The sequence below is a fragment of the Solanum lycopersicum genome, chromosome 4 (genome assembly GCF_036512215.1).
Source record: "Solanum lycopersicum chromosome 4, SLM_r2.1".
Classification (NCBI taxonomy): Eukaryota; Viridiplantae; Streptophyta; class Magnoliopsida; order Solanales; family Solanaceae; genus Solanum; species Solanum lycopersicum.
This window is the reverse complement of record NC_090803.1, coordinates 35301563-35359000: the sequence shown is the minus strand read 5'-3', so window position 1 is coordinate 35359000 and position 57438 is coordinate 35301563. Positions and strand designations below refer to the sequence as shown.

Below are 57438 nucleotides of genomic sequence, written 5' to 3'. Positions count from 1 at the left end.
GAGTAAGTGTTATGTTCTCCTATGTTTAGTCAACTTAGGAGGGTTTTTTAATAATTATTTAATTAAATTATTAAAACCTAAGTTGAATAAGTCAAGTTCAGTTCCTAAACCTAAAAACCACGTTCAAGCTCAACAAATACACGACTAAAATCAGAAAACAAGCGTGAGAAAATCAGTGAACAAAACGCAAGAAAAAAAGAGAAAATTTCTTAGATGATTTTCAAGGTTTCTTCAAGGTTCGTTCAAGGTGGTATTCGTAGATTATGTTCTACTTAAGGTATGGGTTCTCTCATTAAATTGTTTCCCAAAAGAGGCTTTTCAAAGGTTTAAAACTCATGGATTTTGAAACGAGGGTTTTTCCCAATGATATTGTTGAACGTCCATCTCCCTAGGTATCCTTGTTTTCAATTCTTTAAGAATATAGATGTAATCTTGAACATGTTGTCGGTATGTGGTTCTAACGGATTTTTATAAGTTCTTGATTTATTAATTATTAATGAGGTCTATAGATTGGATTCGGATGGTTGAATGATTAGTTACACAGATAAAGGAATGACATAATATTTAGTTTTGTGTTCAAGAAAGATGAAGTTGTTGTGAGTTTTTTATGAAGTTGAGTCTACTGTTATAGGCTGTTCATTGAATGATAATCATAAGTTAATTGAATGTAAAAAGGTTGGCTTACAACAAATAAAGTTTAAATGACCACTATATGTGAAAGTTTGGTTTATGCCAACAAATTGATTAGAAAAAATATGTCCAAAATATTATCTCCCAAAATATGTGAAGTTATACTAACAAAGTGATATCAATCTCTACATCAATGAACTAATAACATAGGGTATGCCAGCCAATGGGACAAATTCCAACATACCCTATCCACACATACTTGTGAAAGTAATAACATTAAATAAGTAGTTATAACTTTCATAAAGAATCAAAGCTAGTTCATGAATCTATAATGCTTAAATAACTTCATATCTTGGCCAAACCAAGCATTGAATTGTCCTTGTAAGTTACTTAAAGATTAAAAGTTCAAGTGTAGTGAAAGTTTGGCTTATGCCAGTAAATTTGTCTACAACATTAATTTCAAAATATGTAATAGAATTTGCTAACAATTGCATGAAATTATACTTGAATGAATTGCCTGCCTTATGCCAATAAAATGGCTAACAATGCATCGTCTAAGAGTGATGAATGAAATTGGATATAATGTTATCTTTAAATAATTTAAATATTACCTAATGGCTAAGGTATACCAAACTAAACATGAACGAGTGTAACTTTGGCTTGTGCCAATAAATTGGCTATGAAGTGATTTTTAAAATTTTCTAGGCCAATACTAATTTTGTGCCAATCATATATTAAGAACATCTAAGGTAATTCAATGAATCCATATCCAAAGGCATGCCAATCATTGAGACAAGTCCCAACATGCCCTAACCAAATGAACTATGGACATATGTAATTCGTTAAGAGAAAGTCTCATCGTCCATAAATGATGATATGAAGATATCAAATGAAAGAAAGCAAGTAACGTGAGTAATAACATACCTAAAGATGTCTAAGTTAAGAAAGTGACCTTAATGAGGTATTAAAATAAGTGAGACAATCCTCACTTACACCTAATCTACTATGTTAAATATACTCACGAAAGAATGGTGTTAGAATGTGTGAGACAAGTCTCATTAACACCAAAGATGTTGTGTAAGGACAATTCATATTTCATAATTTACAGGAAAGGATGAAAAGTCATGAAGTAAGTAAATGTTACCAAAACGTACTAACCTATGAGAGTGTAAAGCTAATGAAGAGACCAATCTCTATGTACACTCTAATGAAAGTATTGAGACTAATGTATACTTAATACTGATGATGAGATGAGAATTCATCTATTGAGCTATGATGTCCTCATTAAAGAAGCCAACTTCCATGACGTATGCCTTGAATGAAATAGAACTTTATACTGAGCACCTATAGACTAGCTATGAGCGGTGATGCCTTCTTTCGTGAAGGACGGAGGTTCACGTAACTCTCATGAGATGAGACTGTCCAGCATGCCTGGTATGGGTCTCCTTATATCTCCTAGTCTTCGAACCTATACTACCAATATAGGGATCTGGCGGGGTTCAATTCCCATGTACGCTAGCATGTTTTGGGTCATTTGACCGGTGATTTGTCAGTGTGGGGTAGACACTGGATTTCATGATGCTCAGATGATCTATGTTGGTTAAGGTTGGAGTTCCTCAATGTATGAAAGAGAATGAAATGAACGATACCGAAGGTGTTTTTGCAAGACAATAAGGAGGTGAAATCAGATTCAAGTAATAACATTAGGTCATTCTTGGTCATTGCACTTCATGATCCCGATGAGAGTCTTAAAATTCATCCTAGGTATATATGGTGTTTACATAAGCCTACAAATGAATGAAATGAATAATGTGAAGTACAAATGAACGAATGAAGCAAACTCTGTGTTTGCTAATGAAGGCCCTAGGGTCGAGGTCCCATATGTTGGGCCCTCACTTGAGATGTCATATGCTACATTAACGATTCCAAAGTCTCATGTATATGAAATGTATAATATATAAAACATGAAATAAATGAAATCAATAGCATGATCAATAAAGAATTACTTGTGAAAGGTAATGAATATATAGTGTAAAGAATGACTCACTATAAGGCAGGGAAATCATTCTTTAGTCCTTGGATTACTTACATCGATTCATTATGGGTATGAGACTACAATGAATCATTGCAATTGTAAGTAAAACATAAGACTGAAGGAGTTATTGAACTACACAACAACAAGAAGAAAAAGACTGAAAAATAATTTAAGTGTACAAAGACGAGACCTCGGCCTTAGAGAATCAAAATCTCAAATCTTCGCCCGAGTTGTTCTAATTTTTTTTGATGATAATAATATATTTTAATCATATATAAAATGAGTTGTGTAATTTGAATGCATTAAAACACATCATACTTATACCACAATTCACAACCAATGAATTAAGAAATTCTAGTGACCGGACTTTCAAGAAATAACATGTCGTTTAGGAAGAGCTTTCATTGATCATGCATAGCTTTATGTGTATGTGTGCATACACCAATACTTAGTACAAGTTGTGCACTAACCCCCTACTATTTACTATTTGTATAGGTGTAGGTCAGAGGATAGGTTGACAACACTTGCAACGGTTTGGACTTCAGTGTTTCTCCAAACCATTTTGTAGGTCCTCATGATTTCGAGGATGCTACATATTCACTATAACTTTAGTTTTGGACATAGCTAGTGTATGTTGTACCTAGAATTTCTTTGGCACCTTCATTTTGAAGCCTTGTAATAAGGCCATGTTTGGTAAACTATTTATGATATATTCATCTACAGTTTTGAATTGATTCTTTATGTTGGATGGTTGTTCTCTTATGTTGAGCTTAGTATATGATATATCTGGTTGATAATTATATGAAGTCTATGTATACTTCATACGTATAAAAAGTATTAAAATTTTCGTAAATTTAACTAGATGAATGTGATGAATGCAAGAAAAGGCTAGTCTGCGACCTCTGAGAAGTCAACGACGCCAGTTGCAATCCGGATTTTAGAATCTGGGTCGTGACAAACTTGGTATCAGAGAATGAGGTTAAATTACCTAGGATCTAAAGTTCAACACAACCACGTTATGTAGTTTCTAGATTATGGTTATGAAGCGTGCCAGAGTCATGACTTACAGACTACGTAAATATAGGAATTTCTCCCTTCTTCTACTCTCTATCGTGCAATCTAGAGCTTTGACACTTTATGTCAATATAAGTATATGACTTTCTTATTCTGTGAATGCATAGAAGAATACACACAATAATTAGGATGTCTAAGTGTTCTAAGGCGTCAGGCTCAAGATCTGGCCTTCCCAGGAAGGGGCCATATTGTAAATGCCCAACGTGGATGAAAGACGTGTGGTGAGTGTGGTTGTTTTCATGGAGGTGAATGCATGGTAATGTCTAAAAGCCTGCTATGAGTATTGATGAGGAGGAGAAGGCTAAGTTGGCTGCATATCAACTCAAGAATATGACTTAGACATGGATTTGCTTCATAATGTTGTGCTATAATAGACTATAGAAACAGGGTAATAAGGCTTCAGTTTCCAAATAATTTGGGCTAAAATGAGAAAGGCGTGGTTCAAATCCAATAGGCCAAGGCATATGCTCAACCTCGACCAAATTCTATAGCCGAACCCCCCAAGAGAAACCGGTTCTATGCATTGAAAGGAAGAGAGGAACAAGAGAAGTTTACGAATGTGGATAATGGTAACTTGCTTGTCTCATCCTTTCCTGTTTATGCATTATTAGATACAGGATCTACCTTGTATATGGTAAATCCTTTTGTGGCTAATCAATTTGACTTACTTCTTGAGATTTTACATGAACCATTTCTAGTTAGTACTCCTTTGGGAGACAGTGTTAAGGCCGAAGGGGTATGTAGAGAAGTAGATGGCATAGTGGCAAGTCCCTTTGAAATTAAGTTGGGCATCATTAGGTTCAAATATTAAAGCCAGCAAGATGTTATCTAGGGGGTTAGATATACTTTTCCTAAGTATGGTTTATGTTTAAGACACTAAGTTTAAGTGCTTTAGTCGATTTGGTGTAATAGGTCACTAATCATATGTCTTATAATAGCACTATGTGAGTTAAAATGAAGTTATGTTTGCATTTCATGTGCTGTTTTTGTGTAGCATAGACACGTTTCCTGTGTTGCATGATTTGTGATGTGCATTAAGTTAAGTGTGATTGAGAATGATATTCCTCAATCAAAAATAATAATAATAGAGCTTCAAATAATCTTAAATTATATGCATCATCCAAATAAGTGTGAATTAGATATTCACAAAAGAGAAACATTTAAGTAAGACAAACTAAGCCACCCTCTTTGTTTAAATGATACATAAGTGTCTTTTGGGGACAAATATTCCTAAGGGGGGGGGGATAATTTAACATTCTGGAAAATCATATGTCTAATGAAAAACCAGTATGCCCTTAGAATAGCCTATTAGGGGTACATAGGCACCCCAATGCTCAATATTGAGAAATATTGGGCATAGTATAGAAAAATTGGCCAAGGGATATTAGCCAATTTTCTATATACAGATAAGAACTGTGCTTTTTTGGGTTGTCATACCCCAATCCAAGATTAATGTTCAATAAATGTACTTGCAATGAAGACCCTAAGATAAAAGAAAATCTATTATGAGTAGTTTCACACAAAGTGTTAGGCATCCAAGTGTCAAGCCTAGTACCATTCCACATGACCATTTAAAATGATCATGTAAATTAAGCAGTGCCCAAGGATATAGCGAGGGTCCTTGGGACAATAAGTAAACATTTCCAACGGAACCATAAATTTATAGTTAGTTAGGAAAGTACACCAACCCATGTGCAAACACATGTGCAAGACATGTAAATAAGCACCAAAGGAGGGGACCACCCTAACTAAATTCAGTTAGGGTAATTAAGGGGACAAAAACATGCATAAGGGACCACTCCATGTGGGGCCTAACTTCCTAACCAATTTTAGACTCTAACATACTTACCCAAATAACTAACTAACCTAGTACTAACATAATTGGACCCATTAGTGCACCCGACAACCTAGGATCAAAATCGTGTTGACACTAACCTAGTACTAGTTAAAGAGACAACCTAGTACCTAACCTACTATGGTCCAAAAGGTTAGTTATGGTCCTAACAAAAATGAGATACTTTAGTAATTCCTCTAGGTTACCTAATTAATTAATTTAGAAAATTAATTAATTAAATTAAAAGGTATAAAACCGAAAATAAAAAGGAAAATTTCAAATTTCGATTAAGACAAGAAAGAGACAAGCTAGTACCTATCCTAGGATGGTCCAAAGAATTAGTTAAGATCCTAACGAATTAAGGGTACTTTTGTAATTATCCTAGGATATTTAATTAATTAATTTATCAAATTAATTAATTAATTTAAAGGGGCAAAGTCGAAATCACAAAACAATTTCCAGATTTTGGTTAAAACAAGAAAAAGACAATCTAGTACCTAACCTAGGATGATTCAAATGATTTGTTATGGTTATAATGACTTCAGGGTACTTTAGTAATTAACCTAGGTCACTTAATTAATTAATTTATCCATTTAATTAATTAAATTAAAGGGTTCAAACCGAAATTCTTACGCTAACCTAGTACAACTAAAGAAACCTCATAGTACTTAACCTAAGATGGTCCAAAAGGGTTAATTTTGGTTCCAATGACTTGAGGGTAATTTAGTACTTACCCTTGGTACCTAAATTAATTAAAAAAATGATTTAATTGATTAATATAAAGTCAAAGTTTTTACCAAAACCATAGTTAACACCAATTTCCAGATTTGGCTAAGTGTTATGTTCTCCTATGTTAAGTACACTTAGGAGGTTTTTGCTAGTAATTAGTTAATTAATTTATTTAATGGAAAAGAGTCTAAAATACCCTGGAAGTATTTAAAATGGTACAAAATTACCCTTCATCCACCTATTGACTCCAAAATGCCCTTTTCATCCACCTATTGGCTCCAAAATACCCTTGTCATCCACCTTTGAGTTCAAAATTGACCACTTATTTAATGATTTTAAATTTAAACTATTTGAATATTTTTAAAATACTTGATGTTCAACTATTGGTTATATTTTAATTTATTTGTATTATTTATAAACCAACTCACTACCCAATCATTACTAACTAAACCCCACCCAATTAATAATCCAACTATAATATCAAAATCGTCATAAACACTACTAAAACTTGATGAAATTATAGATTAATCAAAATGACATCCAAAATTATTCGAGTTCGAATCGAAGCCCCAATTAAATTTATGTTGAGACGCTTATTTAGGAGGACACTTTCAATTTGATTCTCTTTCAAGATTGAATTAGAAATTCATGATTAAAGGTAAAGAAGTAATACATCCCAAATTAATTCATGCACTTTTTTAAAATATAATTTTATAAATATTTATGATTTGTTTTAAAACTTTTAATATATTATTTTGAAAAAAGATTACCTATGAAGTAACATCACATAATTGAGACGTAAGAATAATTAAGATGAACATAGTCAGACTTTTAAGTTTATCGGTAATTTTTATTTAGACACTTTAATGTATGATAATTTATTTCTATAGATATTTTTGTATCAAATTTTTTAAAACACTCAATTGGCAGTAGCTTTTCTATTGTTGCGTTAATAATGTAAATGATTTATTAATTTGGAGGGTTTAATTAGTAATGACTGGGTAGTGGATTGATTTATAAATTATACTAATAAGTTAAAGTATAACAAATAGTTGAGTGCCACGTATTTAAAAAAATATTTAAATAGTTTAAATATAAAACCGTTAAATAAGTGGTCAATTTTGAACCAAAAGGTGGATGACAAGGGTATTTTTGACCCAATAGGTGGGTGGGAAGGGTATTTTGGAGCCAATAGGTGGATGGAGGGTAATTTTGTAGCATTTTCAATACTTTGAGGGTATTTTAAACCCTTTTCCGTTTATTTAATTAACTTATTAAACCCTAAGTTGAATAGTTTAAGGTCAGTTACTAAACCTAAAAACCACATTCAAACTCAAACAAGTACACGACTAAAACCAGAAAACAAGCATGAGAAGAACACTGAATAAAACGCAAGAAAAAATAGAAAATTTCTTAGATGATTTTCAAGGTTTCTTCGAGGTTTCTTCAAGGTTTGTTCAAGGTGGTCTTCGTAGATTTAGTTCTACTAAAGGTATGGGTTTATATCATGGAATTCTTTCTCCAAGAGGCTTTTCAAACGTTTCAAACTCATGAATTTCGAAACCAGGGTTGTTTCCCAATGATATTGTTGAACGTCTTTCTCCTTTGTTATCCTTGTTTTCGATTCTTCAAGTATATAGATGTAATATTGAACATGATGTTGGTATGTGGTTCTAAATAATTTTGTTATTTCTTGATTTATTAATTATTAATGAGGTCTATAGATTGGATTCAGATGGTTGAGTGATTATTTACACAAATTAAGGAATGACATAATGCTTAGTTTTGTGTTCGAGAAAGATGAAGTTGTTATGAGTTGTTTATGAAGTTGAGTTTACTATTATAGGCTGTTTCATTGAATGATAATTGTAAGTTAATTGAATGTAAAAAGGTTGGCTTACAATAAATGAAGTTTAAATGACCATCATATGTGAAAGTTTGGTTTATGCCAACAAATTGGCTAGCAAAACTATGTCCAAAATCTGATATCCCAAAATGTGTGAAGTTGTACTAACGAAGTGATAACAATCTCTACATCAATGAACTCATAACAAAGGGTATGCCAATCAATGGGACAATTCCGAACATACCCTATCCACACGAACTTGTGAACATAATAGCATTGAATAAGTAGTGATAACTTTCATAAAGAATCAAAGATAGTTTATAAATATATGATGCCAAAATAACTTCATAGCTTGGACAAATCAAGCATTGAATTGTTCTTGTGAGTTAATTTATGATTAAAAGATCAAGTGTAGTGAAAGTTTGGCTTATGCCAAAAAAATTGTCTACAAAATTATTTTCAAAATATGTAATAGAATTGGATAATGATTCCACGAAATTATACTTGAATGAATTGCCTGCCTTATGCCAATAAAATGGCTAACAATACATCATCTAAGAGTGATGAATGAAAATGGCTATAATTTTATATTTCAATAATTAAAAGATTAGATAATTGCTAAGGTATACCAAACTAAACATGAATGAGGGTAAATTTGGCTTGTTCCAATAAATTGTCTATGAAGTCAGTTTTTAAATTTTCTAGGCCAATACTAATTTTGTGCCAATCATATATAGCCAAAGTATTGAAATTATAATATAAGAACATCTAAGGTAATTCAATGAATCCATATCCAAATGCATGCCAATCATTAGGACAGGTCCCAACATGCCCTAACCAAATGAACTATGAACATATGTAATTCATTGAGTGAAAGTCTCATCGTCCAAAAATGATGATATGAAGATATCAAACGAAAGAAAGCAAGTAACGTGTATGGTACTACAATGAATCATTGAACTTGTAAGTAAATTATAGAACGAAAGGAGTTATTTTACTACACAACAACAAGAAGAAAAAGACTGAAAAATAATCTAAGTGTACAAAGAGGAGCTCTCAGCCTAAGAGGATCAAAATCTCAAATTTTTGCCCGAGTTTTCTAATTTTTTTGATGATATTAATATATTCTAATCATATAGAAAATGAGTTGTGTTCTTTAAATGCATTAAAACACATCATATTCATACCATAATTCACAACCAATGAATTAAGAAATTCTAGGGACCAGACTTTCCAGAAATAGCATGTCATTTAGGAAGAACTTTCATTGATCATGCATAGCTTTATGTGTGTGTGAAAATACACCCATAGTGTACTAAACTCCTACTATTTACTATTTTTATAGGTGTAGGTTAGAGGACAGGTTGATGACACTTGCAGCGGTTCGGACTTCAGCGTTTCTCCAAACCATTTGGTAGGTCATCATGATTTTGAGGATGCTACAAATTTAGTCTAGCCTTAGTTTTAGACATATGTAGTGGATGTTTTCCATAGTACTTATTTCGCACCTTTGTAATAAGGACATGTTTGGCAATCTATTTAGGATATATTCATCTGCAGTTTCAAATTGATTCTTTATGTTGGATGGTTGTTTTCTTAGGTTGAGCTTAGTATATGATGTATCTTGTTAATAATTATATGAAGTCTATGTATACTTCATACATATAAAAAGTTTTAAATTTTCCGCAAATTTATCTAGATGAATGTAATGAATGCAAGATGAGGCTTGTCTGCGACCTTTAAGAGGTCAATGACGCCGGTTGCGATCCGGATTCCAGAATCTGGGTCGTGACATATTGATAGCTCAACTTGTGATAGTGATGATAGATATGATGTGCTAGATATATAAGCTATTAGGGGTCATAATCTAGCAGGCAGAAGGAAGATTAAAAAGGTCAAGTATGATGATGAATGTATTACTGCTATTTTTTAACTTGGACTGGTTTTGGAAAGGTCTAAGAAAATTAAAAGACTGAGACAAAATATGTTGTTGAAAATAATGATCAGATTAAGTTATGGCCTAATGAAGCTCGTGGAATAAGAGCTAAATGTAAATGCAAAGAAAATGCAAATGGTTGTGTTATAGTGTAGTTGATAGGGATTTATGATAAGTTAATAATTTAATAACTATTATCATAGACATAAATGTCTCCATCAAATCGAAAAAAATGTTTACAACTAAGTTCCTAGCATATAGATTCAAGGATGAAATAACTCAACAACCATATTTGAGGATTTAGTAAATACAAGATTGTGAAGGGAGGAGTTAAGACTGTATGTGGGTAGAGAAATTTGTTACAAGCGAAGATAATAATTCTTAGATAAACCATGGGTTATTGGAATATGGAATTTGCAAGGCTATGTGAGTATCCTCAACTTATAAAATAGAAAATCCTAGTAATCCTGTTGGGTAAGGATAGAGAAACTGTACCAAGAAAAAAATTATTTGTGTATTTCTATATATGCTTGGATGCATTTAAGAAGGAGTGGAAGGAAGGATGTAGAAGAATAATAGGATTTGATGGATTTTTCTTAAAGGGAGCTTGCAAGGGTGAACTTCTAGTAACAGTTGGAATGAATGGAAACAATTAGGTGTTTCCTATACCTTGATAATTGTGGACGAGGAGGGTAAACATAAGTGGAATTTCTTTATCAACTATTTGAAAGAGGACGTTTAGTTGAGTATTGGGCAGGGCATTACTGTGATGGCATATATGCTGAAGGTAATTGTCTATTACACTTGATAATTGTAGATATTCGAAAGTGTATATACTTGAATTGTATTTTTTTGCAGGGTTTTCATGTTGTTGTTGCTGAACTACTACCAAATGCTGAAGTTAGAAGGTGTGCTAGCCATATCTGACCTATTGGAATAGACCATCAAAAGGGAGAAGCTAGGATAAAATAATCACGGAGATGTTTCCAGGCAAGTTTTGAAGTCAAGTTCAAGGAGGAGCTTCATAAAATGAGGAGACTTGGTAAGAGAATTTGTGCTGATTTATCGCACTATCCAAAAGTCTCATGGGTGAGAGAATTATTTCAAGAGCATTCCGAATGTGACGTAGTTGAAAATAACACGTGTGAAACCTTTAACTCATGGATCTTATTATGTAGACACAAATCTGTAATAATTGTGTTGGAGGAAATTAGGAGAAAAATGATAACTAAAACTATGGAAATGATTAAGTTTGCTGACACCTAGATATATGATATTGCACCTATGGATAGGATTATATTATATGAGAATAAGGAAAAGTCTAGGACAAGCAAGGTGCTTTGAAATATTGATGTTGGGTTTGAGACTGGAGAAGGGCAATATCGCCATATAGTCAACTTGACTGATAAAGTTTGTAGTTGTAGAACTTGTAAACTAAGAGAAATTTCATGTCAACATGCTATTTCTGCTTTGTGTCACATAGAACAAGAACTTGAACCTCTTGTGGAAAATTGGTATAGGAAGGACTTATAGTCATCTCATTCAATTAATTTCAAATATGAAGATATGGCTGAGAATTTCAATCCAATGAATGATCCTCCCTGACTGAAACCAATGCATCTTATACCTTTCAATAAATAAAATAAATGGTAAATATGAATCAAGAAAGAAGTATGTAAATATTTCCAAACAAGTGGTGAAACAAACTTGTTCCAAGTGTAAACAACAAATCCACAACAAGAAATATTGCAAGGTAAACAGCTTATTATTTGTTGTGACTTTTTAAATTTCTTGTTGAATTTTTAATGAACAGACGTTAAGTTTGATATTTAGGTTGGTTTCCAAACTTCACAAGAAACTAGGCAAAGTTCACAAGGATGTAGCCATTCTAAATCAAGAAGATCATACTAACCTGGATCAACAAGATTCAACCAAATTGTAATATTCCACCTTAGAAAAAGCTAAATTTAGAAATCTCTAAATTTAAAATAGCTAAATTGAGAATTTTGCAAGTTATGCTTTGGGTAAACTTTAAATGATCATAACTTCAAGTACATAATGAGTTAACTGGCCCATAAGATATCAAATGAAAGGTCTTGTAATCCTTTTTTCTTCGTCTACGAGTTGCTAATTTTTAAGTTCATATGAGAGAGATATGCATATTACAAGTCAGACTTTCCAGTTAAGGAAAGTTACTGAATTAATGAGGGATATTTTGATATGCTCCTTACCCCATAATATTAAAATGATTTTTTTGGTGTCAAATCATACATGGGTCAGTTTTAGAATCCTAATATATTCTTAGGGTTTTAGAAAAAAAGTTCAAGAAGAGAATAGATGAGAAAAGAGGGAAGGTTCAAGGAGTTTGTCAATATTTTTGTGTTATGTTGTTGAATTTTTCCAAGGGTTTGATCCCTAATAGGTATGTGAGTTATCATAGTGTTGGGTTTGGTCACCCACACACAATTCATGCGATTTAAGTGCACTTTTGTTTTTGAGTTTGCAGGATTTGAGTTCTTGATGAATTCTTGAGTTGGGGTATTGATGAATTCTTGAGATGAATGTTAGTTATTTGAGGGTTTTATGAGTAGATTATCATGTACTTATGTTGGGTATTCGTATATAAGTGAGTTGTGAAGAAACCATCTGTTTCTAGGCAAATTAGGTTCAGAAAATGAGAAAGCAAATTCATCGGGAAGTTCTAGGCAGAGGATGGAGCACCGCCCTCGTAGTTCACGGGCTGGGGACCTATTCCACTCACTACACTAAGGTATCCTACCCCCACCCCTTCTTCGTTGTATGACCCGTCTGATTTCTTTCAAAGGGTACCTGCAATGACCCATAAAATGAATAAATGAAACTAGAGACTAACGACCTTGGTTGAGTTTGTAGTGAGGTTTATTGTTATGTTATGTTGTACCGAGCCTCATCCAAAGGAGTTTAGTTGAGTCAATGTTAAGGTATGTGATGGACTCCATAGTTGAAAGACCCTCTTTTAATATTGGTTAAGGGTGGCAAGTGAAAGTACGAAGCCAAGGGGGAAAGGACTAAGCCAAAGACCAAGGCTTGCCCAACCTTGGACAAGAAATGTCCAAACTTATGGACCACTCCACGGTCAGTGGTCTTGACCATGGTCCATAAAGGTGGCTGTGAAGGTCACTTGGTGGCATGGGAGGCAAGGCATTTTGTCCAAGCCACTGCCTCAACTCCATGATCCACTTCATGGTTTGTGGTCTTGACCACGATCCATAGAGATGGCCGTGGAAATGCCTTAGCTTGTTGAGAGGTTTGCTTTCCAAGGGAGCACACTGCCTAGGGACCACGGCCGTGGTCCCCATTCACGAGCCATGATGATGGGCGTGGTCCCCGAAGGGGCTTCCCAAATATAGAAGTTTGATGTAATTTTATTTTAATTAATTTTTTAGTGGGGTTGATTTTAAATAGTTTATATCATTAATATATTTAGTTTTAAGTCTTAAAACACTTCATTAACTCCATTCTTTTGATATACTCAAATCAAAAGCCATTGAAGGTTGGGTAGTAGATTCTCAAGGTTCTTCCCAAAATTAGTTGGATATTCTTAGTAAAGGTGTGTAAGTTTTCATCCATGAGTAGCTATAACCAATGGATCCCTCTCAAAAGCTTTCAATTTTATTCTAGGAATCTTGAAAAGCTAGGGTTTCAATTCAACCTCATGGATTCCTTTGAAAGATGTTTTGCAAGGTTGAATTATGTTTTTAATTGATGATAATACTAATTTTAGATTATTTTAATTTGAATGAATCCATGAGTTTTCCCCAATCTTAGATTTGAATCTTTTCTACATTATGAATGTTATTAAAGTTAATTCAATTGATTGAATGTGAGTTGGTTTTGATGTAATTACATGATTTAAGTATAATTCTATATGTATTCTTGATAAACCTAAGATTCTAAGGTGAAATTGATATAATCTAGGGTTATGTCACGAAATAGGCATATTGAGGGGTCAGATGTGAACTCCTAAGATTGATGAACTTCTTGATAAGTTGCCTTAGACTAGATCACCAAGACATTAATTGCTTATGATTAAATCTTATAGACATGAAAAAACATGATTAGGTCTTATATGATGAACCTGGGATATGTAGTATTGAGATTTAGTTTACTTAATTCAGTATGACTATAATTGAGTAAGAATGGAGCATGTGATTCATTTACCTTGAAGATCTAGATTATATAATAATCCACTTGAAAGGGTAGAGGTGTTTAGCTATTATGCATGAAGTATTGATCCACTTGAAAGGTGGAGGTGTTTATTTATTGTGCATGAATGATTGATCCACTTGAAAGGTGGATGTGTTTATATGATAATCCACTTGCAAGGGTAGAGGTGTTTATCTATTATGCATGAAGTATAGATCCACTTGAAAAGTGAAAGTTTTTATTTATTGTGTATGAATGATTGATCCACTTGAAAGGTGGATGTGTTTACTTATTGTGCATGTTGAATTGCATATGGTACTATTATAGAAGTGTTATACCCATATAACTTTCAATATTATTATATGAGCTTACACATGCAATAAATAAACTACTTGAATTACGATTATGTCCATGTCTAGTATAGTAAATGTGGATCGGTTGATTTACATGGTCTATAAATCCTTGAATTCAACATATGAAGACTATGATGATTATAATAATATGTACATTCTTATGAACACATTGAGAAGGAAGTGTCGATGCCGATGATGTTATTGTTGTTTTATCATTGTGAGGGAAACTGCACACACTCCATGCATAAACATGATTATGGTGTATCTATGGTTGTCAACTGAAAGTATATTCTCATATACACCTTTACATATTATTATGCATAAAATATACATCTCTATGATGATCCTATTGTGTTGAATGAATGGATATTTTCATGGAAAAATTATGAATGTATGTGAAAGTATTTCACACATATATATGATGATTCTAAGGGTGAAAGGTAGTCTCACCTTATTGAATCAATGAGTTATGCTATAAGCTGGGTTGAATGAAATGTAAAGTACACCCTAACATATGTAAATGTAATTCACCTTAACTATGTATAAATTAGGTAATAATGCTTAGCACCAACTGAATATGGAAAATAAGGTAAAGGTCCTTCCGCTAATGCAATAGGTTGGATCATCTATGTGAACTCATGAGAAAGAATCCCCTTCGCTAATGCAATAGATAAGGTTTCTTAGAGCAATATCCCTATTCCATAAATATGTTCCCACATACGTCTTTAACTAGTGGATCCACTTTATAGCTATATCTGTCTAGTTACACCTTAGACAAGTAGGACACCTTCTTTTGGTGTGGGGTTATATGACACCGAATTTGTTGTAGTTCACATGGTCTATGTCGGTTAAGGCTATATTCCCTCTAATGAACAAAAACATGAATTATGAATATCGAAGTGAGTTATGTGCTATGGTTCCTTAAAAGGGTCTACTTTGTATGAATGGTAGTATGGGATGCCATTCATACATGACACAAGTGTACTTAGAGAGTAGTCATAGTGTGTTTCTCTTATGTCTTGTAATATGAATATGAAGTAAGTCTACGTGTTATGAATATGAATTATGTCTATGTACTATGAATATGATTTATGTCTATGAACTATGAATATGAACATGATTATAAATGTGAGCTATGCTTGTGACTTTGTAATGAGATTTACTTAGGACTCATTAGTTTTCACTTAATCGAGGCATGAATATTAATCAATCATATTCAACCCATTAAGTACATTTAGTTGTTAGGTATGAATCTGAATCATTCAGATTCATCCCATTCATTTCATTTGTTTTATTTTTTCAAAAAACCTCTTGATGGGTTTGAAGAGGTCTGAATGAATCAGATCTGTAGGAAACTCTTACAAACATTCAGACTTATTTAATAAGTTATCAAATAATAAATCACCGCTTCTCTTCTTTGGGCGTGCCTTTTTATCTCATAACTAAAAATTTTCTTTCTCTCTTTTCTCAATTTAACACCATTTTTTCCCTCTTGAACTGTAAGTTTTCATCAATCCGTTCAAGTATTTTTTTATAGTTATAGTTTTCTTTTCTTAACGTGTTTCAAGAAAATTGGTTGCAATAATATTCTTTGTGTATTGTTGTTTATCAAGGTTGTTGAATGAAAAAATAGTACTCCAAATCATGATTATTACACTTTTAATTTTTTTATCAGAAGTAATATATTTTATTTAAATGAATTTTTATAATAATTTACTAATCTAATGTTCAATTTAACATTCACATTCAGATATTAAATATAAATAGTATAAATTATGTAATTTTCAGATTTAGAGACCACATCTTAATATTCAGATATGTATTCAAATCAAAACACCTAGATCTTAATGTGAATGTTAATATTCAGATGTGTATTCAGATTTAGACCTCTTAATGTTAATGGAAACAAATGAGGCCTTAGTATGAGTGGGGGCATGGGAATTCACTTATACATTGCACAATTAGACTTGTAAAGGGGTTATCATATGATTTCCTTATGATATGAATATGTGTGAATCCATATATGTATGATATGAATATGCTGCATGAACTATGACTACTGAATCCTAGAGATGACTTACTTAGTATGAGGGATTATTATGGGATGCTACTCATGCATGACACAAGTATACTTCTAAAGTAGGCATGATGTAGTTTCATCTTATTATGAGGGATTATGAATTAATGCATTGCTCGAATTGACATAGTGTTATGATTGACATTCATTGACATGTAGTTATTATAAATGTCTCTTTACTATGTGTAAGAACTAGGTATTAGACTAATGTATGATAAGTATGAATATGGTCATCCGAATGTGGTACTTAGTGTAGATGGGGTTATGGGGCTTTATCTACACATGACACAAGTGCAACCTAAGGTTACTTATGTGGTTATTTTATTATGTGTTATGATGATTGATATTTGCATTATGACTATGATTAGAGACTATGCTTATGGTGATTGTTCTATCCTATGTGCTTTGATGAACTATATGTGAGTTGCTTATGACTTGTGATTCTCTAATCTCTTAAGATGATGTTCAAAAGTTGCATATAGCATGGTTTCAAATAAATGTCCCTTTTATGCATGTTTTAAGGATTTTATGCATGGCTTCCATACTTACTACTCAATTGTGATAACCCATATTTTCTTTTACATTACTATAAAAGTGTAGGTTTCAACAAGTGATAGAGTTCTCTAGATCAAGGGCTTGGAAGAAGTTCTTCAAGACTAAGTGGTATGTCCTCATAATTCGAGGACAAGTGTTTAGAAGGTTATGATCTTTCATTAGTAATATATTATGTCTAGTTTATTTTAAGAGTTTTGATTGTAAAGTGTCTTGACCTTATCTTTAGATTCCAATGTCCTGTTTAGATGGCTACGTGAGATGGTAGACTTCAGTTATATTTTTAAATGGTGCGTTTTTGAAGTGTATGGTTTTTAAATAAAAAGTTTTAATTATGTAACATTTTCCTTATAATCAAATGTGATTAATTCTACAAGGCTTGTATGAGACTCTTTGGAGTCTTGTATGCTGTCTCATGTCTACAGGGTGCTCTCGGGGTGTAATAGTACCTATAAAATCCTAAACTTTTTTGAGCTAAGACCCGGACTATCTTTCATAGTAATTAGTATTTCACCAAGGAAATTAAATTTTTTGTAAGTGTTAAGGTCACTAGATGTAGCACATTGAGTTCCAAAAAGAACTAAATTAGAAATAGCAAAATCTTAAATTTTGCAAGTTATGCTTAAGTTATGAGTTCTAGGTCAACTTCAAATGACCGTAACTCTTAGTAAATAATTAATTAGGTTGTGTAAAATATATCTAATGAAATTTATTTAAATTATATTTCCAACGAGTTTGTTATGTTTCGGATTCAAATGAGTCATATATGACCTTTCGAAGTCAAGATGTACAATTAAGTAATGTTACCTGAAAATAGTGAGGGGTATTTTTGGTCTTTGCTTATCAAATCAGATTTATTTCATTTTTAGTAAGGGTATAATCCTATTATGTTTGGCTTTATAATCCTAATCTACGCCTAGGGTTTTAGTTGAGAATTCAAGAAGAGAAAAGAGGAGAAAAGAGGAAAGGGTCAAGACTTTTATCGAGGTTCTTCAGTTTTGTTGCAGATTTTTTCCATGGGTCTTATCCCTAAGAGGTATGTAAGTTTCCATATTTTTTGGGTTCATTAAACCACATTCCAAACATGATTGTCATATTCTAATTTGCCCATAAAGATTGAAATATTTATGTTTTTGATGTTTCATTCTAAGACTTGTTTTGTTGGGGTTTGATGATTTATTGAGATGACAGTGAGTGTTTTGAGGGGTTTATTGAGTATATTGGTTTGTAATTATGTTGATAAACTGAATCAAAGTGATTGAGGAAGAAACCCTTCGAATCTAGGTTAACTAGGGTGAGAAAATGAGCAAAGAAAGTCATCCGGTTTTTTGGCGGCGCTTGGGGCGACGTGCCACCAATATGATAGGGATGGATGGAGAGCCACCCGATTTATTACTACAAGAATAATTATATATATTTTAGGGGATGGCTCCCACAGCACTTAGTACGCCAGGGTTGCCTGCCCCACTCGTTCTTCATCGTTTCATCCGTTTGAGCTCTTTCAAAGGGTATGTTTACTCTCCTTCGATTATAAAAACATTAAAGTACTTCTAAACACCGAGAAATTATTTATCACTTGAATTCATAAGTCAAATTTAAGGTACAGTTAAGAGTGAATCCTTGAGAGTTCTTCCGAACATTTTAATAAAGTCCCTTTGAGTTTTTTTAGAGGAGTGTTGTACAACTTCTAATAACTTTTTTGAAGAATCAATAAGTGATATGGAGAGTGAGGACAATGTATTCATGAGTCTACAGTATCATCGGGAACTTTCATATCATGAACCATAACTCTTGAATTCATAATCGAAATTCAAGAGAGAGTTAAGAGTAGACTTCATGTAAGTCTTTGAGTGCAATTGTGGATCCTTTTATATCAACAATAGATTTGAGATAAGTATTGAGGAAGTAAGTATGAGAATGAGAAAACTAGTATACACAATTTCCATATTGTTATGTAGCCCCTTGATTGAGTTGTTCATGCCCATAAATTTTGCATGAACTCCATAAGTTGATTAACGTCTTGATTATTGAGTTCCTAACCCCCTTTTCTAAGATTATTTCTAATTATGGGACTATTTCACGTTACTCATGAAATCTTTGAGTTGAGTAGTTCATGCCCATAATTCCGCATGAACACTATAAGTCGAGCAGCCTTGAGATGAGAATTATCATTGAAGTTCTTTAGTTCCAAGTATTGAGTTCTATGTATGGTTATTGAAAACCTTGGACTTATTCGTAGATGTCCATAATTCGACATGAACCTTATTTTGATAAGACTTTTACAAATTTTAAAGACTTGAACATTTGTTTGAGTAAGATTGAGTGTACGACCAGAATCTAGACCCTAGACGAGACATTGCGTCGTTGACCTCTCAGAGGTCGCAAACAAGCCTACATACGTTATTATTATTTCATCTAGGTTAATTTTAGTAGAAAATTTGAACTTTTTGTTTTCTTATTTAATTTTAAACATTTTAAACTTAACATCATAGGCATTCAAAAATTAGCCATCTAATATAGAGATAATCAAATGAAAGAAACAGTTCATAATTGCATTAAACAAATTCTTGCAAAAAAGGCACCTATACAAAGTCTGAAATGAAAGTGGAATGAAACACTAGTGGAACATGCTCCGCTAGCTATGGACTACACCTAAGCTAGATAATAACGATAGACATCCTCGAAAGCATGAGGGCGTATCAAGTCCGGATGAAAGCTCCACGTCTTGATAGCTACAACGTCAACTTGTAAGCTCTAGCGTCCACCTGTGCCTGCACCTAAAATTGTAGAATTATATGGGATTAATACACACTTGAACTAAATATGGGTATATACAAGCACACACCAAAGACATGCATCAGTTCGAACAACTCTTTCCTAACAACATGATTATGGAAACTCAAGTCAGTGGACTTGCCAAAATGGGATTAGTAAAGTTAGCGACCTTTCCAAATTTTGATTAGGAAAGTCATTCCATGAGAGTAACATGCATCATCATAATTATCATACTTCACACAACACATAACATCTTACACATAGCACATTTCGTTTTGCATATTGCACATAACATCTTACACATAGCACATATCGTTTTGCATATAGCACATAACATATTTCTTATCATTCATTCATATGCCATGAGACCTTGGAATCATGGAATTGACATTAATACTTCCCTAAATAAGGGCTCAACATATGGGACCTCAACTAGGGACCCTTCTTTAGCAAACACAGAGTCTGCTTCATTCATTCATACGTGCTTCATTTCATTTCATTCATAGGCTAGTGTAAATACCAACTATACCTAGGATGTAGTTTAAGACTTTCATCGGGTTCACTATGCAATAATAAAGAATGACCTAGTGCCACTACTTAATTATAGCTCACCTCTTGATTATCCTATCCTAACACCTTTAGTAACTTTCATTTCATTATGTGCATCATTTGAGGCTGGCCTCATTCATTCTTTGGGAACTTTAACTTTAGCCGACATAGATCATGTGAGTATCATGAAATCTAGTGTCTCCTCCACACCAAGAAGAGGTGGAATCACCGGCCAAAGTGACCCAAAACATGCTAGTGTACATGGGAATTGAACCTCGCCAGATCCCTATATTAGCAGTATAGGTTCAAAGACTAGGAGATATAAGGAGACCTATACCCAGCATGTCGAACAATCTCATATCATGAGAGTTACGTGAACCTCTGCCCTTCTCGAAAGAAGCCATCACTGCTTATAGCTAGTCTATCGGTGCTTAGTATAAAGTTCCATTATATTCAACTCATACGTCATGGAAGCTGGCTTCTAGTATAAGGACATCATGGCTCAATAGAAGATTTCTCATATCATCATTAGTATTATGTGTGGTAATCTCAATACTTCCATAAGAGTGTTCATATAGACTTTTATCTTCATTAACTTTAAACTCTCATAGGTGAGTAAGTCTTGGTACCATTAACTTAGGCTCATTTGAGATTGCTCTCCTCTTTTACATTAGCCTCATATCATGTTGTCACCACAATCATTAGTATAAGCACATTTGCTCTTCATAATTACTCACCCTTTTTTACGTGAATGTTCATTTCATCATATGCCAATGCACTCAAATATTTAGTGTGTTTGACACTATTACTTAAACCTTCTAGGGTTTCATTAGTTCATTGTTCATATCATCATTTCATTACATACATCTTAGGTTCACTTACTTCTAACGTATTCTAGACTTATGAGTATATATATACAAGCCATGAGGCTTCAATCATAATTCGTTTAAGTGATTCATATCTTCCTAAGATTATGTAGTGCAAGACTTATGCATCTTGTATGTATGACAAGATCTCGATTCCGATCTATGTAGGCAGAGGTATGTTAAACATTTATTCACGTATGACTTATGTGTCAATACGGAATTTTGGGCAAGGGAACCCGGTTTCGAATCCCTTGGAAAACACTTACATTTTTTCTTTATTTTATTTTGGTCCACATGGTACTATGACAATCCATGAAAGCATAACAACTATGAAGCCAGTCCATGCCAAGAATAACATCTAAATCATGCATTGGTAACTCAACCAAGTCTGCACACATAGTCTTACATCATAAAACTGTGGGCAATCCTTGTATACTCTATCAATTCTTACATTTCCTCCTAAAAGTGTACTAACCGCTATTGGATCATGCAAAACTTCAGGAAAAATCTCAAAAGTGAGAAAATGCAAAGAAGTTACAAAGGAAAGTGTAGACCCTGGATCAAGTAAAAGATAAACAGAAGTTGAGAATACTTGTAGCATACCTGTGACCACATCAACAAACTTCTCCTGCTCCTCCATGCCCTTTAGGCCATAGAACCTATTCCTCTTAGGAGGCTCGGATGCTGCTGCATCCTTTGGATTAGGCCTAGGCTGAGCATTACTTACAACCTGACCTTTTTTCCGTGGGCAGTCCTTAACCATTTGTCTGCTCTTACCGCAACCGAAGCAGGCATTAGTGCCCTGTCTGCACTCTCCACTGTGAGAACAACCACACTTAGCAAAGTCCTTTATGGGACGCTGCATCTCATCTCCATTTCCCTTCCTGAGCTCGGGTCTGCCTCCTCTAGATGCTGCACTCCTCTGAGAGTTAGAGTTCCCTAAAATCTGTTACGCCTTTTTGTATATGGGATGCTCATGGACACCAAAGTTGTTTCTGATGCCTTCATTATTAGGACCTGCCTGATCTTGAGGCTTAGGCCTCCTAGCATCATGTAAGCCTCTCTTATTTCGTCTGTCCTCTACATGTTAGACATGTACCCTCAACCTGGAGAGGTCCATATTATCGTGGAGCATTGCAGACTGACACTCCTCCTCCAGATCTCTGTTGATTCCTGTTAGGAACCTACTCATCTCATCCCTTTTTCTAGATACAAGGGAAGTAGAATGCCAGGATAGTTTAACAAACTTCAGGGAATACTCCCTGACTGTCATGGATTCCTGCTTAATGTTGATAAACTCATCAACCATGGACTCCCTCATATCTCTGGGAAAGAATCTCTCCAGAAAGGTTGTCTTAAACAGCTCCCAAGTGACCGGAACTCCATCCAAAACTTGGCTGTCTTGCCACATCTTGCACTAAGTGTGTGAAACATCCTTGAGTTGATCGGAAGCCAACTTTGCTTTCTCAGTATCTTCGGCCCCCAAGCCACCAAAAATCTTATGCACCTCATCCACAAACTCCTGAGGATCTTTTGAAGTATTAGACCCTGTGAAAATAGGAGGATTCATCCTCGTAAAGTATCTCTGCCTGTCAGCCATACTGTAAATATGTGGGTTCTCCCTCTTAACATTCTACCGGTTGACCTGGTCAGTTATGGCCTGGGCTTGCATAGTGATGACCTGTGTCATCTGGGCCAGAGATGCCCTCACCCGAGCATCAGTCAGCCCAGCAGGGTTAACCAGCATAGCCATTCCTTCTGGAGAAGCCTGGGGTGGAACCTGATTGACCTCAGCAGCTGCTCCTCCTCTCCTTTGACCAATTGTTCTCCTAGTATTCATTTTCTGAAAAACAACAAGGATTGATGTTAGATACGCTCATAAAACCAAGAAAATCAGACATTAGGAAAGACACAATAAGATTAGAATAAGGGAAATTTTCGTACGCATCATGCAGTCTCTAAATCAGGATAGTGTTGCACTTCACTACCATGACTTAGAAACTAATCAATGTTGTTGATTTTATTTTATTAACCTCGGAATTTAACCTAGCACTCTGATACCAACATTGTCACAACCAAAATCTAGACCCCAGAAGACTTGCATCGTTGACCACTCAGAGGTCGCAGACAAGACTACATACGTCATTCTTATTTCATCTAGGTTAATTTTAGAAGAAAATTTGAACTTTTTGTTTTATTATTTCATGCTAAACATTTTAAACTTAACATCATAGGCGTTTACAAATCAACCATCTAATATAGAGATAATCAAATGAAAGAAACAATTCATAATTGCATTAAACGTATTCTTGCCAAAAGGTACCAATACAAATTCTGAATTGAAAGTGGAAAGAAACACTAGTGGAACATGCTCCTCTAGCTATGAACTACACCTAATCTAGATAATTATGGTAGACATCCTTGAAATTATGAGGGCCTACCATGTCCGGATGAAAGATCCATGTACGGATAGCTGCAACGTCAATCTGTAAGCTCTAGCGTCCACCTGTTCCTGCACCAAAAATTGTAGAATCATATTGGATTAGTACACACATTTAATAAGTATGGGTATATGTAAGAACACACCAAGGACATGCATGAGTAAGAACAACTCTTTCCTAACAACATGATTATGGAAAGTCAAGTAAGTTGACTTGCCAAAATGGGATTAGGGAAGTTAGTGAACTTTCCAAATTTTGATTAGGAAAGTCATGCGATGAGAGTAACATGCATCATCATACTTATCATACTGCACACAACACATAGCACATATCATTTTGCATATAGCACATAACATCTTACACATAGCACATATCGTTTTGCATATAGCACATAACATATTTCAAATCATTCATTCATATGCCATGAGACCTTGGAATCATGGACTTGACATTAAGACTTCCCAATATGAGTGCTCAACATATGGGACCCAACTAGGGAGCCTTATTTAGCAAACACAGAGTCTGCTTCATTCATTCATACACACTTTATTTAATTTCATTCATAGGCTAGTGTGAATACCAGCTATACCTAGGATGTAGTTTAAGACTTTCATCGGTTTCGCTATGCAATGATCAAGAGTGACCTTGTGCCATTACTTAAGTACAGCTCACCTCTTGATTATCCTATCCTAACACCTTTCGTATCATTCATTTCATTATGTTCATCATTTGAGGCTGGCCTCATTCATTCTTTGGGAACTTTAACTTTAACCGACATAGATCACGTGAGCATCATGAAATCCAGTGTCTCCTCCAAACCGAAAAGTGGTGGAATCACCGGCCAAAGTGACCCAAAATATGCTAGCGTACATGGGAGTTGAACCCCGCCAGATCCTTATATTGGCAGTATAGGTTCAAAGACTAGAAGATATAAGGAGTCCTATAACCGGCATGCCGAATAGTCTCATCTCATGAGAGTTAGTGAACCTCCTCCCTTCCCGAAAGAAGGCATCACCACTCAAAGCTAGTCTATCTGTGCTTAGTATAAAGTTCAATTATATTTAACTCATACATCATGAAAGCTGGCTTCCAGTATGAGGACATACTTCCATTAAAGTGTTCATAGAGACTCGTCTCTTCATTAACTTTACACTCTCATAGTGAGTACGTTTTTGTAACATTAACTTAGGATCATTTGAGATTGCTCTCCTCTTTTACATTAGCCTCATATCATGTTGTCACCACAATCATTAGTATTAGCACATTTGCTCTTCATAATTACTCACCCCTTTTTACGTGAATGTTCATTTCATCATATGCCCATGCACTTGGACATTTAGTGTGTTTCACATTATTACCTAACCCTTCTAGGGTTTCATCATTTCATTGTTCATATCATCATTTCATTACATACATCTTAGGTTCACTTTCTTCTAATGTATGCTAGACTTACAAGTCTATACATACAAGCCATGAGGCTTCAATCATAATTCGTTTAAGTGATTCATATCTTCCTAATATTATGTAGTACAAGACTTATGCATCTTGTATGTATACCAAGATCTCGATTCTGATCTATGTAGGTAGCATTTTGTTGAACATTTATTCACATATGACTTATGTGTCAATACGAAAGTTTGGGCAAGGGAACCCAACTTCGAATCCCTTGGACAACACTTACATTTTTACTTTATTTTATTTTGGTCCACACGGTTTGGGGACCCAAGATCTAGCCCCAACACCTTCGTTCCTTTTAATTTTTTTCCTTTGATATTTGGCCGAGGGGTTGCGGGATCGAGCCCCCATAACCCCTTTTATTTTTTATTTTTATTTTTTTAATTTCTTTTTACTTGAATTTTTTTTGAGTTGACCATGAGGGTTTGGGATCGAACCCCCACAACCTCACTTTATTTATCTTTTAATTCTCCTTTTCCTCCTAGAGGTCGGTGGTTCGATTCACACGCCTAACATTTATTTTATTTTCAATTTTTTTCTTAAGCTTGAGGGAGAGGTTGCAGGTTCAAATCCCACTCCTCTCATTTATTTTTATACATTATTTTCCTCTAGGAGCACCCAAGTTTGAATCCCCTTAACCCCATTTCTTCATTTACGTTTGATAGTGTTTTTCCTGGGTGAGGTTACGGGTTCGATCCCTAATGACCTCACCTAATTCTCACTCATTTATAATTTCAGATTTGTTCATCCATGTTTAGCCTAAACCAATCTTACAAGTTGCTGGAATTTTTATCACTTTTTCAACTCACTTTCAACAACATTTTTACGTAAATTCATAGGTAATTCGTAGCTCATTTAATACATTCTTAGGTGCATTTTCATGTATTCATTTAACAAAGAGATTATTACTCAACTCAGCCACATTTAATCTCATATGAACATCACGATTTACATAAACATTTGTACATGAAATACAAAGAACTAACATGTCATTTCAAGTCCTAAACTGTGACAAATAGCCACGACAACACACCAAAACACACGTAGTTACACTTTCAGAAAACATTAACATAAGTCACATAATTTCGAACATACATATAAAAGCATAATCTTCACGAAAACAAGTTTCATCCCCAGTTTTCTACCAGCAAACGTAACCAAACTATGATTCAATGAGAGCTAGTGAAAGGGACATGCAATGGGGAACAACCCTAGTTTTTGGAATAGATTCTTCTAAACCTTACGAGTCTCTTGGGAAAGGGACAAGGAGAGAAGAGAACCTATGCCTTTTTGACATTCAAACCTCGATGCGCTTCCCAAAGAATTCCTTCAAACACACGTCCAACACCGAAATTTCAACACCAACTCGACGGACAACCTTCTCTTTGCCTAAGTGAGTGATTTCGTTTTTTGTTTTTACCTTTCGTGGTGAGTTCTTCAAGGGTGAAGAAACTGGTTTATCTTTATGTTCTTGATGTTATTTTGGCATAGACAATGTGAAAAAGAAGAGAGAATGACCGTTAATGTTGAGGAGATAGACGTGAGAGAGTGAGAGTTGTATTAGGCTTAAGAGTCTAGTTTAGGACTTAGTCAAATAAGGTTTTATGAAATGATAAAAAAATATGATTTCCTTTATTTTTTTAAAAAAATCAAGTAATAAATAATAAATATTAATTAATTACATTAATTTACCAACTTAAGTTAAATGCAAATTTAATTCATTGATTCCACCTACGTTCGAACCGGGGTGGAGCAAGACTTCACGCTAAGAGACAATTTTCGGCCCTGTATCCCAAAAACCCCTCCACCTTATTAATCTAATAGTTAAAAATATATTTAGGGTAATTACGATTCTACCCTTAGCCTGAAAAAAGACCATTTTACCCCTAGACCCTCCAAACCTAAGATTTTTCCTTTTTAAGTCTGGTAAAGAGTCCTTCGAGTAAATCTTCGTATTCGAGAGCCCTACATGTATGGACACAACCTTTCCTATCCCAACTAACTCCCCAAGTTACTTGTATTGGCTGTTTTAAGGGTTCAGAGGTCTGGTTCTACACACATCAATCTGTGTAAACATGGTCTAATCGTAGGCATTCTAGATACATTAAGCATTATTTAGCATAGCCATTTCTTTTAGGGTTGTTACATTAAGAGTGAAGATAATTTCTTCAAGAGGTTATATCAGAACTAAATGTTCCCAAGATTCAAAATGTTTTCACATTTAAACAAGAGAGAAAACACCGTTTTCCAAGAGAGGAAACACTGACTTTTAAGAGATCTTTTAATATAGTTTTTGAGTAATAATAAAAACCATAGAAAAAGTTATATTTTTAAACATATAAGATAGTATACTTTGAGAGTAACATTGAGCACTTATATGGAGATATGAGGGAGAGTTCAGACAACTCACAACACCCATAAACCATGTAGCTAGAATGGGTAGAAAAGGGCCACACTTTATCCTTAATGATTTTAGCATAGACCAGTGGATACATTTAGTTAGTTAGGTTCTATACCCCCAACAATCTATAGGATGGACCTAGAAGCGTGAGGCGAAACATTATACCATCACTTAATCTCATAGAGATGGTTTTTTGTTAGAGAAACTCCCACACAAATATTTTATATTCTTATATAAAGAGATATTTAATTGTATAAAAACATAGATATTTTTTATTCTTATAAACACATAGTTTATTTTTTTTTGCATACAAACAAAGTTACATTGCATGTTCTAATACATTGAGTTGTTATCTACTATTTTCAAAACTTCCCATATATTGCATCTTTTATCGTTGTCGTATATTGAGTTGAGTATCCAGAGTTGACGACCTAGAGTGCAGTATCTTATTATTGAGTTGACTTCTATTTCACTGAGTTGAATATCTTATCATTGAGTTGAACTATGCTTGAGAAGAGGTAAGTATGTTTCTATTCCACCAGTTCAAGCTTATGTTTATGCTTTAGAATTGCTCTTATATGCTCGTACATTCTATGTACCGAGCGATTTGTCTTGCATTATTTCACGATGAAGATACATGTAATCAAGATCATCAACATGTGCTTTGTTGATACCGTGTAGAGTTCGAGTTACATATAGTAAGCTTCCTTGCTTATACAGGGTTCCACTTGCACTTTCAGTTATATTAGTTGTTAAGACATTGTGGGTCTTGTCCTGACTTTCATATTTTTAAGTTAGAGGCTTTATAGATTAAAAGTGTAGTTTCAAAGTCTGTTCATTTATTTTATTAAATGTTTTAAAGACTTAAATTACCTATGTCATGGCGAGGTGAAGATATTATTTTTATTCAAAGTTTTTAATTTGAGTTAAAGTTTTGTAATTGAGTTCAATAATTTTTTATTCAGTTTTTAATCTTGGTATGCTTGACTTAGTCTTGCACTTGTAGTCAGCCAATATGAGGGTTTTCTTGGGGACCAACGATGATTCTCAAGTTCTATCATGTCCAGGGTGTAGGATTGGGTTGTGATAGTATCTTTACTTCCTATTGGTTCTAACTACTGTAACTACATCTAAGATTCAAGAAATTATTAATAACGTGAATCATAACCCTTAAATAAATAATTTAAATTCAAGGTAGAGTTAAGATGTAAGTCCTTGAGAATCTGTCGAGTCATTTTGAGAAATCTTAAAATCTTTTGATGCATGTTTTAGGACTTGAGTACTTGAGTTTAAGATGAGCAGAGTTGATTTTCATTTTTTAAAAGGATATATAGGAACTAGGTATTTCCAAGAGTAAATATTTTACATGTGAGATGAGAGAAAATACCAATATCTGAAAGAGTTCATTTGAAGTTTTGAGTAGTATCTCTTTAAAAAAACCTTTTGAGTAATAATCTCAAAGGTTGAGGATGAGGAAATGTTTGTAAACATATTAGTTAAGTTATATTGTGAGATTAATATTGAGCACTGATATGGGGGAGAGGTAAAATAACTCATAACCCCCATAAACCATGTAAACAATGTGGGTGGAAAGGGCAATACGTTTTCGATGATTCCGTATTTCTTTTTAAGAATATCTTAGAGCATCCATTTAGCTGAGGAGTTCTATACCCCGACAAGATATCGAAGAGTTCTGGCATTGTGGGCGAGACGTTGTATGATCACATAGCTCATAGTGATGGTTGCTGTTTAGAGAATCTCTCAAATAGAGTTATTTTGTATCCTTACATACATATTGAGTTATTATTGTATTTTTAAATATATTATGTTGTTATCTAATATTTTAAATGCTTTATAGAAAATGCACTTTTATCGTCATTTTATATTGCATTGAGTTGAGTTCCATGAGTTGAGGTTGAGTTGAGTATAGTGGAGGTGAGTATCTTTCTTTTTATTGTTCAAGCTTGTAGGTTATGTTCAATTTTCCCCTTACATGCTCGTACATTCCATGTACTGGAAACATTTGGCATGCATCACTTCATGATGCATATACAATAAACATGACCATTAACAAGCGCTTCATTAATTCAATCGAGTTCTTGAGTTGTTTTGTGGTCCTCCTTGCATCTGGAGGATCCCCTATTTATCTTCATCTATTTTAGTGTTTTAGGATGATCAGGGGTTTTATCCCGGTATCCTCATAGTATTAGATGCTTCATACATAGATAAATGGTAGTAGTTCATGAGTTTTGCTTATTTCAGTTGTTATGTTCTAGACTGGAGTGCCTGTTTTGGCCCGTGAATGTTCTATTTTAAAAATATTTTGATCTTATATTTTGAGAGAGTTGAGTAAATTTTACTTTTGAGTTCATATGTTTTTTGAGTAAGTCTTCCGCTGAGAGTTGAGCTTGGCCAAGGGTTCGCTTGAGACAAGAAATGGTTCTCGAGTGCCGACCATGCCTAGGATATTGTCTTGGGGCTTGACAAACATGGTATCACTGCACCACGTTCAAGATTCCCAAGGTGTATACGAAGTCATATCTGTATAGTCCATTTATTGATGTGAAGTGTGCCAGATGCATGATGAGGAGGCTCCCAACTATATTTCTTCTTTCATCCTTTTTTTTGTGCGATAAATATCAACTATATAAATGTTTCTTTATAATTCGTGCTTGTGTATCTTGTGGGTCGTGCCTCAATGTAGAGATGTTCGAGTTAATCCTACTAGTAGGAGTGTTCATCCTTAAGATAAAAGGGTCCCAAGTGCACCAGAAGTGAAACCCTAAGGAGAATTCACTAATATTGAGTTCCGGAATGCTATTCAGAAGTTGAGTAAATTGGTGGAAACCAAGCTTGTCAGTAGAGAGGGAATCAATAGGAGGTGGCTGTTACATCAAGAATCCATGAGTTCTTAAGGATGAAATCTCTAGACTTCATAAGTTCAAGTTTCACTGAGGTTCTAAAAAACATTGTATTGTGGAAGAGTTGCAGAAAAAAGTTGTGGTGATGCATGTTGTTGATGCTGAGTCAGTGGAACTAGATGCATACCAACTAAAGGGTGAATCTAGAGTATGGTACGATTAATGGAAGAAGATTAGAGGTGAGGGTGAACCAATTGTGTGTTATGTTGTGTTCAAGGAGGCCTTCATGGGGCCATGGCCGTCTCAACAAGTATGGGGGCCTAAATCCAAATTTTATAATGAGGCCCTATTATTTTTAGTTGACAAATATAAATTGAATAAGTATAACATACTTAGTGTAATCCTACAAATGAGGTATGGAGATGCAAGATATATGTTAGACATTATGAGGTAAGAATTCAAAAAATGTGAATTTTGAATGAGAATTATATAATATAAAGTTAAAATAATAACATGACTAATTTTTTTTTAAAAATACGATGACACTGAAATACTAATGCTATGAATTTGATAAGTTGTCAGATAATATTAAAATAACGTTGATTATTTTTAGTGCTTTAAATTTGAATAAGACGCAAAAAAAAAATTTGATCTTTTTATAAATACACAACAATAGATTTTACATAATGTAGAATGTTTACACATTTGAGAGACTTCACAATATTTAATAAAAGAAAAAAATAATGAAAGGAGAATAAAGAGAAGTAAGTATAAGAACAAAATTTTGTTTGTTCATGATAATCATTAGAATATAAATGAGCTGGATGATAAAAATAGATAGTCACATGCGAAACTAGAAACGATACTACAATTAACTAGCCACATAAGAATCTAGAAAAATTATACTACAATCAACTAGACAATATTTAAATTATCAATTATATTTTCTATACATTTTTTTTCGAATAAATGAAATTTTTGTTAACAGCATATATACATCTTTCAGAGAAAATGGGGGCCCCAAAAAAATTGGGGTCACAAGCAGTTGCATTAGTGTCCTTATCGTTGAGACTACCTTGCACGAGGCGTTTCTTTCCCTGTGAATTGAGAGAGGAAAATATAAGGGAATTACTCACCCTTAAGCAGGAATCCATGAGTATGCATGAGTATAGACTTTAGTTCACTCAACTGTACCACTATGTTCCTGAGATGTTGCTGACATTAGAACCAGGATGAGATTGTTCATGTTTGGATTATCTCGTTCGTCTAGAAAAGAGGGTAAGGATGTGATGTTTATAGGGGACATGGACATAGTAGGAGTAAGGATGTGATGTTTATAGGGGACATGAATATAGTAGGAGTGATTATCCATGTGCAATAGGTTGAGGATGATAAGCTGAGAGATAGAGATGAGTTTTGAACAAAGTCTAACACAATAGGCAATGGGTCCGGGCAGCAGAAGAGTAATGCGAACCAATTATCTGAAGGTAGTTGGCACAAGGAGGTAATAGTATTCCTGCATGTGCTAACTGTGGTAGGAATGACCTATGAGTGTGTCGTTAAGGCTGCACTGGTTGTTTCAACTGTGGTCAGAATGATCACTTCATGAGAGAGTCCCCTAAGAACAAACAAGTTAGTGACAATGAGGGAAATAGAGCCCAATATTTTTCATCAGCACCGCCAGACAGAGCTGCACCTAGAGGAGCTACTTCAGGGACATGCATAGGGGCGATTGATCTGTATTCTATCACCAACCACCAAAAGCAAGAGAATTCACTTGATGTAGTCAATGGTATATTCAAACTCTTTACTTTTGATATATATGAATTCCTATATCTAGGTGCGAGTCTATATTTTGTTACTCCATATGTTGCTATGAGGTTCAATATTATTCTTGAACAACTTATTGAGCCCATCAATGTTTCTACGCCGGTTGGTGAGTCTATTCTAGTTGAAAAAGTTTATTGTGATTGTGCCATTTATGTCAATTACAAGGACTTCCTGACTGACTTAGTCGATTTAGACATGGTTGAATTTGATATTATTCTTGTGATGGACTGACTTCATTCCTGGTATGCCTTAGTTGATTGTAGAACTCGAGTAGTTCTGTTCCCATTTCGTAATGAGCCAGTTATAGAGTGGAGTGGTTAAACATCGCTTAAGAGTCGTTTTTATTTACATCCCTTCTTTATTAAAATAAGGAGAAACATCTTGGTGACTCAAAAAATAGTTAATTAACTCATTTTAAAAGAATTTTAAGAATAAACAATTTTTGAAGGAGTCGCCACCTAAAAATAGGAAACCAATTAAATGATCCACTAAACCATTAGATTCTAGGTAAGGGGTTCAAGTTATTTAGAAGGGAAGGTATTAGACATTCTTCGAAATCAATAATTGTGGGTCCTACTGAATTCATTTTTTTTTCAAATTGAGGATGATATAAAAAAATATATACAAGAAAAATCAACATGCAATATACACAAATTATAAAATAAAATAATAATGTAAGGATCGACCTAAGGTTATCCTAACACCAATATATACAAAATAATGAATTGAAAAACATAATTTGAACTCCTTTTGAATAACTTCAATGGGAAATGGCTCCGAGGTACCTATAAACGCACTTAGTAAAAGTGTTAGTAATAAATAAATATTTATAAAATTGAATAACTCATATAATAGCTTCAAAATACAAATCCGTCTTATTAACATTGGAGGCCTTGGAAATCGATGATAACTTCCTCATTGAGTAATTTTAACATACATAAAATATATAAACATAAACTAAATTTCCATTTTTTACAATAGGGAGACCACTAAAACCAACGGATAGATTTTTTTCATTTGTGAATTTTTCTCTAATCATCTAAAATCCAACATTTGAAAAAATAAGAACAATCAACATAAAGTCATTCAGAAACTCATAATCAAATAACAATAACAACTTAGGAGACTAATGAAAGATTAACAATATTGACTAACAACCACCATTAAAATTAAGGCAACAACAACAATGAAAATACTATCCTTCACTCCTAACGTAAATGATGAAATAGTAACACTAACAACAATAGTAATATATAATGTTTGAATAAAAAAAACAATCTACTAACAATATTACTTTCTGAATTAGAAAAAATATATTAAAAGCACAAATATTTTAGTAAACAAGAACCCAACAACATAAGGAAAAATAAATAAAGTCACCACTAAAGTTGTCTCGAATTTTCAAAAAGACACTTGAACTTTGCAACCGTCTTATCATCCCACTAAAGAATTTCAAACTAACATTATTATATCATATTTTGTCCACTTGACATTGAAAGTGATGTACAGTATCTCGAAGAGAGTGAGCAACCTGAAATAAATAATATAATTTTATTTTTACAAATATTTTATTATAAAATATATTTCCTTTATATTTTTTATTATATTAATTGTTTTATTTTTTCTTTTTTTCTCTTTATTTCTTCTTTCTTCTTCAAAAATTCATTCAGCTCCATTGAGACTTCTCACTTTCAATGCCACCATGTTTACTACAACTTCACCTTCCTTGTTTTAATTTTATTAGTTTTACACTTTTTAATTTTAAAATTTTATGTAAATATTTTCTTACATTTCGTTTGATAAACCCATAAGATTTCAAGATGATTAGATAATATCATATAATGTTTTTATCCGATTTAAGTTCTGTCATGTTTTGGAGAATTCATTGATTCTTTTAAAATTATTATTTATAAATTTGAAGTTATATGAACAAGAATAGTTTATGGTACCTTAAAAATTTTAAATTTTCTTAGAAAAATAATTAATTGTATTATCAAATTAATGTGGGTGAGGGGTGAGGGTGGCAGGTGAAGAAAAAAAAAACTTAAAAAAAAAATATACATTTTAATTAAATTATCATGTCTCGTGTAATGATTGGTGTATGAAAACACTTGCTTCCTAAAATTTTGGGTTGATCGAAAAATGATATAACGACATCTGTTTAAAATTGTTTAATGGGGCAATAGGATGATTTCAAAGTTAAGGTGTCCTTTTAAAAATTGGAGATAACAACAATTTTCACTTTATGCCTTTTCCTATTAATCTATCTATTTACTTGCACAAAAAAACAAAAGAAAAAAAATGATATTAGTGAAGAAAAGAGAATAAACATGGATTTGGAGATTCAAATCTTTTTCGATAAGACCAAATGTTTCACCCTTGGTTGTTGGTGTTGTTGATCGACCAAATTGTTGTCTTGCAAGCTTTCAAGCTCGCTGGTTCACTGGATGTTCTCACGGTTAATTTATTGTTGTTCGTCGAAGCTCATATTTCACTGATTGTGTTCCGTTCTCCTAGGAGATGGAGTCGTGGTAAGATGGTTGTTTGTTTGTTCCCTCGAGTTGTTGTTGTTGTTTGGATCTACCGGTAAAGAGAATCTCTTGGAGAAGATGGGAACTGCGGCTTGGATGGTGGTTTTGGCGGAAATAATGGTGCTTTGGTTGTTGTTTTTGTTCATTGTTCAGTTGTTGTTTATTCAGTGTTAATCGCAAGTTTGCCAAAAATATGAAATAGGTCAAGTCCAGGGTTTATTTGGATGTTGCTTGGTGGTGTTTTCTGCTGTATTTGGGGTCGAAATAATGAATGAGAAAATAAAGGATCTACCAAGAGAAAGTGAAAATAATAATGGGTTTTTGGTTGCCGGAGGCTGGCCTGAATCTGGCGTGGTGGTGATCGGAAAAGTAATGAATAGTGAATCCTTCTTTTAATAAAAATCTGAAAATTTTCAACCTAATCTAAAAATGTTTCACCACCCCAAACTTAATCACTAAGAAATAAGTTAAATAGAAAAATTTACAACCACTTATAATACAATACCACTATCTTAAAACTATGGATTAAAACCACTAGCTAATAAAATATATCAGTATGCTAAACTGTGCAAAATATCAAAATGAATATTAACAAATGTAACGAATAAAATGAATACTATAAAATATATTAAATGTAACTAATGACATGTAAAAAGTTCAATTTAACAAAAATAACGATTTAATCAAAATTGAATATATTTGAACATCTTCAACCATTTCTGACAAAATTAATGTAATTAAAATTAACTGATAAAAAATCCTAAATTTTGATGAATAAGGATAATTACCGATAAACTTATTTAAAATTATAAAATATTCATTTTAAACGATTAAATAAATAAAACATAAAAGTTACGAATTTTGAAAATGTTAGACCAAAATTGGGTGTCAATAATCTTATTTTGTAACATAAGGTGAGAAAGTTAGTTTCGTCCGAGTGAATGACTCTAGTGTTGAAACACCACCTATTCAGTCAATTCAAGTTGTGGGTGAGTATTGATGATATTCCCAGAGTCCTTTCTAAGAGAAATAGACTTTGATATAGATATTCTTTGTAATACTCGTCTTATCTCTATTCCACCATATCCAATGGCTCGATTTGAGTTTAAATAGTTAAAAGAGCAGTTAAAATAGTTAAAAGAGAAATTGAAAGATATATTTGATAAAAGATTCATTCGACCAAGTGTCTCACCTTGAGGCACTCTGGTCTTATTGGTGATGAAGAAAGAAGGTTCACTTAGAATGTGTATACATTACAATTAAAAAAGTTTAATATCAAGAATAAGTGTCATCTTCCGAGAATTCATGATCTCTTCGATAAACTTAAGGGTGACGCTTGTTTTTCTAAGATAGTCCTCAGACCTGGATATCATTAATTGAGAGTAAGTGATGTAATACAAATAACCTCTAGGCTATCCATTCATAAACTTTAACGTATTGATGGATCGTTCACAAGGATGGAGGCTGTTTGGCAAGTATATATGCCAAGAAGGGGGTTCCATGACTTGCATGGGAACATATGCACCTTGAAGGAACTCCAAGTTGAGTACAAAAATGCTTGGATGATAGCTTGGATCTTGGGGAGTCTTAAAGAAACAATCAGAATCAAGTGAAAAAGGTGATCCATTCGGTGCGCTAAAGACACTTCGAGTAACTCGCCAAAGCCCTTTGGCGAGGGGTTCAGGATCACCAACTGATACAATAAGCTACAAGATCAGGTTGCCCATTCATTAAGCATGGATAAAATTCGGCGCATCGCTTATTTACCCCATAAACGTGAAAAGTTACAGTATCCATCAAGGGAGGAACCAGAGGAGAAGTGTAGATAGTCGACTTATCGACGAGCCAAGAAGATTGCGTGTTCCTGACATAGCTCGCCCATTGGCCATTGCAGGTCTTTGTTGGGTACATGTATGTTATAATGCATAAAATTATATATATGTGTCTTAGGTTTCATTTTAGAGTTAAACTATTTTAAATATTGTGTTTGTAAACGTCAACGCGTTGTATGAGTATTTGAAAGCTTGGTAGAGCTTTTGTTTAACCTTGTTTATATACAGGGTTGCTTAGGACATCAATTTCCTTAAGTTCTTTGTAAATATTAGGTTCTTGATTTCCTTATGTTTAGCATACCTTTATGTTTCTTTTGATTTCATTTTCTTCTGTCTATCTATTTATCCAGATTAGGTGCTTGGAAGGATCTAAGTTAGAGGTTATTGGATTTGATACATCCTTTAGTTGCCAATTCTTCTTATCCTGTGTCTCTTCTTCTATCTTTACTTTTGTTTCTGCATTGGTTGTGATTCCTCTGGTGATAATTACATCATTTTGTATTATATATTGGATTAAATTCGTTCTCACGATTCAATTCTTGGGTTTGTTACAAAAAAATTGTTCAAATTCATTTTTGTGAAATTTGCTGAAATGAATTTGTTGATTTATGTTTTGTTTGAAGTTTCCAATGTTGGATTAGTATTTCCTAACCTTATTTGAGTCTAGGGCTGATATTTGAAAGGGTTTGGTACAGTATTGAAGAATCCACCTTTGTTGGTTGAAGAAGCTTTAAAGAAGACAAAGTGGGTTTTGAAATCTTGATTTTTTTTGAAAGAAATTGAGTGCTAAAAAATTATTGAAGTTTGTTCCCTATATCTAAGAGAGATCGTGTCTTGAATTTTGTAAAATTCCGAGCTAAAAAACTTTGGGGTTTATTTTGGATCTTGATAGTTGTTCTTGATGTTTTTGAAGAACATTCAACTCTTTAAGAAAGGAATATTTGAAAAAGGAAGAGTTTGAACCAAAAAGGAAAAAATATGAAGTGTGAAAGTGTTTGTACAAAGGGAATTTGCCTAAAAGGGTAAGTACTAAGGTACAAGGTGTGCGGGGGGGGGGGGACTACTAGAACTAAAATTCGTAACATGGTCTTTTAGGCAAGCTAATGCGGGGATCTCCTAATCCACTAGAAAGTTTTTCCCTTTGGGCAGTTAGGTTGCTGAGGGTTGTCCTTCATTATAGTGGTGCTACTGGAAAACTCAGCAAGCTCAATATTAGGCTCCGAATCCATTCGGTGCATCACCAAAATTTACCTAGATCGCTGAGGTGCCTTGATGGATTGTCATGTTTGGCGAGTCAATCTTCATGTTGGCGAGCAGAACTTCACTTTTGGCAAAGAAAACTGGCCATTTGGCGTTAAGAAACACATGTTATGACCTTTTCTAATATCAGTTTCTAAATTCTTATTTTCCTTTCTTTTGATTCAAGTTCGTAATCAAGATTCCTAAACTGATTTTCAACTTGTAACATACTTTTTGACTATTGGTTCTTGAATTCACTTCTTTGTGAGTGACTGTTCTTTGTGTGCTTTTATTCTTTTTACTTTTTATTTAATGCTTGACTCAAGTCCATTTAATTTAATTGAGTCGTTCATTTTTCTTGAAACAAAAATCCATTCCGACCAAGAGTAGAATTGGGTCTTTTGTGATCAATCGAGTATAAGAAATCTTCAACATTAGCCACGCCAATTTGAGATACAATCAAAGGTGTGTAACCATGAGTGATTGTGAGATTATTTTACTAATTCTAATGTTGTTTTTTGTTTTTGTTGAGTCTTTGTTATTGTTAGGTACCATGGAAACTGGAAGCAAACCTACCCACCAAAGGGAAAGGATACTATAGTATTTTCCATGAGGACTTCTACTGAAGAGAGTTAGATGATGAGAATGCTTGATGGAAGCTTGGTGAGTTGAGAGGTTGTCTATCCGTGATGGATTCTAGGACGACCAAGGTGGAGGATAAGATTTAGGCCAAAGATAGAGAGTTCACGCTACCATCATATATGGTAAGATAAGCTATACCTAAGAAGGCCATGATAAATCACGAGCAAAGAGAGTGTATCTTCCATTCCAAGTGCCTCATCTAGGGCCAAAATATGTTTCTTGATCATTGACAGTGGAAGTTGTGCCAACCTTAGTAGCATTGCTATGGTAGACTACTTGAAGCTTCCTACCACTAAGTTTGCGAAGCCTTACACACTTTAATCGTTGAATGAGAGTGCATGAACATGTATTCATTAAATTATAATTGGGAAGTATCAATATGTCTTACTTTTTGATGTGATCCCCATGCAATCTAGTCATGTACTACTCGGTATGCCTTGGCAACACAACCGCACGCCAACACATGATGGAAGGCACACACCAATACCATGATGTCGATGGATTGTAAATATTTTGTCACTATCCCAAGTCATAGAGTTTTATCTAAATATGGATGAGTTTAGTGAAAAAAGGAAAAAAAAGGAGGGAGATGTGGAGTCTGAAGCCCAAGGAGAAGGAGTAAAGAAGAAGCTGAAAGAAAAGTCCAAGTTGTTGTTTGCTGAGACTAAAGAGATAAGGGAGGATATAGGAGTCGAATATCCATTAATCCCTACTTCACGTAAGGATCACGAGTTTCAAAATAATCCATCCCATTCTTTCTCTCCCCATTCTATTTCTTTCATTTTGCAGGATCCTCATAAACCCTTTCGATGGAGACACTTGTACAATGTCCAAAAATTCCTAAGGGAGTTTCAGTTGAGGGTAAAAAAGATCTTTCTTGGGGGAGTCAAGGTACAATAGATAATTTTAACACTTTTACCATTAAAAATGAACAAAGTGTGAATGTTAGTTTGTCTTTCTGTGATCATATTGATTCTTTACCATGTGTTGATAATGTTCTTATTGAGAGTCTGGACACACTGGTTGATCCTATTGATGACCGAATTGATTCTTCTAGTAAAATTGATTTGTGTCCACCTAGTATTGACAACTATTCTTTGAATGCTAGTTCATTATTTTGTAATGATTGTGTTGATCAACAGGTTAGTGAGTGTAGTTCACTAGTTGAGGGTCCTTTTAATGTGATTAAGGAACCTCAATTTTGTGGTACTAATCAAACTTTTAATCGTTTAAATAGGAGTGAATCTATGACATATCTCTTGTGGAAGGTCCAATTGCTTGCTTTACTCATAGAGATCATATGCTCGAAAGTGCTTCAAAAATGGATATGTCTTTTTGAGGGTGAACTTGAATGCTTTAATTCTTCCCTAGTTGTTGATATTTATCTCTTTAAGTACATTGTCTTATTTGAAGATGATTAAATCACTCATAGTGATGTACCTAGTGGCTTGAATCTTGAGAATAGGATAATTCTTGTGAGGTTTTCCCTCCCAAAGACGGAAATCTCCTTTTTGAAGATGAGAGTACTTTTTTAGTTAAGGAACGTGATGAAGAGGAAGGTGGTGTTTTTTTCCTATGATTTCTTCTTGATGTATTTCACTTCTTAAGGGTATGACCAGTGCTTTTTAGCCTATTCGTAGTCACACCCATGAAAACATGCTAGAGGAAGTTTATTTGCAGAACACCTTTCTCTATTACTTGTTTACATATGATGATGCTCATGTTGTTGAGTAGGGTATGTTGTTTGGAGGAACAAATGGCCACCACATAAATGGAGGTGCACTTGACCCAATTTCTTAGAAGACCTTTTTATTTGACCCCGGTAGTGAGCTGAGTTGTGGAATTTATGTGGAAACACATGGTAAAAAAAACGTCATAAGGTGGGTGACATTTTTGATTCCTTTCCCTATATAGGAAATATCTTCTCGAGGTTTTACCATCTACTTGAAGGGATTAAATTGTGTATGAGGTAGGATAACTTCCTAGACCCCTTTTCTATTTCTTACCCTGAGAATGATTTTTTTCTCTGTGAATCATATGGGGGTAGGAGATATTTTCCAAGAAAAGGTGAAGTTTGTACCTTCCTTTAGTATCTCTTTTCATATGATGAAATACCTAGTTTGATTAACTGTGCATTGCATGTGGATCAGGGTATCATTGAGGTCTACACTTGTTGGTATGACCCTGTTTTGTGGACATTCTATCATTTTAATCTCGATGAATGCTTGAAGGTATTTGAACGGGTGGGAAAATCATATATGGGTGGTATTGACATGTTTCTGATAAGAATAACCATTTTTCTTCTTCTTCATTTGTGGGTTTAATATCCTTGACAATAGAGGATGTTCCTTGAGTTTGAGTCTCCTCAGTTAAATGTTTTATGTGCTAACCTTTGTACTACCCATAATGCTAAGAGGTTGAGGAATTTTCTTGTGATATATATGGTTTTACAATGTTTGGATTTGAGGATTCAAATTTATCTACTCTCATATGATGGTACTCATACTTGTGTGGGTTGCACATCTTATGTAAGTAGTTGTAGGAATTTGGAAAATGAGAGTGTCAATCAGGCAAAAGGAGAAGTACTTGATTCAAGTCCGTGGATCTCCTTTCCGTTTGACCCCTGTAGTGAATTAAATTGTTGCACTTATTTAGTGATGCTTGGTCAAGATGACAAGTATCATTTGGATGGATCTGTTGACACCTTTCCCTGGAAAGTCCTTCTTGAGGGTTTATGTCACGATCAGGGTGAACCCCCTAGACGTAAGTGGCATCTTCGTCCTCGAAGAAGCCTTAGAATACATCATCATATTTCATAGGTAGAGGAAATATGGAAAAATTAGAACTTTGAATATGAAGTTCACATAGACTTATCATATATCGAAAGTAGTCTAAAACTGTCTCACACAAACCATCTAACATAAGAGTATAAGGTTCGGGACATAGCCCTTACAATATTACAATAAGTCTCATAAGAGAATACAACATAGTCTTTACTATATAGGAAGAAGAACAATGTTTTTAGACTAACAAAATATCCTGGACTATAATGATAGGCTTCATCCTCGTACTTGAGGACTCACCAACTTAGGAATCTAGCCAAGCTTCTTGAAAATTGGCCTTGAAACCCTTCAATGTCCCAAACCTACATTATTGTAAAAATAGAGAATATGGGTAGTATAAACCACATGTACTAAGTATGGAAACATATGCAAGTAAAACCTTTGAAATTATGCACAAAGGGACATTTTTTTTATAAGGATGCCAAGTTACTTTAAAAGCTTTCATGCACATTCCATTTGCATATACAAGTTCATATCATAACCATACTAAGACATATTCATAATCATGTACAAGAGTAACATCATAATAAATCCATATCAACATTTCATGTTTTAGAAATAATTTCCAGAACGCATTACAAGACCTTTACTCAAAATTCAAATCCAAGCCAACTGGTGTAATGCTTATGTGAAGCACCATTACCCCACATAAAACAAGCAAACTAGTAAAGAGACCATAAGCAATTCCTTTACACCGTATAACATCATAATAAGTGTATACAAACTCATGCATAGCAATCTAGGCCAACAACATGCATATCAAGTGAATGTAACATCATATGAGACCAACATGATATAGAATCAATATTATGAAATTCATTCATAACATAAGTACATAAGAAACCCTCCTAGGTCTCCCCTCAAGGCCCACTTGTGCAATGCATAGGTAAAGTTCCATATCCTTACCTACACTAAGTAGTACCCCTTCAGTCATCCTATTTAGTGTACATCTTATTACTTTAATTTATTTGTTTTACTTTTGGGAACATTCACCATACCCAACAATAGAACATGTGGGCTAAACATGGAATCCGGTGTCATCCCCTCACACCAAAAGGAGGGATTTCTTTTTGCTAAGGTAGGATGTATACATAATTGTAGCACCTAGGTAGATCCACTAGGTAGGTTACCTATGAGGTACATAGTTAAGGAACTAATAGATTGTTACTAGAAAGTCTTTTTATGCTAATTTACATTTTAGTTTCAACCTCATGAGAACATTGGTGAACCTACATTTCCTCTTGGAAAGGGACACCTCTCATTGTCAATTTCACTCAGTGCTAAGCTAAATTTCTTTTTTAAAGTCTCATTAAGTCTTTCTTAACATAAATTCTGAATATAGGTCTCAGAATTTTATCCCCTCATATAATCATGTAAATAACTCATAGAGTCTAGGATAACAAAGTCCTTTCATCACCAAACCATAACCATGTAAGAAAATAATATCATAATCATAGTAATAAGATGCACATGAAAATCACTTCCAATTCCTTATAATAATACACCTATCATTATCTCACATCTATCATGTTAATAGCTTAATAATACATCCATAACTTCATCCATAATTCTTAAATTGAACAACATTATCAATAATAGACCAACATTAAAATAATAAAATGTTCATTACCTTTAAAGTCTTACCAATAGCCTCCAAGAATCTCCTTCAAGACTTCAACCCCAATTCCACAATATTCACCCAAAAATTCAATCATTATCATCCTATAATATTAAAATATTAAAGAACACAATAAGTTAGATCATCCCTAATCATCAATCAACCTAATTTATAGTTAGGGTTAGGAGAAAAGGGATATTCATGGGTCTTTATAGATATTTAGGTCAAAGCTTTAAGAGGTACATGAATAAACACATAAACATACATAAATCATCACTAATAATCAAATTAAGAATAAACAATTAAATTTAGAAAGTAGACCCATGAAATTGAATGAAAACTAGACTTTTCAAGAACATTGATAACAAAACTTTGAAGAACCTCTTGGGGAAAGGAGTCCCAAGAGTGAATAGCTTACATACCTTGTTAATTCATAGAGAATTATAGTGGAAAATCTTTAACTTGAAGACTTAGAGAAGCTTGACCTTTTTCTTCAATGTGGGTCTTTGGAGTAGTGAGAGAAACTAGAGAGAAGTGGGAGTTATTTGGTTTTTCGTACTTTATGAGATGTTAGGTTAGCTTAATGACTTAGGGTGTTCAAATTTTAATAAACTAACTAATTATAAATATAGCAAATCATTAATTAATAAATTAGTTAATTATATAACTACACCTATTTAATCTGTGTAGAGGCAGTGAGACAGGGGTCCATCGACGAGACCCATCAACGCCTTGTCATCCCAACCACGTAAAGTACTAGTCAAGCGTGGTTTGGGATAGAGACTGATTTTTTGATCTCAAGGTATATGTGGATAACTATGGACCAACAAGCACCATCGGAGGGGAATTGTCCCATCTAGGACTCGTCGTTTCCTTTGTTGGTAGCACATTGTCTTTTGATAGGCTTTACAGTCAAATGTTTGGGTCCTCCTTGAGGACCCTTAGGATGGTCCTTGGGGAGTTGTTCCCGTAAGTTTCGTCCCTAAGCACACTCTAAGGCGTAAGCTTTTTCACGAAGTTTTACCTTTATACGGCTCTTCAAACCCCTTAAAACACCTAAAGGCACACTAGGTCATTTTCACTAGTCTTCGCACGTTGTGGTCATTTCTTGACATATAGGCTTTAGTACTTCTTAATAAAGTTAAATACATTAGTATAGGTCTAGAATTATAATTATTCATTACGTAGGGCTATAGACTAGGTCATAGTACTTACGGGGTTTTACATTATCCCTCCTTAGGAACATTTGTCCCCGAATGACACCTTAACTTCTTATAAGCAAAGAAAAAAGACTCAATACTAGAAGACCAACAACCACAACAACAATATCATGAATTACACATATCAACTCAATTCACTATTCACCACATATAAGAGATCACCATTTCATATCACATAATGAGGAACTACCTTCTCAATTTAACTATGAGCTAAAAATGAACATCAAGGAATTGACATGCAATTTGTTTTCTCAACAATGCATCAATCATGCTCACTACAACTCTCATGAAGGCAAATATAACACACTACATATAAGTGCAAGTTTAACCATGAGAACAAATTTCATAAAAACTCAATTTAAGCATGAACCTTTGCTAAGATATGCATATACTAGAAAAACAAGCTAAGTTCAATATAATTCATAATTTTCTTTCAAGAGAAACTACTAACCTCAAGAAGTAAGAAAAAACAAGGATAGCGGGATTTCATGTCAGCCTCAACCTCCAATGTTGCACTCTCAACTAGATGATTTCTCCATAGTACTTTTATGGAGGCAACCTATTTATTCCTAATTTTCATGACTTGACGCTCTAGGATCTTAATCGGAACATATTCATAAGAAAGGTTCTCATTCACCCTAACCCTTCTATCTAGAGAATATACACCGGGTCGTTCTCATTCACCCTAACCCTTCTATCTTGAGAATATACACCGGGTCGCCTATACATTTCTTGAGCTAAGAGACATGAAATACCGGATGAACAAGGGCTAATTCACTTGGTAATTGCAACTCGTAAGCAACTTTCCCGACCCATTTAAATATTTAATAAGGGCCAACGTATTAGGGAATAAGTTTCCCCTTTTTACCAAACCTCATCACCCCTTTCATGGGTGAAATCTTGATGTAGACCTAATCACTTATTTCATACTCAAAGTCTCTCCTTCTATTATCGCCATAAGATTTTTGCCGATTATAGGCTGTTATCAACTACCATTGTCATTCAAACTATTTCCATGGCCTCATAGACTATCTCGGGACCAAGGAGTGCAAATTCACAAACCTCAAACACCCAACCGGAGACCGACATCTCCTACCATAGAGTGCTTCAAATGTTTCCATGTAACTACTCGAATGGTAGCTATTATTGTAGGAGAATTCTATCAAAGGTAGGTGATCATCCCAATTACCCCTGAAGTCAATGGCGTACGCTCTCAACATATTTCTAGGGTTTGGATACTTTTTCTGCTTGACCATCCGTTTGAGGGTGAAAAGCGATACTAAATTTCACTTCACTACCTTTCCCCTTCTGGAAAGACCTCCAAAAGTGATAAGTGAATTAGGCATCTCTATCCGAAATGATGGATAAATGAATCCCATGCAAACTCACAATCTCATCAAGGTAAAACCTATAATTTTCTTCAGCCGAGTAAGTAGTTTTGACGGGAATAAAGTGGGCTGATTTTGTCAACCTATAAACAATAACCCTTATATAATCATTTTTCCTACGTGTACGAGGAAAACTCACCACAAAATCCATGTTGACATCTTCCCACTTCCAAGTAGGAATAGATATATCTTTAATTAATCCTCCCGGTCTTTGATGTTCAGCGTTGACTTGTTGACAATTTTGACATTTGGTCACATATTCCGTTATATCCTTCTTCAATCCATTCCACCAATAGACTTCTTGTAGATCACGATACATTTTGGTGGCACCCATATTATTGGAATATCGGGAACTATGAGGTTCTTCTAAAATTTTTCTTCTTAGACCATCCACATCCGACATACACAATCTAACTTGGTACCAAAGTACTCCTTTCCTTCTTGAGAGAATGATTCATTGAACTTGCTAAAAACTGATTTTTTTAATTTCATCAATCGAGGATCAATATGTTGCTTAGACTTCACCTCAACCACTAAAAATGATTTGGAATAATGATGAACCATGTAGACTTCTTTTGGAGAATCTTGTAACCAAACACGAAACCGGGCCAATCTATGTACCTCTTTCACGAAATCTTTCTTACCATTGGGAACATGGGCTACACTACCCATGGATATTTAACTTAGAGCATCCGCAACCATATTGTCCTAGCCGGGGTGGTAGAGAACACTCGTGTCGTAATCCTTCAAAAGTACCAACCACCTTGTTTGTCGGAGATTTAAATACTTTTGAGTGAACACATATTGAAAACTCCTGTGGTCTGTGAATACATCCATATGTACAATATATAGATATTAACTCCTTATTTTTAAGGCAAACACTACGACTGCTAGTTCAAGATCGTGATTAGATATTTCTTCTCATGAACCTTGAGCTGTCGTGAGACATATGCTATCACCTTACCATGTTGCATGAGGACACAACCCAAACCTACTTGAGAAGCATCAGAAGACAATACAAACTCTTTAGCACCGTCGAATAATGTCAACACCGAAGCAAAGGTAAGATTATCTTTCAAATTTTGGGATCCTTCTCCACAAGCTTTCGTTCACTCAAACTTGACTTTCTTTTGGGTTAAGGTAGTTAATGGACAAGTGATAGATGCAAATCCATCAACAAATCTCCTATAATATCTAGATAAACCCAAGAAACATCGAATATCGGTTAAAGTCAAAGGTCTAGGCCAATTCTTAATCGCCTCCATTTTATTTAAATCGAACTCTATACCCTCACTTGAAAAAATGTGACCAACAAAAGAAACCGATATCAACAAAAATTCAAACTTACTATATTTAGCAAAGAGTTAATGTTCCTTAAGGACTTGTCATGCTATCCTCAAATGTACCATGTGTCATCCTTACTCTTAGAATATACCAAGATATCATCACTGAAGACAATTACAAATCAGTCAAGATAATTTTGGAACACCCTATTCATAAGGTCCATGAAAGTCGTCGGGGCATTAGTTAGACAAAAAGACATAACTATGAACTCATAATGACCATACCTAGTTTGAAAAGCCATTTTAGGTATATCAACTCCTCTAACTCTTAGTTGGTGATAACCCAACCTCAAATAATTTTTTAAAAAGTAGCTCGCACCTTGGAGTTGATAAAAAAAATCATTAATCTTAGGAAGATGATACTTATTCTTAATATTAACGTTATTCAATTGTTGGTAGTCAATACACATTATAAGAGACCCATCTTTCTTATACACAAATAGTACGGAGAAACCTATGGGGAAATTCTTGGCTGTATAAAACCATTATGTAGTAAATCCTTGAGTTGAGCCTTCAATTCTTTTAACTTTGTCAAAATCCATACGGTAAGGAGGAATTAATATGGATTTTGTATCTGACAACAAATCTTTGCCGAAATCTATTTCTTGTTTAGGAGGAATTCTGGACAAATCATCATGGAAGACTTTCAAAAAATCCTTCACTACTGGTACCGAATCTAAAGGAGGATCTTAGGACACAAGGTCCTTGAACCTCACAATATGGTAGATATATCGCTTATAAATCATCTTACAAGATTTTAGATATGAAATGATTTGACCTCTAGGGGTTGAGTGTTCCCCCTTTTATTCTAAAACGGGTTCATTAGGATATTGGAACTTAACTTACCTTGTTCTACAATCAATTGAAGCAAAAAAACATGTAACCAATCAATCCCCAATATGTCATCAAAGTACAACATATCAAGTTCTACCAAATTAATTATTGTACCTCTATTTAAAAATAATATGGGACAACTCCTATAGATTCTTTTACCAACATTGGAGTCACTCACTGAGTTAGAAACCATAAAGAGTTCAACTAAGACATCGGGTAGCACATCAAACTTCATATCCAAAAAGGAGTCATAAAAGATAAAGTGGCACAGGGATTTATCAACTCGTAAACATTAATTGAAAATATTTGCAACATACCGGTAACAACATCTGGAGAATCCTTTTGATCACCCCTAGATCGAAGAGCATAGAAGCGGTTCTTCTTAGGAGCACAAAAATTTGGATTGGTTGCTTGCGCTTGATTACTCTCCATTCCTTGAGCCTTGGCCATGGGACAATCTGTCACCTTATGGCCACTGTTTAAACAACCATGACAACCATCCATTCCCTTCAAAGATTTACCCTCATGATTCTTACCACATTGGGTAAAACTAGGTTTCTCACTTGATGAATCACCACCTCTTCCCCTTTGGGACCTAGGGTTGGACACCCTATCATAACGAGCTTGGGGAAATTAGAAGGAACTTAGTTGGAGAATCTTTTCTTAAACCTTGATTTGTCTTGAATTTCTAGCTTACCCTTCGAAGTACCTCCATCATAGGGTCTTTCCCTCTTAGCATCCCTATTCTTCCTCTTAACCCTACTATCCTAAAGTTGTTGAGAATACACCATCAAATGAGAAATGTCTATGTTGTCATGAAGCATCGCCGAATGACACTTTTCCACAAGATCATCAGACACACTCGTCACAAAATGGTTCATTTCATCTCTAGGACTGGAAGAGGCATATTTAGAAAACTTAGTAAATTTCAAAGAGTATTCTAGCACACTCATACCTCCTTGATAATGGTTGATGAAATCTTCCACTTTTGCCTTTATTTTCTCCCTTGGGAAGAACCTATCCGGAAATTCCCTACTAAAGGCTTCCCAACTTATGGGACCTTCTCTCAAAGCCCTATTGTCCTTCCGTTGGGTTGACCAAGTTTGAGCCACATATATGAGTTGGTAAGCGGCAAGCTCGACCTTCTCATTTGAACTCGTTACCATAGTAAACAAGATTTTGTAAACCTCATCTAGAAAATCTTGGGGTCTTCTTTCATCTTAGACCCAAAGAAAATTAGAGGGTTCATCCTTGTGAAGTCTCTCATGCGAGAAACCACAGTACTAGCATTTTGTTTTACACGAGGTGCGAATTCCCAGTTTGCTTGAGCCATCATAGATTGAGATTAAGTAGCTATGATTTGTGTTTGAGTAGTCACGCTTGAGATAAACTTAGGAAAGACTCCCTTATTTCTTCATCCGTCATAGCTGGAGGATCGGCAACATCTTGGTCACCTAGTGGAGATTGTTCTTGAGGAAGAGCTTTATTGTCTTGGGGAGGAACTCCCGCAATAGAAATCTCATCTTCAACCATTCTTGAGGCTTCGCTTCTAGTAGTCATTGCCTATAACCACAAGAAAAGGATTAAAAGAAAAGGACATATACAGTTAATACTCTTGAGGCACGACTCCAAGAATACAAAAGAAGTGACAATTTCCTAAGAATCACATAGCATCTCGTTCATAAGTGTGGCGCGCTTCACAATCATCAAAAAGAATCTACATAGACGTTGTTTTGTGAGACATCATTCCTATGATTATTCAATCTCATGCTCTAATACCACAATTGTCACGACCAGAAGCACCCCCTAGACATAACCGGCGTCTTTGTCCTAGAAGAGGCCTTAGACAAGACCTTAGCATACATCATCACATTTCATAGGTAGAAAAAATATGGAAAAATTAAAACTTGACTTATGACGTTCAAATAGACTTCTCATATATCAAAAATAGTCTACAATTGTCTCATATAAGCAATCTAACATAAGAGTACAAGATTTAGGACATAACGCTTACAATCTTACAATAAGTCTCAAAAGAGAATACAACATAGTCTTTACAATATAGAAAATAGAACAAAGTCTTTAGACTAATCAAATAGCATGAAATATAATAATAGGCTTCATTCTCGGACATGAGGACTCACCAACTTTGGAATCTATCCAGTCTTCTTGAAAATCGGCCTTGAAACCCTTCAATGGGCGGAACCTATATTATTGTAGAAATAGAAGAGAATATGAGTTAGTAAAAACCACATGTACTAAGTATGAAACATATGTAAGTAAAACCTTTGAAAATATGCACAAAGGAACTTTTTGATTATAAGCATGCCAATTACTTTAAAAGCTTTCATGCACATTCCAATAGAATATGCAATTTCATATCATATCAAAATAAGACATATTCATATTCATGTTCAAGATTAACATCATAATAAATCCATATCAATATTTCATGTTTTATAGTTTACTTCACCAACGCAATAAAAGACCCTTACTCATAATCCCAATCCAAGCCAACTAGTGCAATGCTCATGTAAAGCCCCATAACCCCGCATAATCCAAGTAAACTAGTAAAGATACCATAAGAAATGCCTTTACACCATATAACATCATAATAAGTGTATAGAACCTCATACATATCAATCTAGGCCAACAACATGCATATCAAGTGAATGCAACATCATATGAGACCAACATGATAGAGGATAAACATTATGCATCTCATTCATAACATAAGTACATAAGAACCCCTTCTTGGACTCCCTTTAAGTTCAACTTGTGCAATGCATAGGTAAATTCCCATACCCTCACCCAAACCAAGTAGTACCCCTCAAGTCATCTTATTTAGTGTCCATATTATTACCTTGATTCATTCATTTTACTTTCGGGAACATTCTCCATAATTGACAATTAACCATGTGAGCTTAACATGTAATCCGGTGTCATCCTCTCACACCGAAAGGAGGGAATCCTACTTTCCAAGGTAGGATTTATACATAATCGTAGCATCTAGTAAATCCAGTAGATAGGTTACCTACGGATCACATAAATAAGGAACTAAGAGAATGTTACTATAAACTCTCTTTATGCTAAAAAACATTGTAGTTTCCACCTCATGAGCACATTGGTGAACCTACCTTACCTCTTGGGATGGGACACCTCTCATTGTCAAGTTCACTCAATGCTAAGCTTAATTCCTTTTTCGAAGTCTAATTAAGTCTTTATTAATATCAATTCTAAATATAGGTCTTAGGAGTTTATCCCCTCATATAATCATGTCAATAACTTATATGGTCTAGGATAAGAAACTCCTTTCATCACAAATTCATCACCATGTGAGAACAATATGTTATAATCATAGTAATTAGATGCACATGAAAAATCAACCTTGAATCTCTCCTTACAATTCACCTATCATTATGTCACATCCATTATGTTCATATCGTAATCATACATCCATAACTTCTTCCATCATACTTCAATTGAACAACATTATCAAGAATAGACCAACATTAAATCAATAAAGTGTTCACAACCTTAAATTTCTGACCAATAGCCTCCAAGAAACTCCTTCAAGACGTTACCCTCAATACCACAATATTTACCCAACAATTAAATCATCACCATCATAATATAATAGTAAATTATTCAAGAACACAATCAATTACATCAACCCTGATAATCAATGAACCTTTCAGAGTTACGGTTAGGAGAAAAAGGACATTCACGAGTCTTTATAGAGATTTAGGTCAAAGATTTATGGGATAAATCAATGCAAACATAAAGATATATAAATCATCACTAATAAAATAATCAATTCAAGTTAGAAAGTAGACCCACGAAATTGGATGAAAACTAGACTTTCAAGAACATTGAAAACCAAACTTTGACGATCCTCTCAGTGAAAGAAGTCCCAAGAGTGAATAGCCTCCATACCTTCTTAATTCTTAGAAAATTGTAGTGGAAAGAATTTATCGTGAATACCTAGAGAAACTTTACCGTGTTCATCAATAGGGGTTGTTGGAGTAGTGAGAAAAATGAGAGAGAAGTGGGATTTATTTGGGGTTTTGGACTTTATGAGGTGTTAGGTTAGTTTAATTACTTAGGGTGATTGAATAATCCTAAAATAAATAATTATACACTTCCCTAATCAATAATTAATTAATTAATTACCTAACCACCCTTATTTAATCCGTGTAGAGGCAGTGAGACAAGGGTCTATCGATGAGACCCAATCGACGCTAGAGACTGGTTGTTGCAGCTCAAAGGAGATGTGGATAAGTATGGAAAAAGGAACACCATCAATGGGGCATAGTCTCATTGAAGGATCGTCGTTCCCTTCTTTGGTTGAATATTATCTTTTGAAAGCTTTTAGGGTCAAATGTTTGGATCATCCTCGAGGATCCTTAGGGTGGTCCTTGGGGAGTTGTACCCAGTAGTTTCCACCCTAAACACACTTTAAGGTGTACTCTAATACTTTTCACCAAGTTTGACCTTTTTATGACTCTTCAAACCCCTTGAAACATCTAATGGAACACTAGGTCATTTTCACTAGTCTCTAGACGTCGTGTTCGTCCCTGACATTTAGGATTTTAATACTTTCTAATCAAGTTAAATAAATTAGTTTATGCCTAAAATTATTATTATTCACTACATAGGTTTCTATTCAAGGTCATATTACTTCCGGGGCAATATAATTTATAATTTGATTGAGGCGCCTATGTTGTGTATGGGGAAGGTTAGTTTCCTAAGCCCCCTTTTTACTCTTGTTTTGAGTTTAATCTTTTCGATGGTACATTTTATGGGGTTAGGAGTTCTTTTTTAGAGAATGTGAAACTTATTTTAGATTTTACATGATGTATTTATGTATTCATTTGTGGAAGGTGATGTATGTTGGGATCCTTGAACCTAGTTGTGATCTTGCATATGAGAACACCTTGATGTCCCTAATGAGCATGACATCTTTATATATTGTCTATTTACATACGATGATACTCATGTTTGTGCGAGTACCAATTTTATGTTAATAGTGGAATCAATATGGCAAATAAGAGACTCCTTGACTCGATGCTATATTTTCCCTTACTATTTTAGCTCGGTGTTGGTCTCAATTGTGGTGCGTATGGTAGTAACACCCTCTCTCTTTCTGGTAGATGTCGCTTGGTTTTATGACTTTATCTTATGTGCTCGAATGAGGTTTGTTTGCTCGTCGTGTGGGGAAAACGTTTGTATTTTACCGTACTCATGATGGTAATAATTGCATTCTTGAAGTTAGATAGTGCATTGGATGAAGTATTAAGTTTGGCTAACTTTGTTTATCCCCATGAAGTTAGTTTTGAGAATGTTTATGTGCTACTTGACATAAGGGATTCCTTGTGCTTATTTGAATGTGGAACCAATGAGGGCTTACATATGAAGTTATTTAAGTGTATTGGTTCCTATGCTCTACCCTTTGTCTAAGTTTCTTACGTAGCCAAGTATCTATCACTTTGATGGCTAACAAACCCTTTGTTTATATTTGTGATGATGTTTTGTTATGTGTTAATTTTGTGCATTCTTAGCATGATAGTGATACTATTATTTCTGACACTAACCCTCATGCCAAGAGGATATTGTTCTTATTTACTCTCACTATGGTTTTGCAAGGTATGGATTTGAGGACGAACATTAACCTATTGATGGATCGTTCACAAGGATGGAGGTTGTTTGGCATGTTAATGCCAAGAAGGGGGTTCCATGCTCTACAAGTGAACATATACACCTCGAAAGAACTCTAGTTTTGCAATACCTTTCTTGGATGATATCTTGGATGGTGGGAGTCCTAAAGAAGCAAGGATAAGCAAGTGAAGAAGGTGCTTCATTCAGCGAGGTAAAGGAAGCTTTGTGGACTCGCCAAAGCCATTTTGAGAGGGGTCTAGGATCACAAACTAATCCAATGAGCTGCAATAGAAGTCTACCAATTCGGCGAGCATGGAGGATATTTGACGCATCACCAATTAAGGCTCAATTTCCAAAAGTTACAGTATCCATAAAAAGAGGAGGCAAAGGATCAATGCACATCCTCGACTTATCGATTACCTGCCAAGAAGATTGGGTGAGCGCAAGCTCACCCATTGTCCATTGTGGGTCACTTTTGGGCCCATCTACATAATAATGACTAAAATATAAGTAGGTGTATTAGGATTCATTTTAGAGTTAGAGTGTTTTTAAATATTGTGGTTGTAAACCTAAACTCCTTGTTTGACTGTTTGAAAGCTTGGTAAAGATTTTGTTCCACCTTTTGTAGCAATGGTGGTTGCTTGGGATATCAACTATTTTTTGGTCTTCATAAGAGTTAGCTCTTGATTGTGGATTAATAGATTTGGGTATTTATATTTAACAAACATTGAGGTTGCTTTTGATTTCCTTTCTTATGTCTATGTAATTATATAAATTCGGTTTTTATTAGGATCTAAATTAAAGGTTATTGGATTTGATTAATCCTTTAGTTGCCAATTGCTTCATATATGGTGTCTCTTCTTCTATATTTTATTTTATTTCTGTATCGATTTCGGTTCCCCTTATGATAATTAAATCATTTAGAGAAAGTTACATCCCTAAGAAAACACTGAAGACCTGCTATCGTCACTATGAGTTTCTGATCATGTCATTTGGTTTAACTAATACTCCTGCAACATACATGGAACGTATCAACAGGGTGTTAATTACTAATCTAGATATGTTTGTTATCGTGTTTATCGAAGACATTTAAATATATTTGAGGAATGAGAAAGATCATGCTAGTTATGCTAGAGTACTCTCAAGGATAGAATGTTGTATGCCAAATTTTAAAAGTGTGAAGTTTTTCTTGAGCTGGTGGCGCTATTAGGACACTTTATTGTTGGTGATGGGTTTTGAGTTAACACTTATGGCAGTGTAAAGCTGGCCTAAACCTATATATTAATGGATATTAGCAGTTTCATGGGATTGTCTGTTTATTATAAGATATGTTGAGGGATTCTCATCTATTTCATCCATGATGACAAGTTAACTCAGAAGACAACAGTTTTAATGGTCTTAATATTGTGACAAAAGTTGTAAGGAATTGAAAACTAGGTTGAAAACTGCACCATATTGACCTCACCGGAGTATACACAAGGCTTTGTTGTGTATTAGAATGCATCCATAGTTTGACTGGGTTATATATTTGTGCAGAATGACAAGGTTATAGAGTATGCCTCCAGACAACTTAAGAGTCATGAGAGAAATTACCCAACTAATGATTTAGAGTTTGCTATTATAGCATTTTCTTTGAAAAAATATGGCGTCACTGTCTCTATGGTGTTCATGTTGATGTGTTCACCGATTACAAGAGTCTTTAGTATGCATTCAGTCAGAAATAGCTTAATCTTAGACAAAGGATGTGGTTGGAGTTATTAAGGATTATTATATGAGTATTCTCTATCACCTAAGTAAGGCTAATGTTGTTGCTGATGCTTTGAGCATAATGTCTATGTGTAGTACTTCCCATATTGAGGAATGCATAAAAGAGTTAGCAAAAGATATTCACCATCTATCACAGTTAAGAGTACGAATAATGGATTCCAATCAATGAGGAGTGGTGGCAAAATGGGGCTTAGTCATAACTAGTGTCAGAAGTGAAAGAGAAACATGAACAAAACCCTATTTTGCTTGAATTGAAGGCAAATGTTCATAAGCATAAACTGATGGCTTTTGAACAAGGGATAAGTGGTGTATTGAGGTATTAAGGTAGATTATGTGTACCAAAGGTGGATGAACTTCAAGGGAGGATCATGGAGGAAACTCATAGATCCAAATACTTTATCCATCCGGGTTCACGAAAGATGCATCGTGACTTGAGAGAAGTATATTGGTGGAGTAGCATGAAGAAATTTATTGCAGAGTTTATTTCTAGGTCCTGAATTATCAACAAGTCAAGGTAGAGCACTAGAGGCCCGGTGGTATGACTCAGAATATAGAATTTCAATAATAGAGGTGGCATATGAACAATAAGTATTTCATAACAGGTTTGTCCTAGGCTCGCACATATCATGATTGCGGGTGATTTTGGACCGAATGACTAAATCAACCAATATATTACGGGTAAATACTACTTTTTCAGTAGAAGATTATGCAAAGTTATATATTAAAGAGGTAGTCAGACATAATGGAATTGTAGTATCCATCATTTCAGATAGAGGTGTATAATTCCCTTCAGAATTCTAGAAGTCTTTATAGAAAAGTTTTGTGTTTGAAGGTGAAAGTTAGTACTACATTCCATACCGAGATTGATGTTCAAGAAGAGCGCACAATTCAGACTTTAGAGGATATAATAAGTCCTTGTGAGATTGGTTTTAAGGTAATTGGGATGATCACCAACCTCATAATAAGTTTGCTTACAAAAACAATTAGCACTATAGCATGTAGATGGCTCCCTAGGAGTCTCTTATATACTATTGGATTGTTTGAGGTTTGTGAATCTGGGGTGAAAGGACGAGACTTGGTTCATCAATCTATGGAGAAAGTGAATACTATTCAAGAAAGGTTGAAAATAGTGTAGAGTTGTCAGAAATCCTATACATGTAACACCCTTAAAGAAGACCTAGGTTAAACTAGATCCTAACATGTGTGTTATGAGTTCTTAAGGTCTTAAAATGATTAATTATAGTTTTAGAAGTCAGTGTGTTGCGTTTAGAAGAGATTGGAGGTAAAATGTCCGAGAACGACCAAGATGTTCGAAAGTTAGCCTTAAGGCATGCTTGTGTGTTTAGTGTGCCTTATCATATTTTACGTGCTATATGGAGTTCAAATTGATAGGATATGTTCCTTAAATCTAGATGAACGTGTTTGGGGTTGAACCATCCGAGCATGACTTCCCAAGAACCACCACAAGGGTCCTTGAGGAGGACCAAAACATTGGCTACAAAACTGCCCAAGCAGTCCCTAACCACGATGACTAAACGATGTTCTCTGATGCAGTACGCACTCTATAGATCCATACTTAGGCACGGTAGATAAGGCCACAAAAATATTGGTGACACAAACAACAGACCTTTAGGATGGCACCATCATTTTATCGACAGTCCGTCACCTACACTCGTCGTTTGGGGCCTGGAATTTCCTGCTGGTTCTCGGCCAAGTGGAGGGATTTTCAGAAAATTCATCTGTTATCCAAATAAAGTCATGGGCGGTTATTTTATGGGTTTTTGGGTATTTAGAGTTAATTTATATACCTATAACCTAGATTAGAGTTCATTATTCAAAAACAAAATCCCAAAACAAAAATAGAACTCTCTAGACTCCATTGAAGGTTGAAGCAAGGTTGAAGCTAGGAGCTTGATTTCTCCATTTATTCTTCATCATTTTTGTGGACTATCTTCAATGATGTATTGTGTTTCATCCTGGAGTCCTCTTCCATTCAAGGAGTAAGATTCCAAATCCTGTTATAGGACTTTCTCAAAACTTAAACTTTTATTCTGACTTCTAGCCGTGGGTTCTTGCATAAAAGGATTTGTATGA

At 34.5% G+C, this 57438-nt stretch overlaps 1 protein-coding gene across 1 annotated transcript; it reads right to left on the bottom strand.

Moving 5' to 3' along the window:
* Positions 1-20747: 20747 nt before the first annotated feature.
* LOC104647104 (uncharacterized) lies at positions 20748-22852 on the bottom strand. The gene is made up of 4 exons (XM_069296693.1): positions 22541-22852; positions 22045-22387; positions 21848-21996; positions 20748-20861 (listed from the first exon to the last, which is right to left on the bottom strand). Exons 1-4 carry the CDS (start codon positions 22850-22852, stop codon positions 20748-20750), a joined length of 918 nt encoding a protein of 305 aa, XP_069152794.1.
* Between the last annotated feature and the right edge of the window lie 34586 nt (positions 22853-57438).

Excerpts from the sequence above, each read along its gene's own strand:
- LOC104647104 (XM_069296693.1), bottom strand. The coding sequence starts at position 22,852 with ATGTGGCAAGACAGCCAAGTTTTGGATGGAGTTCCGGTCACTTGGGAG. Across the intron at positions 21,997-22,044 it reads GTTTGTTGATGTGGTCACAG|GGTCTACACTTTCCTTTGTA; the intron begins GTATGCTACAAG and ends TACTTGATCCAG. Across the intron at positions 20,862-21,847 it reads ATTGCCCACAGTTTTATGAT|GGATCTGGCGAGGTTCAATT; the intron begins GTAAGACTATGT and ends CTGCTAATATAG.